Genomic DNA, 72,089 nt, shown 5'->3' with positions numbered 1-72,089 from the left:
GGCTACAGAATTGGGACTTCCACCATTATGTGCACCATGAACTGGGGAATTCATCAAGGTATAGTTTTTGACCTATATGTCATTAAGGCAAGAAAACTGTTCAACCTTTATGGCAATGATAAACGGTTTGCTGCAGCACAGATCAGAGAGGGCCTTAAGTTTAGTCTAATATACAAGTACCGTAAGAGACGAAAGTTTGGAGGGACTAAAGTTTGGCGAATCAGGCCCTTAAACATTTTGGCGAAAGAAAGTTTGGCGAATTCATCTCTATAGCGGCGCGCGCCAACACATATATCGTATACTCACCTTACCTTGGAAAATATAGTATACGCTATGTCTAGCGGGTAACGTGGTAACACGTGCGGTAGAAGTGACTTGTCTCGTGAAATGGCTATACGCTACTACTTTGTTGTTGATTCAAAGGTGCATGGTTACCACGTGTATAAAGAAATATGGCCAAACCCTATCATTGGAGAAGAATTACCCTGCAAAAGAGAGATTGGAAATACGCACGATCCGTCAGCAGTGGCTGTCAAGAAGCTTATAACAGGAGAGAGGAAGATTGTCGGCCATGTACCAAGAAGAATATCTCCATTGTCTTCGTCGTTCATAAGGGGTGGTGGGAACATAAAATGTGTTGTTACTGGAACGAAGCGTTACTCATCGGATTTACCTCAAGGAGGATTGGAGGTGCCATGTCGGTATACTTTCAGTGTTAATGATGCCAAAAAGTGTGATCAACTGCATAAGCGCATTATTGACTCTTTGTCGAGAACATGCCATGATGAAAGCCCATCAACAGATGTGGTCGAAGCAATAGAGACAAGAATAGATGAGATTGTAGACACCAATGAACCGACAAGCTCTGGAGAGAAAACTACCTTAATCAAAATTGAGCCTGAAGATACATCTAATACTTCAGCAATGTCTAATAGAATATGTCAAGATTCTCATGTTGAAGAGGTTATTGTTCCAGAAGAAGTTGTCTGCTCTCCTCCAAAAAAACAAGCCCGCTTTGATGAGGAGCGACTATTGATGGGAGAAGAATTGAGTGATCGTGAAATAAATTTTGCGCAGCAACTTCTAAAGCAGCAGTTTGGTCATATCAATGGGCTTTGTTCCACTTTGTTACAAGATAAAGATAGGCCTTATAATCTTACCACCACTACGCTATCAAACAGGATACAGATCATCTATTGTCCAAGTCTCAGGCATTGGATAGTGGCAACCACTATAAACTCAAATTGTGATACTGTTAAAGTCTACGATTCCATGTTCCGCTATCTTGATAAGAATTCCCTGATCACTGTTGAGAAATGCTTTACATACAATGGTGAGGTGCCAACAGTGAAGATGATGCAATGCAGGAAACAGGAAGGTACTAAAGATTGCGGTGTTTATGCTGTAGCCTTTGGTGTAGCTCTAGCAATGGGCCATAACCCAAGCAGGCAAAATCTGAAGCAAGATGTGATGAGATCACACCTTGTAACCTGCTTTAAAAATGAGCACTTTTCTTTGTTCCCATGTAAATAACTGAACAATGTATTTCATATACTTTTAACTTTATTTGTAATCACCATTGTTGATAATATATTACACTAATTTAACAAACAGATTAATAGCTCATGAAAGTGGGATTATAGTTTTGTTACTAACATACATCTAAAATGTCCTTCATAAATTTGAAGCCATTACTGACAATGTCTGGTTTTCTAGCGATGTATTCATGCGCAGCTATCATCCATGTTGCTCCCAATGGCTTTAGTATACTCAGACGTAAATCAATAGGACTTCTTTCTTCCTCTCCTTTCAACTGGTTACACACCTGCTTCGAGTACCATTCTTGAAATCTACCTCGTAAAAATTCTTTGACAGGCTTGTTGATACTTATATCAAGGGGCTGCAGACGATCAGTACAATTAGCAGGGATCAAAAGAACGTTGATGTTGTTGTTATCTAAGGTGGTAAGAATGTTGGTTGTACACTGGCCTTTAAAATTGTCAAATAGAACTAGAGCAGGATAGTCACAGGATAGCTTCAGCTCTTGTCTTTTTTTCTGCACATATGGTAAGATTATCTTATGTATGTAATCCTTCATTGTAGACTCGTTACACCAATGGTTATCAGTGTAAGTAACATCCCAACCACTTGGAAAGCTTACTTTTGGGATACAGCGACGTGTTTTGCCCTCATAAACTAACTGAGGAGGTAGGAACTCGCCACTCATAGTGCCAGCTAAAACAGCGGTAATTTGCCTCTTATCATCTTTCCCTGCTATCTCGACTCTTCTAGCTCCCTCCTCCTCCATGGTCCATGATGAAGTGGGCACATATTGAATTGCTGTTTGGTCCCAATTAATCACTAGGGCAGGAGGAATTTCATCCATGGACACAACATTTTGTATATCCAACAGGAATCCTTCTTTTATGCGATCAAAATTCTCAACGTCAACTTTGGCCTTGCTACTGACTCTTCTTTTCACCATCCCCATACGATGTAGCAAGCTCTTTGCCCATGATTTGGTTAGCTCAATACCTGTTTCATTGACACGAATCCCATTTTCATCATATGCCAACAAGTTTGCATCTATACTTTTTATGACTCCTTCTGCTGCAGCTATTGCAACAACAGTGTTAACTACCGACCCCTTCTTTCGCAAGAACTTCAAATATTCTTTCACTTGTTGATCGATGTCTTCACCAACCAGCAGTGGTCTTCCCATTTTTTTATTAGGTAGCTCCTTTAGTTCATCAGCATTATCACATCGCACCCGTTTTTTCAGGTTTTCTCTATAGGCATCTTTAAACCTCCTTACCGAGGTTTCCTTTAACTCGGGTAGGTCTGGAAAAGTCGCCTTGTAATAACGCAGTGCGTTAGTAGTTCCATGCTCACTAGCTCTCTTTCCAATTTGGAACTTCTGGGCTGGAGTTAAATGGAGATACGGCCCTCTTGAACTGCCTTGAGAGGCGATCGCTGAACGAACCGCGACATTGGCAGAAACAATAGTTAACCGAGGAATCCCAACTTCCTTATTCAAGGGTCCATCTGGACGAGGTAATTGATCATCAATAGTTTTGAGCTTCTCTTTAAGCTTAAAGTAATTCAGAATAGACATCGCTGACACCTCAACTAGCCGGCTAACACGTGTTCACACCCGCAGCTGGCACTTGGCTAAAATTGGCGAATTAAAGTTTGGCGAATTTTACGAATTCGCCAAATTCGCCAAACTTTAGTCCCTCCAAACTTTCGTCTCTTACGGTATTACAACGGAGTATACCTTTGTGGGTAAACTGAACCACACAAGTGAAATGTGTATCACTCGAAATTGTATGTTGGGAGCTTGTACTGTATAGCTTATAATTAATGAGTAAAGTGTACTTATAGGTTTTCATGTAATGACTTCTATGACTGTTGTATTTATTTAGAAATTTTGATAGCAGTATTTCAGTTTGAGTAGTGGAGGATGGGTGGATTGCTCTGATTCTCGATCTACATGTACCATACTACCAGTAAGATGTAAATCCTCAACCTATGTAACATTTGCGAGCTATGTGTTCTACTATTAAACAAAGTTTCTGCTGTTTGCAATTAGGGCTGGGATGAATAGTGAAATTTACCTTCAAACACTCGCTAATAAAATGTTCGAACATTCGAAGCTTCAATGTTAGTTTTCAAGTTACAGGTTTTCTTGCATTTATGCACATCCTTCTTAAGTTTTATCTTTCTAATCCTATTTAATAAGTTCCTAAGCATTAGGAAAATGCATAGCAGTGGCACTGAATGATGCGATTGATCAATTGCAAATGGGCGTATCTGCTATACTGCAATTATGCATGGACAAACACCAACTAATGGCTATTCCATGCATTATCTATCACTTTATAAGGTGTTCAAAGGCTACAAATATGGTAGCAAACTAAACTGCAATGGTTTAAAAGTGGGTGTGGCACACGAAGAACGATCGCAAAGAGACGAACATCAATTGTGCAAGATGAATAAGCAGCTGCAATAAAGACAACGATGTTAACTTGTAATTCTTTCGTAGACTATGAGTGCATTACAAAGCTTCGAAAGATAGTTTTAAAATTTGAAGTTTACTTAACCTTCGAACCCACAAAACATTTGAAGCTTCATCCCAGACCTACATGTATTTGCAATGGAATTTAACTTGAGTTAGCACTACTCTATGGCCTTCAGTGTACTGTAGAAGACAAACAACAGACATCATTAAGTGTTATTTTAGCCTCAAATGATAGCACACAGTACCCCACAAATGCAACATCGGCTTGCAAGAGTGCGATTGATGTACCATACAATGGTGAAACAAATGAAATGAAATACACATACGTACTGCATTTCTTCAAATATCGTTGCACTTAAAATAATAGCTACCTTTAAATAGCTACCAGTAATTGGAACTACTAGGCTCTAATACACCACACATGTAGATGAATTTCATAGTACCATAGAGTGTGATTTTTAGGCACATCCGATTATATTAGGCATTCCAGCCCGATTTTTAAATTTTGGAAAAACGGGTTTTTTATATGCTCAATAGATAGAGTATTGATTGCCGATCTCAAATTTGTTGTGTTAGCTACTTTGGCATGCACAGTGCTTAAAAACTGAAAAAAAGGTACATTTTTTCTCCAGGGCTCCCCATACATTTTAAAGGGAAAAATGGCACAATTGAATCAGGAAGCCATCTAGCAATCTGGACTATCTTGAAACTGCAGTTGCTTCTAGCTGCAAGTTTGTACATGTAATGAGAGTAACTTCAGATCTTATTGGATCTCAGTGATCTTTGTATACTTTGTGGTGAGCAAATATGCTTCACCTATTGCACACTTCTCAATACAATGGTGTATACCCATATAGGCAAGTGGCTATCTCAAGTTGGTAAAAACATCAAGTTAACAACTTATAAAGGTAAACAACTAAAGTGGAGGTGACACAATGATGCAACAATACCTAAGGTGAAGTTGTGGTTTCAATTATGGCATTGTTATGCCGACTTTGAAGTGGTTTATACTTTTGAGCTGATGACTCAGCCATTAGAAAATTGCTCTGGAGCTGAAAATTGCTAACCCGAGTGAAGTAACTACGCACTTTAAAGTAAGCACCAGTGACTACCTTCCACCCGACAGTACGTTTTTTAAAGTTTTAAAGTATTCTACATATATTACAAGGCTTGAAAAGATTACAAAACAACACAAAACGTACTTATATGTAACGCGCATGATAAAACTAAGATTTTCATGATGATCAGCGTGTGGACAAACCCCACAGCGATTTTCATCCTCATTGGAGCTCAGACGACGGAGCAATCCAAAGTTAAACACGAGTTGTCATTTTGTGCCAGGGTTCTATTGGGGAATATACGGAGAATTTTTTTATTAAAAAATCTCGGATACTGGAATGCCTAATTATATAATAAAACTTCCCAAAAAATTATTATTAACATAAACACATGTGCCTAATAGTAGTGTGTCTCATGGATTAACTGGCCTAGGGTGGTGTGGTTTGCAGTCACCATGTGTATGAAGTCCAGTTTGTGTACAGAGAAGATCCTTCACGTGGAACATGAATTTTTGCTCGGCCCCAGTAAGTACAGGGCATAGTGAAATCCATGTTAATATTGGCCATGTACGTACCATGTGAAATTTCAAGGCTTGCACAGTTGACAAACCTCTAGCAGTTCTTTTTTTGTATAGCTGCACCTCGTGTTGGAGCTTTGTGTTCGTCCACATGCACTTATCAACCATGATTAAATACAAGAGATGAGTATGCACTTAATAAAAATAATTATCTGCTTAATATACGGTACGTATATGTATACACGAGCTTAACAAACAGACTCTAAAGTAATTAATTTATATTAGGTACAAATATCTGAAGTTCTGTAACAGCTCCCAAGTTTTAAAATGATAGTATATGGCACATAGGTTATAGTTTGCAATTTTCCCATACATTATCTGTATGTGAGGAGGCAACAGTTGTACCCTACTGGGCAATCGCTTACATAATGTATGGGAGAACCATGTTTTGCAGGTATGAATGTCAACAGTAATCTCTTCAGGTTTTAAGTAGATAGCGTAATATATAAGTCATAAGATACATATGACATTTTTTATTATATAGATTACGTATGATGATTTCCCAGCAGGGGCAACTCTATTTGTCTATCTACATGGACACGAAAACTTCAGAAACTTATAATAGGGATTCTTAGTCATGATTATAAAAATGAAAAATGGATAAGGGATCACTGAGGTGGTAATGTAAACCATGAATCCTTATTTACTCTTCTATCAAGGAGGATGTGGTTTACTTTACCACCTCAGCAATTATTTCTCCATCTGCAACTCTTTTAATGATCATAGCTAACGATCCCTATTCTTCTTCTTTAAACTTATTAATAAAGAAGTGTTCATAGTGTGTTAGCGCTGCAGTACACTATCTGACCAGACAACAACAACAATATCACTTACGACTCTGTTTCCTCCAGCAGCAAATGTGACAGCATCTTCGATAGAGGGAAATAACCACTCCTTGCCAAACTCATCCATAAACCCTGACCGAGTTAGCATATCTCTGTTGTTCTCTGCAACACAACAATAATACTCTAGTGTATTACAAATACTGTATACTGAACTGCAGCTATATAGAAACTCCCTTTAAAAAGTTTTACAGCTTGAGTTATAAAACTGCAAACTACTGTATGTATTGTGTTTACTATACTCACTTGTGGTAGCTGCCAGTAACACTTGTACATTACAAGTAGAATAACAGCTAACAATCTATATGAGGTGTATAGAAAATTTAGTAGTAAAGATACATACCTGTACAATACACTACATGTACATATGTATTGAGATACAAATGACTTGCAAACTACCTCTCAAAAGCTTTCTGTGTTCAAACTCTTGTAAGAGGAATGAACATCTTAACAAAAGGAATCTATGGGCCATAAAGAATTCTGTATATGAGTAGTGGTCTTGAAACAAGAAATATCACATAGCTAAGCCTCAGTCAGTGTTTCTGGACTACCAACATAACCATACTTGTAGTAAAGAACTTATGACGGCACTTTAAAAGGTGTATTATATATACATACGTATCATTTGAGTCACACACATACATATTTTATAGTACTGGCCCCAGCAGAGTCGATGAAGGTGACTGGTGCCATGTCAAGTACAATAGAATGTATAGTCCTGTCACTTGTCAATTGTGACACGTTCAACTGCACTCCATCTTGAATGTGATTAGTTTCTATGGTAACATCATCATCATCATCATCATCATGGTTGTCATAATCAGTTAGTCTTCTGTGACGGAATTTAGTACCACTTGGCAGAGTTTGTACTATCTGCAATACAAAATGTACAAAGAGTTAAAGAAAAGATATCTACATAATTTTTATGTACAACATGTAAAGATCATAACTGAATAATAACTACACTAAGCAATGCATGAAATACAGACCTTAATTTAATTTTTAAAGTGCCGAGGACAAATGTCCTTACATGTTCACAAATGTATAGACATAGAGTCAAATTGTACAGACATGAGCTAGAGAAGCATTTTACACTGATGGAATTGGAATAGGGAGTTTCCGTTGAAGGTTTTGAGGTTAACCACAATCACATAGCTGCAACATATCACCAGGCTGTGGTCATTACAGCTGCTGGTGATAGCAGTACACAAAGGGGAGGTGGCATTGGTAAATCCTTTGGTTGGGAAAATGTAGTATCTCCTAGCAACCAAGTGACAGCTATTGTTAGCACATCAGCTTTTATGGTACCACTTATGTGCAGACATTGTGCTATTTGTGCGGATTTTGTCCGTTGACCGCACGTTAATTTGAAGCCTGGAAATATTGCTTAAATTGCTCGATTAACCATTTTAGTCAACAGTATGGTTTGCCTATACCAGATTATTCTGATTCTTTGTCACAAAACAATTTTGCACAGAAAAATTATGTGAAAATTATGCACTCCACATTCTTTTGAACCTTATAGCTACTTACAGGCTGTGGCTTACTACCTTTAGCGCTGTAGCTACAGTATATCAATAATCAAACAACATGACTGATAATTTTTCTTTTACTGTAGTGACCAAATGATCATAATAGAGCAATTGTGTAAAATAATTTTCATTCATATGAAAACATTTTATACACAATTTTTTTTTCTAAACAATAAAGTAAATTACATGTGTGGTAGTCCACACCCAACACTTTAAGTGTAACTGTTCCAATTTGAGCATTTGATACCATATTTTTCACTATCCTTGAGTCATGAATGTTATCCCAAACACAATAATGCTTAACACATTGGCCCAAGAATGAAGTCAGGGTGTTGAATTATGTGCTTAAAAGAACAAATTAGAAAGCAAATAAACTAAACAAGCTAGAACTGGTCTATATACACAATGACAATTGGTCAGTGAGTGTTGGAATAAAGGCACGTGGGAATTATATGTGCTCTCAAATTTGTACTGGACAATTCGTAATAAACTGGGACCTTAAAAAGTTGTTGTGCAGCCACTAATATACTCACTAGTAAGTCTGACCACCAAACTTCTACAGAACAATTACATATGTGCACTATACTCTGTAATCTGCTTACAGTCTTCCTCTTACAATGTATGGTACTGCTCAAACGTGATGCCGTGTCGTGAGAGTGCAAGCGATTAAAAACATTCCTAATTAAAAGGCGTGGCACCCGTTTCACTTGTGAGTATTCATCCCATATGAAACGGGATGAATACTTGCAAGTGAAAAGGGTGTCACACCCTTTAATTAGATTGTTTTTAATTGGTCGCACTCTCATGAGATGATGTTACATTGTAGTAGTACCATACACTGTATTTTCACCTCGTTGGGTGAAATGATACTACAGTGGAACGTCTTTCCCTGAATACTGGAAAACCCTTTTATAAAAAATGTCCATCTAGTTCCCAAATCACAGAATTATCAGTTTGCATACCCCTTAACTGAGGATACTGCCTTACAACGGATGAAAACACATTAGCCTTGGTGTCTGCCCTAGAGGGTTCCACTATATTCCTAACATCAGGCTGTCCTTAATGTTCACATAACTGAGGAAAATGTCGTGGTCGTGATATACATTTATAATGACATGATACGTATTTCTCATACACTATATAATATAGCTAATTGAAGGGAGTACCTTGTTTGATGCAAGCTCCAAACATCCCTTTGGTTGTTTTTTGGTACCACACAAAGCAGGATTAATCCCTGATGCTTTAGCAAGCTGAGACTTAAACACGCTGACATTAGTGTAACACAACGGAGCAATGAAACGGAATATCAGAACACCGGGAATTTGTTGTATCTAAAAATTTTGTAAACACATACATGAATAAGAAGGAACATGCAGAAGGTTTGTGAACAAAAAAAGAATGACTAGAAATATATGGAGACAATTTTAAGACAGCACACAGGTACAGTATAGTCAGAGTGCAAAGAGTTCCAAGTTTTACATAAAGTTTCTTAGAATTAAAAACAACACAATGATCCCATTAAACAGTGTTTCTTTTCATATACGTGGTACAGCTATGTACACTAATGGATGTACTCACCCTACTGAAGTACAATTGATCTCGGTATATCTCAGTGTCACCAGCCTTGCCCAGCACTGCTGCAGTTGGCCTTGTAAACAAAAATTCCTTGATGTATGGTAATTTCATTTGAGAAAATTGGCAATACATTTCACAATTTTTTTTTGCTAATGTGTTAATATTATTAAATTCGAATGTTCATACTTAGTTCACTCACAGGACAAGTCTCATGACAATAAGAAATAATGAGAACTCTATTCCAACCAAGAGACCCACGTCCACTCCAAGTAACACCGTTGCTATAAACACAACTATCCATACCATCTGTGAAATAAAAAGAAACTTAACAGGAATTCGTCACCATAAAATAATTATACAGTATAGTGTGTACTTCATAAACCCTGTATCTTTGTGCTGGTAGGACAAGTGTACTTGTCATGAATTCATACATACTGTACATTAGAATAGGGGCGGACTCAACACAGTCAAAGTTATGTAATGACATATAGAAAATCAAGCATCACTTGAATACTGGACTTTTGTTCAAACACTGTTGTAAATAGATTCGAGTGTTTATTGTAGTTTGTGAAAAAGAATGTTGGAAATTTTGTAGTTAATTGCAAGTAGTTGTGCAAGTATTAACAGAGGGTTTAGTAAATCACAAACACCATTAAATGGAGTGGAGTATTGGGTTGTTGGGGTGCTGTGATAATACCACTCAAAGCAGGCAGACTGGGATCATGTGATCAATTAGAATACGTGAGCTGCATTCTCAGTAGTGCTGTGCACCAGTGTGCAAACGACCAGTTATTAACTGGTGTTGTATAGGTCAGCCAATAACTGGTTAAGAACCTTTAAACTGGTTTATTGCCCACCCACTTGGTAAACCATATCCTGCTGACAAAGTGTTAACCTGACAAGTGTTAACATCATAACATTACCTCCAAGCATGTTTAATATGTGATTGTAATAACTGTTATTGCAAGACAGGATGTTGATGGTCACTTTGGTACCACCTTAAACCTTCTAGCAGGCTTGTTGACTACTTATTATGTCTGCCAATATCACTTTATTACACACAACCAATTAACCAGCTATTGCCAATTATTGGTAGGCAATTAACTGGTGACAAAAATTTTGTAGGCGCACAGCACTGATTCTCAGTACCTGTTACAGTGGTGGGTAGAATCTACTTTATGATGCAAGTAGATAATTTTCCTGTGTGCCTTCCAGGAATGTTAAGAGTTTCCAGCACAATAAACCATTGATGAGTTACCCATAAATCAATATCTTCACATTAGTAGAGAAAGAAATGGAACGTAAAGGAAGACAAAGGTGCGTTCGTAAATCCACGATGCATGTATTGTACATAGCTGCTGCGGAATTCAAAAAGGCATGTATTAACATAAAACAGTAAGCACATACTGTAAATACACAGTCAAGTTATGCTTGACTGAAGGCAACAGTCAGCCAATGAGTCGGTCAGTTGAAAATTAGAAATTAGTAATAAATAATGCTTTGCATTCCGATGCTCATTGGGACAAGAAAACTGTGTTGGATTAGCGAGGGTTTCAGATTATCAAGGTACTATTACATGCGTATATAGAAAAGTAATTTTTGGTACACAAAACAATGTCCAATTATATCACCACTATACATGGTATGCACTCATAGTTGATAGCATGCACAAGCTCCAACTGCTATTGTCACTTTTTAGATAAATAAATTAGCTTTAATATAGTAATCCTTTTCATTAACAAAAGCACATGCATGCACACAATTGTGGAATCAGCTTGCTACACAATACACAACTATTGATGCACCTCTTGATCAGTAGATAATTGGAAATCAATTTAATAGCTAAATTTTAGGCATCTATATAATGATCAGCAGATGTTATCATTACTGACCCAGGTGTTGTTACTTTCAAGAAACTGAGATGAACCTAGAGCTGCAATACGACCAATGGAATTTCGTTGTATAGACAGCACCACTCTATGTACACTATCTGTAACTGTATGTCCACAGAAAGCAACCCCAGTACCCCAGTATTTACTGCATACATATAGTAGTAAAAGTCTCATACACCCTAAATCAGTTTATTGTTAGGGTACAAGGTTTATTTTCAATGTTTTGATAACGGTCTTTCACATCAACTCACAATGAAAATAGTGAAACATTTATTGTTGTCGGTTCACCTTTTGTTATCTTACCTGTATATAATTACCTAAGAGTGTTCAGACTAGTCATTTGTGTGCTACTTGCAAGTGTGAGTATAAAATGTTCAGTTGGTATTGTGCTGTGGCACTGCTAATAGGGTGTACAGGCAAAATAGTCCTGTGTGAAGAAGATATAACTGTAGCATCATCAGCCTCCTATGGTATGGTTAGATATATACCAGGCAGATCATGTGCTGACATCTATCACAAAAATGTGGAAAGTCAGGGAAGGTCTAGAGATTACTGGGTAACAGATCCCTCACTGCATACAATTTACTGCGATATGGAACTAGAATGTGGTGGTGTTGATGGAGGATGGACAAGGATAGCATATTTTAATGCAACTCAGGGACATTCTTGCCCTCCACCATGGCGTAGAGTTACTTTGCCAGGATCCCGTGGGTATGCATGCAAGTCACCTTCACCACGAGGCTGCCACTCTCTGACCTTTTCTACTCACGATAGAAAATACAATAAGATATGTGGTCATGTGCGAGGATACCAGAAAGGCAATTTTAAGGCGTTTGGTGGAGAGACATACACAGATCCATTAATAGTTACTATGTTGACGGAATATCAATAACTATCGGCTACCCTTGTAAACATATTTGGACATATGCTACAGGATGCAGTGATGATGGAGACTATACAAGGCAGAACTGTCCATGTGCCCATTACCGTGGATATGACCCTCCTCCTTTCGTTGGAGACCATTACTATTGTGAATCTGGAAATACCGGAGGTGCTAGAAGTTCATCAATTTATTCTGATGATGCTTTGTGGGATGGGCACCAATGCCATGGTACCAGAAACAATTGTTGCACTAACCCTGACATTCCTTGGTTTTACCGACAACTGGCTAGATCTGTAGTAGGAGAAAACATTGAAGTAAGAAATTGCCACTCAGCATCAACTTCTGATGAGGATACGTATGTTGACCTCTTGGAAATATACATACAGTAACTAGCCATGTTTGTGTTATTTTAGATTTTAACTAGGGCTCAAACAATTAGCCGAATATTTGGATTAATATTCGTTCGCATCGTAGCCAAATAATAAAATTAATAAATGATTATTTGCACGTGATCATTTATATGGTGACACATAATTAGCTGACAGCAATTAATGAAGCGGAAGATGCTAATGAAAGTAATTAAGAGGAAAGGACTATGGTGATAAAGCAGAGAGTAGTAATAATAACATTAGGCAGCCACTAATTGGTGAAGATGTACTAATTCCACAGTAAATTGCCGTAAGTGCAAGACTTCGTACGGATTTGCGGCTTATTCCATACTTTGGTATAAACATTCTCTATCACAGTATTGCTGTGATAAATCTTTCAGAATCTTATGAAGCCAAAAACCTGTTTGTGGTTATTTGTAGGCTTCATGGTAGTGGCCATCATAATTACTGAATTGCATTCATAGTAATGAAACCTTACACTGACTAATTTTGAGCAAATATTCGAATATAGTAAACCACTATTCGTTTGAGCCTTATATTTTAACTGAATAGCAGTTAGCATTGCATGAATGGAAATTTGTGTGTAGCAATTTTATTATCATATAAAGAAAATCTAATCAAAAACAGCCAAGCTGTAAAAAAAAGGTGCGGCCCCAAAAAAAATAATTGTTCATCATATACTACTAAGTGAAAGCACTGCAGCAAGTACAATATGGAAAATAAAGGACGAGGAGCCAAACATTATTATTTGGCTCATGATCAAGCCTCTGACCACCAACCCAAGCACTATATATTTTCCATACTGTAAGAACATGTGTGATGATTTCACTGGTTTAATGTATGAATCAGAAGTTGCAATCAATACAGCTGGTTACTTGCATGCCATTAAATACAAAATTTTGTCTTGATATGTAACTGAAGGATTGGTGAGATATGTATATAGCTACACGGCAATTTTCTTGCTCGCATAACTAATATTGGTTTTGTGCAAAACTGAACAAAACACTGGCTAGGGTGGGATCTATTCTACGGAGGAATTTATGGACTAAACCGAGGATTAAACCATGGATGGAACACTTTCTTGAATAAAAGCTTACATCTTACTAAAGAGCGATAACTTTTACATCACAAAATTGTGTTACAATGCGTAACCAGTGCTAACCACAACTTCCGTGGGGAAAGAAGTGGGGCAAATTCAATGGCATGGCTCCTTCAAGAGGCTACAACTTGGTTTCTGGTGATTCATTCTGCATGAAACTTACACAGGACATAGAACAGAAGTTGGAAAAGATGATGAAAAACTTGATTTGGGCAACAGGTTGGTTTTACCTAGGTTACAAGGACAAAATGGCTGTTTTGGACTCAACTCGAGAAAGAGATTGTCACTAAACAACATTTCAGTAAGAAAAAAAGAATGAACAGTAATGAACTGTTATACATGGATTTGTTGATATATACATTGTGGGACCGTTCTATTGTACTTTTAAAAGTGTCTAAATGATTGTGTCCACACAATTTTTGCCAATTATCAGCCATAACTTGTCCAGCATGGATCAAACTAACCTGCACTACTTAAATATCTGATATACATGTAGTACACTCTTCCTTGGTCCTGATAACGTAACGACATTCAGAAAGAAAGTTTCAACAAACCTGAAGCGAAGTAAACTTGTTCTCTAATAACATGCATACATTATTCACAGCTGTAGTTTGCCATTAGTGATGGACATGGTCAACTGCAAACAAGCTAAGTAATTAACTTTCCAGACAGCTGCATATCAGCTTCATGTACAACCAGCTTCAACTACCTTCTAGGTCTCAAGTGTACAGTAATTACCTCTCCATGGCAAAAATTATTCACTCTGTGATGAGCTTCAAGACAATTTAATTATGACAAATTCTTGAGCACCAATGTAACTAATGCCAAAGTGACGAAGTCAATTGCCAAAAGGATGAATTCCTTTGCCAAAGTAACGAATTCAATCGCTAAAGCAACAAATTCATTGCCAACACCTGTATTATTAGTTGTTAAAGTGCAGGACTCAGTATGAGTATAACTACAGATAGTAGTTATACTCATACTAGGTTATTATTTTATGGCATAAGGTACAAAATTAATTAGACATATAGGAGTAGGATTGTTCATTAAAATAATCTGACCTAACTACTGATATTGGAAGTATGTTCCGCATACTAATGAATAGGAAAATGAATAGCTATTTGTAACAATCAACCCTTTATAGGGATGGCCTCGGGAAGGTTGGAGTATGTTATGGTTAAGTTTCGCTTGATATAGACAAGTCCACAAATTATTTTGTACATCATCATCATCGTTTTAGCTGGTTTCTAGAATGGTTACCTAGATAACTTTGTGATGGGGGGTATGGTCTATATTTGGAAACATGCGGAAATGATTGGTAAGTAAGCTATAGCACTAGTTCTCAGCTTATCCCAATGTTTTTCAACTTGTAGGATAGTAAGGATAGCAAAATGCCCCCTGAGTGGTTTTCATGGCAAAATCCAAGTCATGCATACAGTCAGCCTTAACATCTATATAATCGCTGCCCAGATGTAGCTCAGGCTACATTTCCAATGCAGCCTGGCTAGCTGGGCCACATACAAAATGTAGTCCAGGCGGCTCCTTTGATCTCAGGTGTGAAAGTGTTACATGGAAATTTATTATCACGATAAGTCATGAGAGTATCAATACAGTGAGACCTTTATCTAAATGTCCAGGTGTCAGATCAGTGAATAAATGAGGTTCACGCAGAGTCCAATGAGTGATATCCGCAATGACATTGCGATTACAAAATGGCCGTGTTAGTGTGGGGGCTTTAGAGACTTTGGCACACAGTATTTGAAATGAATGTTGTCTGTATATTTTTACACATGGAACCACGAGATAATAAAGGTAAGAAGTAGTACACGTACCGTGACAGTGCAAAACGAGCTCCAACAAGGAAAACAGACCGAAAATTTTAAATCGCACACAAATAGGCTTATTTGAATTGCCTTATATACTATAAGCCTCACATTCGCCCTTATTCAAATTTATAAACGTTATCATAGGGAAACACCATCTCACCCAATACCTCCATGTACAAAGTCCCCACACTACAGCGGCCATTTTGTTTTGTGACATCACAGATAATGCACGCTACGTCAAGAAACGTAATTGCGGATATCACTCATTCAACTACTCTAATAGAACATAGACCTCATGATGAAATACTCTAATAAAACAGTCACTAATATTGTTGTTGAATATTCAGATCATCAATATTACCACACAGTCCTATGGTGTAATACAGCTAAACAATGATTTAAATCTACTGTAATACTTTCATACAGGCATACACATAGAAGTACATATCTGCCCACATGACACAACACAGCTGGATACTGCACACAGTTCACATAATATATACATACCATGTCTGGTACACAAAGTTTATAGTATTTGTGTATATCCTTGACCTGTTTAAACATTCCATACAGAGCCACAACAATGATAGATGCCAGAACTGCCTAAGAAAAAAAAATACACATTTAAATGATGGCCAATCTACTGGAGCAGCCAAGTCAACTGAAGTCACACAAGATTCACACATGAAGAACTATTACACTTTACAGCTGAGATCAATATCATCTGAACTTCTTACACACTACACACATATACGTACACACACACACACACACACACACACACACACACACACACACACACACACACATACACACACTACACACATATACGTACACACAGACACACACACTACACACATATACGTACACACAGACATACTACACTCTACACACATACTAGATACGTAAACGTACACAGACACACACACTACACTACACTACACACACACATACTACACTCCACACACACACTATACACACACAACACTTACTGTTGGTAGCGGTTCAAAAAGTGGTCCTACCCACAATAACACAATTATCAGTATTGATGATGATATGAAAGACACAAGCTAAAGGAAACAATGAAACATTATCCGTGGATATCACACTAAATCTCATTGCATACGTGCATGCGTATGTACGTATACGTAGTATAAGTAATAGTTGTATCATGTACCCGAGTGATTTGCCTGTTAGGCCTGAGAGCACGTGGGTGTACATATCAGGCAAATCACGAGGGCACGTGATACAACTGATATGTACCATGCCCAATGCAGGCTGATAGCCTGTGGGTGATTAACCACCCAAGATACGAGTCAGAACACTGAATTCATTATATAGACCAACTTGCGAAATTCGATTGTGGTACAAAACATTGTGACAACGTTGTAAACATGAACGGGCAAGTCCTAAGAGTATCCTGGAAAAGTTCAATTTAGCGATTTTGCAAGTATTTAAAGCTGCTGCATTGTTTTATAGACTGTTTACAACATTTACTAAACATCTGTAGGAGTAAGCTTCACTGTAGAGTGTTTATATCGTGTTACTCAAAAAGTGGGTGTGTCCGCATTCCAAAATGTGGTGAATCGCTTCTGAATGTGCTATAACACTAGTTCTCACCTTAAACCAACGTTTCTCAACTCATAGGAAGGCAAGGGTGACAAATCGCTTCAGTCTGAGTATTGTAGGATGCAAAATCGAAAGTATCGTTTTCGTCACGTGACAAATAATAATTTCCCACAATAGATTTTGGCTAGAGTTTCTATATAAAGAACTCGGCGGTACTGGTCCCACATCAAGGCCATGGTTAAATGTACCATGGCCAGCCAGGGTTTATAAGATATGTACCCTGAAAATTTCCTTTGAAGTTAGGTGGCTTCATGGTACATATGATGTGCATGTGCAACTTATACAAATTAGAGGCGGAGGGAGAGAGCATGTAAATACATATTTTGTACCTGGGTGTTTCCCCCTGTGGTATCCTGTATCACTGATCGAGATAATGAGCAAGTACTGACAAAACATGAGAAGAACGAGGTGACAAAATTAGTGATCCCATGAGCCAGAAGTTCCTGCAACAAACACAATATATTATGTAGCAAAATTTTCAAATTTGGCCAAACAAATGCTACTGTTACTGTAATTACGTATCACACTCAATGTCATTAAAATATCAACATAACTCTGCATGGCACATGTAATAAGGAGAACACAACATGGATATAGATGTGCATAATAGAGATATTCCACTGTATACATAAAGTAGTGATGAGAACTCACATGATATAGACACTACTGTATGTATAGAGGGAAACTTTGGAGGGGGTAAACTTCGGCGAATAGCCAGTTAAATTGCTTTTGACAAAATAAACGCTGGCAAATTGAAGCTCAATATTAATTGTAGTTATATATGAAGATGCTAATCTCAGGGGCTATGAGTAATTGGCGGGTTAAACTTTGGTGAATTTGTAGCAAATCGCCAAATTCGCCAGGGTTTTCCCCCGGCAAAGTTGCCCTCAGTATGGTATGTTACTGCATGTGTACAGTACAGTATGTGTAGTACCTGGTTAGGTACAATTGTGTAGCCATGTTTCTTGGCAAAGACTTTGGACAAAGAGATGGCGATGGAATAAGACACTACTGCTATGACAAAGGAGTCCAACAGAATCGGAAGCATGTAAGTCGGCTTTGGAGGGGTGAATGGCGGCAATCTATATGCATAAAGAAATAACATGAACAAGAAACAGAGAAAGCAGCATTGTGGTGTTATACAATAGACATTAAGTAGGTCCAGTAACTATAGGTGATTAATAAGATCACCTCATTATAGTGACTATGTCAAGTACAGTAGGTCCAAGTTTTTGGGCGTATCTATGTAACATCTCCACTGCTTCATGACACAGCGATATACCATACATGTATTCATGTATTGTATGTGACTATTAACATACATGTTGTACGCATAACATTTCAATTAAGGGGATATCTACTTTACAAGCACAAGATAAAATCTATAGCAATCATGAGATACATACATACATACATACATACAGTACATACATACGTACATACAAACATACATACATACATACATACAAACATACATACGTACATACAAACATACATACATACATACAAACATACATACATACAAACATACATACATACATACATACATACATACATACATACATACATACATACATACATACATACATACGCATAAACTGTGTGCATTGCAACTAAGTAAATTTATATGTATTACAGACAAGCTTGAAAAGAGTATTACTTTCAAACAAAAATTAGTGTGCTTAATAGTGGCCTATGCAATGCGTCTAAAAAGATTTCATCAGAACGTACTGTATCTATAAAGCAAGTCCGGAAATGTGGCAGCAGGATGACTATAAGTGACATGGCTATCAACTTCCACAATCTAGTTATAAATTTACTCACCCAGTTGGTATATGATCCACAATCATGATGTCTTGTTTTTCTTGTAGACTAAATCCTGCACTAATAGCAGTAGCTACTATCACCTGTAGAATGTAATTTCAAAGAAAAGATACGTACGTTAAATTCTCAAATAGACATAAGAATTATAATTTAAATTTAAAATGATAACTACTTATTTCAGGCTGGCCTCCTGTAATATACAGTAGATCTTGATAGTTAGAATTATCACAATAGTGCATAAACAAATTATCACAGAATTTTTTTTTTTAATAATCACAAATATCACACAGAAAACAGAGAGATCTCTTGTCTCTTAAAACTTCCTAGTTACGCTGTATACACAGTGGCTTACCACTATTAGCTGGGATGGAATAGGGATGGGAACTTTCCTATACAACTTGATCTTGTAGAACTGTTTGTTAATCACCTTCATAATGATCAGGAATGATATACATAGTACAGCAATTATCACTGCCACCCAGTTGGTGTTACCAGAGAACACTTGGTCAAGTATTTTTAACCATTTCTATTGTGTAATAAGAAGTATGGTGATGAAACAAAGATATGACAGTGTGTGTGTGTGTGTGTGTGTTGTGTGTGTGCGCATGCGTAGTGAGTATGTGTATGTGCGTGCGTGTGCGTGTGTGTGCGTGCGTGTGTGTGTGCATGCGTGTGTGTGTAGTGAGTGAGTGTGTGTGTGTATGCAGTAAGTGTGTGTGTGTATGCGTGCATGTGTGCGTGTGTGTGTGTGTGCGTAGATGCGTAGTGAGTGTGTGTGTGTTGTAAATGTGCTCACAAGAGTAACAAAGAAAGAATGGATTAGTCAAAGGAAACTGCATTACAAAGATTACTAATTTACAAAAAAGAAAAAAAAGAAACAAACTAAATCAATGTTGGAATAACTGTGCAAAAACATAAGGTACCATCTTAGACTCAACTATAGTATGTTCACGTTGAGCTGAATCCTGAAAAACAGCTAAAAATTAAAAGTGGATTTTTTCTCAACAGAGTTAACATTTCAGCTAACCAGATGATTATTGGTAACAGCAAAGGTGTCAACGACAGACATGTACGGTTTGGCTCCATTACAAGTTCGGGAAAGGGCTGTAATGGACACTGTACTTATATGTTTCCCCATAGGAAATGTATTGTGAAAATTTTGATTGGCCGTAAATATCACGTCAAACATTTGAACAAAAAGATTTTGAAATATTTTTAGCGGATCAAGCAGTACTACAAATGAGCCAAATTTCAAGATCGTGTGTAATTGCATCCATGAGTTATTAGATGTTTTTGAGGATTCAGCTCAACGTGAACATACTATAATCTGGGGAACTAGCCAGCAAAGACACACAATACAGTGTTCATACATAGAAACAACCAATGTAACCCAATAGACAGGAGAACGAGACTAGCATGATTCATCGACTACTTAGAGCAGGACACAATGGAAACAAGATTTACATGGGCTCATTATAGTTTACCTGCGGAAGCTGAAACAGTCCAGGCTCAACCTTCACAGAAGATGAAGATAACCCAAAAATGTGTCTGAGTTGACTGGAGAACACATGGACAGCAGCTCCAGTAGTGTAGCCACTAACAAGAGCATCAGACAGGAATATAGTGATGAACCCGAATTGGAGAGCACCAAATATGATCTGCAGCAGGAACAATAAACATTACTCACAAATTGTGTACAGCTACGTACATACATGAGGAGTATGATACACCCATACATACACAATTGTCCCATACCATAATCAGACCAGTGACAAAGGTTATGGTGAATACAACGTCAAGTGCAGCAGGACAATCCGCTAGGTCTAACTCAATGGTTCTGTTTTTTCCAGTAGTTTCATTGTACTTCACTAGTTCACACAGAGAGGGGTTGTCATCGATGTAATCGCTTAGTGCATCACCAACCATTAAACAAGTAATGGCCAATGTGCCTGTAAAGAACAATAAATACACAATAAAGCACAAAGATACACAATGAAGCCTAACTTAGTGACCACCTTTTAAATACAAGACCATACGCACCTTGTTGTAGTGATTATATCAAAGGCTTCATTAATGAGATCACCATGTTATGGAGGGACATCTTTTAACACAGCGATAGTTACCATATAGCCTAAATATTTCAAGGGGCAAATTTTTCAAGTTTGAACAATGTTGCTGACAATAAAATTTTTGCAGATTTACAAACTATATATATTTCAAGGATAAAATTTTCGCTGGTAACTCCCAAAACTGCAAAATCAGCAAACCCCCTCGAGCTATACGGTATTTAGGCAATTAGATAACCTCTATTAAGTGACTGTACAGTACATGTACAGTACATGTACAGGGGTGTACATGGTTACAAATGTATGTTGCTATCACACTTACCAATAGAGATCTGTCTAGATGTTCCAAATAAGGAATAAACCAGTGGTGGTAGGAAAGACACATACAAACCGTACACTGGAGGAACATTGGCCAGCACAGCATACGCCATACCTGAAACAGTAGCTATTTGTTACAACATACAGGTAGTATTAGTAGCGTACAAACTAATTGTTTGAGATGTGGTCCCAAAGAAGTTCTGGCTAACCTCACAGCCTGCCCATTTAAGTAGTTAACTTAAGCTTTTCAGTACAGTATAATAACTAACTGTAATTTGCAAATAAAATTGTCTCCATTATTATGGTGCTCTAATAAGCAGGTCAATATACATGTATACACTGAAGCAGTCTGTTTGGTAGTTAGGTGTACTCATTTTTAGTGTTGCACCAATAACCAAATTAGCCGATTATTCCAATAACCAGTATTAAACAACAGATTAGCTGATACCGATAACCAATCTGATATACACTAATAACACTAACAGTCATCATCATCATTATTAAAAGACTCATATTAGTGATATAAGTATTGATATACAACTCATTATAGGCTAAAATGTAAAGTTAGATGTATACCACAAGTAAAAGTTACTCATGGTAAACAGTTGTAAGTACATTTTACTACTGCTGTACAGTTGAGACAAGTGGCTGGTACTACATAGAAGCCTAAAACCTCAGTTTATTGTTGGGCAATGGGTGACAGTTTATCATGGGCATGGCTTGTAGTCACTGCTAAACCATAAACACATAACTTAATTAAATTGCCAAATAACTTATGTCTAGCCTCCCCCACATCATTATACCACACAGCAAAGTGGAGATTAATATCAGCTTATTAGATTTAATCAAAACCGATTAATCGGCTAGTAGCTAATATCAGTCCGATACCGATTATTGAACCGATTATCGGTGCAATACTACTCATTTTTGTATGTATGTACATGACAGTTCAAGTTGCAGATTTTGGCACTTTAACGTAGCATGTAAAAACATAATCATTAGTAGATAATTACCTAAAGAAAAAGATAATTACACCTTAGAAAAAAAAACTGTTTAGCTGCCATCACACCTACATACGTACGTACATAACTAGTGGGATGTTTGTAATGAGTTCTAGAAAACAAATATCTTTCTGGGAGTCCAGTACTCTGTGGGAAGCAATGACATGAAGATGTGAGCACTTTTAAAAATACTTCGTTCATTGTGTGGGATATGGACAGTTGGCATATGCTTTCCATGTTAATACAATGCAGTGAACACACTATACTACATGTGCACACACGCACGCACGCACACACACACACACACACAAATGTAAACACGCAGTACATGCACATCACCTTGAGGAATATGCATGATTCCCACGGTCACACCAGATATCACATCACCAAACAACAAAGGATGTCTGTACTCCCACAACCATCTCAAAATTGGTAGACGAACTAACAAAAACTCCCTCCACTCTTTAAGACTCAATGGTGGCATGATGTGACTACGAATTGGCTCAGCAATGGATAGCTACAAGAATCACAACACAAATCTCAGTAAATCTCTCAATAGTAGTCAATTCAATTTCTCTCATGGGTGAAAAAATTGTGTGTTGCATATTTAAGTGTACCCATAGAATTTCTACTAGCTAGCTAGAATACTTTTGGAGTACCTTTAGTCTCTGATATCCCAGAGGGTGGAAAGTTTCTTCAAATTGTAGCTCATCATAAGTTGGCCTGTGTATGATGACTGTTCCACTTGCTATTGGTTCCTCTTCTTCTCCACTTGGGGCAGACATCCTCCCTGTGCAACTCACGGGGGTATTTTAACTATCGCTGTACTTGTGGTGAGTGCTAGAATATAAAGAGTCATTCATCCAGGAAGTCAAATAACTGGATTTTAAACTGCTCCTTTTTCCGTCTGCAAAATGTTCCTAGATAAACGCGTTGCATGAGTGGCAGCGCCTAAACATTAGTAAAAAATACTTTACACGCTTAATCCAACTACAGCGTCTTCCTGGTCTTTACTGATCTGACCTCGGTTTGTATTCTGCTACAAATGGAAGACACTTGCAGCGAAGCGAAAAGAAACTTTATTTGATTTTAATGGCACAACACCAGGAACTCATGTCAGGTACAGTAGATCTGCGAGCGCAGTGGATCAAGGCCACTGAGACCAAAATCGAGCCAAGTGCCCTAGTCACGGTCACAAACAAAATATTGCAGCCCACAATCGAAAAGGACAAAAAAAATTTTGTTGCTAAGCAGGTTCTATAGTCACAGATCGCAGCGAAATTTTAGCTGGTCCAGACTTGACCGTATACTGAGTTACAGATCTATTACCTCTCGTATTACCTACATAACACCCAGAATGCTGACAAGGCATGTAAATGTAACCAAGACACAGTAATCAGTGTTGAGCAGCCAAGAAAATTGCCATGAGGAAGATGCAATTTTCATGCATGTATATTTCCATTGCTCTTTCTCCAAAGCAACCATTTTTGCATTGTTGGTGCCTGCCAGATATAGAACAGCCCACACACTAGATTTGACTGAATTTGCTCTTAGATATTGGCAACCAAGTTTCGATTAAGCTTTATGAGGACCGAGATGCTTTTTGCACACTTTGCAATAATTGTTATAAGCTGGTAATTAACTTGATGACCTTGAAACCTGGTATATAATACGATTCACACGTACCAATGTGCAAGTTTACTATGAATCTGTCAATCTGATAAATATCGGAATTTGCATAATTATACTATTATATTGAACCTACCACATAATAATTATGACATTTCGTGTATGCACAAGCTGACCTGCTACAGAGTTACAAAGCAAAACCAAGTACAGGTGCAGTGCCATGCTACTCTAATAGAGTATACTTACCATGGGATAAAAGTGTGCAGAAAAGTCGTCAGGGTCCAGACTTGGACTCCCATACATAACGTTAACCATTTATTCAATGCCATTGCAGCAGCAGCATATAGTCCAGTGGTAGTTTTGCCTGGCTGTTGTTTATGTGCTTGGGTGGGAAAATCCATACCTACTGTAACACAAAAGGAGAATAGTGGTCTGGCCACATGAGACATGCAAATGCTCACAGACAGACATTCGACCATATTATACACTTGAGCTGTGTAGAGGCTCACACACTAGCTAGTGCATTGACCGTGGTCACTCAAATAGCCGTGTATGTAGCTTTGTTGTGTTCGTTTCATATACTATAATATGCAATTAATTTTGCATTTTCTGTTTTGCAGTGCAAAGATATCCAGAATCTGTGTGAACTTTCTCGTCCATGTCAGCGTTGAAACCGGGTCGGGTCATCCGGGTCTGACCCGGTTTATAATTTATCCGGGTCTGACCCGGTTTATAATTTATCCGGGTCTGACCCGGTTTATAATTTATCCGGGTCTGACCCGAATTGGATCACGTGAGAAACGAAATTGTTCGTTTGACGACGTGGAAACTTATAAGCGCTATCGCGTACCTCTTTCGTGAGCCACGCCCACTTATCGCATTACCAACATATGCTCAGCCACGCCTATTTGTTAGTAAGTGCAGTATGTAGCACGAAACTGAGGGTATCTATGGTGAGGGGGTAGCTATTGTCAGTAGGTGAAGACCCTTTTTTTTTTTTTTTTGGTCTTCAACCTACGGCTAGGCTGAAGTTGCAATATTTACTCAACACGAATCAAACGCTCAAAATCTAGACTCGTTCGCTCGCCCGAGACTAGCCGAAACACGTCTCGGCTTTAATTAATCCGGGTCAGTGGGTCATCCGGGTCAGCAGTAGTGACCCGGTTTCAACGTTGGTCCATGTATGAATGAATAAACAATTGTATATTATAGCTAACTTTTGTCTACCACATATCTTTGAGGAGTGCAGGTTACAAAAGTTTTGAATGTTCTATTAGAGTAGGAAATTGTTCCATTACAGTAATTGTCCCAATACATAGATTTGATAACACAAAATTAATGTGACTATTGTTACTAGAAATACAAATATGATAATGATCCAGTAGTGTTTAGTTTCTGGCAAGGGACATTACGTACGTTTGTATGTATATACAGCAATAATATTATACAGAGGTCAGGACACCATTACAGTGTAACAGTTTGTTAAGTGAGGTGATCACTCATCACTGTCTTTTTTGTTGTCTGAATGGTCAGTATACTCTTGACATAATTGTCCAACAGTGGGTGTACAGTGGATGTACTCTGACTCATGGAATGTGCTTTTCAAGACTCCCTATTCTTTCTAGCAATTCATTCCCATATTTATCCCCTGGAGTGATTCCTGATAATTCAATTATAGATGGAATCACTATAGAAACATTGGTACTTAACAATGTCACAGTACTCTAACCGGCAGTTGGCAGCTTTATTAAGGTAGGTGAATGTTCTATTAGAGTATATTGATCTTTTATTCAGTTACTTATGGTGTGTCCTGGAGTGCCTTTTGGACACCAAATAACAAAGTGGTGTCCTCTGTATACTCAACCCAATACACATTTAGAATAAAAACAATAGTGTCCAATCATAGTTTTAACCACAAAAATGAATACTCTTGTAGAAAGCTGCCAAACACATAGCTATAGCATAAAACTAGGTGTCCAAATGCATTAGACCACTATATATAGACACCAACGTTTTTGGTGTACATGTGCCATGCATTCAGGTACCCAACAGACAACAGAATTTTACCATTTTGTGTACTGCGGTCACTTCAGTTTCTACAGCGTGGTATCTAGAGATGGGATGATACAAGAATCGAATGTATTGATAATACCTACAAGCCGCAAAAATCACAATACAATGATGTGATACTACACAGTAGTGCACTTGTATAATTTGTCGGATTTTCTGATCTAACGCTGGCAATGCTAACTCAATAATTTGATTGTAAACTGGCATCTGCATTTAAACCAAACACAGCTACGTATCTATATAATGTTTAAGTCAACACACCTGATATAATATTTATGACGTATTGATTAAACTTGTATCAATACCTGTATCACTCTCTTGCATATATTGCGATATGGTGATGTATTGATTATATCATCAAATCTCTAGTGGACCAGGTATCATGATCAAAGTATTATATGGCAAGGATTGAGCCTCCTAGAGAATAAACTATAATTACATTTCATAAAGCATGGCCCCAACTATATTCCCCAAAATACTGCGTCGTTGTCACCTTGTATGATTACAGTATAGATACAAGGGGAATTCCCACTGACGTTGGTACCGCAGGTCTAGTAAGGCCTTGCCTAGACTGCAAGAGGTCCCTAGTGGAATACTTAAGTTAGCTAACAGCAGCCCATAAGTCATAATTACTACACACCACTTGTGTAAAGCTTTACTGCTTAGCTATGTAGTTACACTGTATAGCATTTAGAATCCTAAACAAATTCATACAATGACAACAAGTTATACTGATAGCCTGTAGTCTTGTACAGTCTACAGTGATGAACTGATCATGAATAAAGTCAACTCAACGAAAATTACTATACAAAACTACTTGCGGCTGCTTGGGAAACAACATTTTGAAGACTGGACATAAACAGTTAGCTAACAAAATAGCTAATTTATTTAGTTGGCAATTTCTCATAAAACAACAGGTAAGCATGTTGGGATTTGACATCCTCAAATCCTCTGGAGCACTTGTTGATGGTCTGATCACTAGTGTAGCACCACACTCCATCATAAGCTGCTCTCTCATCATACTCAAACCCTTGTGGAACTCTATCATGAGACGCACTCTTTTCATATTCTGAGTCTTGTGGAAGTGGAGGTACTTTTGATCGGTTTGGTCGAACTCGTACATAAGCAACATAGTGACCACTTCTAAGTCTTCTTCCTCTGTGGACCACCACAGCATACAGGCCATACAAAATTTGGTCATTTTTATCTTTTAGTCGCTGTAAGATGAGAAAACACAATATTGTACATGCAGTGTTATACATGCACTACAAACCTGTAGACATTTATCGGAACAGTAGGGTGCTATGTCCAACAACTGTGAGAATGATAGAAACTTGTTGTTTTTAGTAACTGCAATATCGCCAATATTGAATCTTTTAATGTGCAAAATCAGCACATTGTGTAACTGCAGGATCATTGTCTGTTTACTCACCAAACCTAAATGTTAGATATGCACATGATTGTATAGTGCCTAAAGCACTGTTAATTCTTACAATTATTTCTATTGCAGCTATTACAAATAAATCGGTTGTCATCATCTAAGACATCAACATCTGTGTAATTGTGCAGTGACTGCTCCAAGCCAAGTGCACTTGGTAATCTTGCAGGTGATGGTGGATGGTAGTGAAGTCCTTCATTATGCAAGTACTGCTGCAGTGTGGTGAATTCAGTTGCTACTTTGGGATTTATGTGAGCTTCCAGAATTGGTGGTGACCTTAAATCTGATGCAGTCACTACTGTCTGTCTGTCTGAACCTCCAGCACTGTTAATGTCTGTATTAATAGCATGAGAATCTGTGTCGGAAATGGCTACATGTCTTCTTGTCATAAGAGGTATTTCATTCCTTTTTTCATTTTTAGTCTTGAAAAAGAACTTGATGTGGTCTCAACAATATAAAGTAATAGAAAGCATACTTACCGATTGATCTGGTATAGACAGTGATATATCAAAAAATGGTTCTGTTAGTTGTACAGGCTAATTGAAGAATATATTATATGTAGTTTAACACAACACACGTCACTCAATATTTTACCTTTAAACATTCTCGGCAGATGATAGTATTAACACATTTTCCACCGATATTTCGATCTATTAAAGTTACACCTCTGTTTGCTGCCCGAATGTATTCTGAAAAATGAACAGAATATGTAAAGTCTATACGTACATACATATGCACTTATAATACAAGTTTGAAGGTTTGAAGTTATACTGTGTACATAACATCCATATAAAGCAACCAGCAGTGTTGGGGCAATTACATTTTAAAAGTAATTCATTGCATATTACTATTACTTGCAACTGAAACTATTTAGTTACAGTTACACCCATAAAATAAAGTGACTATAATAATATTACAAATTGTGTCCACAGCCTTAAACTGTCACTGTACAACTACCACCTTATCACATGACTTGCATTGTTGGAACCTGGTTATAATTGTATTCAAGAGAAAAAAACTGGTTAGTAAATTTCATTCATTAATTCGATATGGGCTTCATTACTTCGTTGTGGCTAGTCTACTCAGTGGATTAGTAATGAGATTATAGTAACTTTATTACTTGTAGTAATAAAATTACACATAGGTTATTGCACCCCGAGGATATGATAACCGATTTAGACCATGGCTCATACGGCTCTGGTCACTGGCCACTGCTGTAATGGCAGCTTCCTGATCAAATTAGTGCTAAAATAACTCACTGGTAGGCTTCCTAGATGAATATGATCATCTTTATGATCCAGCGAAGAAAGAACCGTCTTTATTAAATGATGCAGAAAGTGTACAAAAACAAATAAACAAAGGAAGGTAAATCCTCGGATGCATGCGACCAAACAGGACCACAAAAGGAACTTGCATAGGCATGGCAAGGAAGGTGTACTTTCTTTACACTCTAGCGATGATTTCTGATTGCTATTGTGACTGGAATCCAGCAAATCACATGACAAAAAATTGTCACGGGTATCTAACTAGTTTAGATACCTACCCTCGGGTATCTGTTGGATTTTAAATACCTCATTAATGACTAAACTTCAAAGCATACTATGTGTGCCATAGTCTAATTAATATTAGATTCGTTACAGTAATTTCATTACTTAGGTAACACGTTACATTTGTAAGTAATGTGAGTAAAGTAACTTGAGTAAAGTAACTTGAGTTATATTACTAGTTTTTATAGTATATTTCATTATACTACTTACCACAAAAAATAATAACACAAGTTTAAGGAAAAATTAGGAATTTTAAGTTCGATTAGGGATCATAGAGAAAAAAAAGTAGGGAAACAAGGGAGGTCACCTACACCTGCAGATATACTAGTGAACATTTAATCCCTAATTCAGTCTTGGTCTTGGGGTATAGACTGAATAAAGGATTAAATGTCCACTAGTATATCTGCAGGTGTAGGCAACCTTGTTTCCCTACTTTTTTTCTTCTATGATCCCTAATCGAACTTAAAATTCCTAATTTTTCCTTAAACTTGTTTGTTTACCTTTTTTGAAGCATTATTATGACTGGTGAACCCATGCATCTACTGCATCAAAAGAAAGGATGGCGTCAGAATTAATGTTTTCATCTGAACGTGTGACCCAGCTATCAAATACTGCTTCGAAAGTGCAGTGGTCACTACGCTTCGCTTTCAGCTATGTTCAGCCTGTTACACAGTGCTACAAACGAAAAACAGTAGAAGAAGACTTCAAGAAGTGCCTCTGCAGCAATCCAGTCACCACGAAAATACGACAATCCGTGCACCTTCAACTATCAATTACACAAAGTGTCACAAACGAAGAACAGTGTTAGAATCGTGTCTGCAATCAATCCAGTCACCACGGAAAATACGGACAATTCTTACAAACGTACTGTGGGGAAGCCATGCATTGCGCTACCACCAATCGACACCTTGGGCTGTCTGTCAGCAAAAAGAAATGGGACACAAAGGAGGACAAAGGTAAGTCCATGATGCGTGCATTGTATGTACTGTGGTATGCCAAAAATCACATCTCGGTGCGAAGCGACGTCGAGCAGTAAAAAAAATCAAGCCCATAGCCTTAGCCATTATCAAGTTACACTTGCCTGAAGGCATCAGGCAGGCAGGCAGTTAGTCAGTAGAAAATTCCATTGAATAATTTTTTTTTAATTTTGTAACAATTTATTGGAAGCCTTTAGGATCGTACTGAAGGCACTTTTGGGCTTGGTTATACCTAACCAATACTGCCAAGGTGCCAGGATGGAGTTGTGAAGCCGGTTTTTGGGTGAATTTTTTGGCTAGGAAAACCCAAATCTCCATGATCCCTAATATAAATTACTACCGTACTGTATGATTACGTAACTTGTTACATAAGTACCGTGTTACCCCGAACACTGGCAACCAGCGTACTATAGAGCATCCACATATTAAGTTGTATATACATGTACAATATTATATGCTTTACGTCGAACATAGAATAGGTGGAAAACAGACTTGCTGGCAGGGGAAACTTATGCACTTTATATTAAGCTGTAATATTGTAAATTTTAAATACAGGGTGTAGTATATTAATCTTTCAGGCAGTACATTAGCAAGTCCGTTTTCTAGTCTATTCTGTATTTCTGTCATGCCCACTTTAGGCAGACCTCTCAACCTGGAAGCAGACCTGGTCGTGAGAAAGCCAGCCAGCCACTCATCCCCCGTGCAGCTGTGAAGCCTACCATCTTTATGATGGGGCTCATGCACATACATTTGTTTTAACTGAAAATTGTTTAAAAGGCACAACTAGCTAGCTATGCGGATACAATACCGCTGTTTACCGCAGCTTATAATATCTCTATATGCTATAGTGTAGCCTACTCTATAATAAGAACCTGACTTTGCTCCATCGTTGAATCACGTGATGTCAGTCTTTCAACTTATGATGCACTAGATCAGCAGTGATTCATCGTCAAAATCACTTCTCATTTCTTGAGTAATCAGTATCCAGCAGTGGATTCAGTGTTCAGCACGGATTCTCCGTACAATTTACCTCACAACAATTGAAATTAAGCAATAAACACCACTGGTAAGATTTCACCTCACTCTTCATGTTAAATGTGTGCTGAGTCTTTTCCCAAAGGATTTACCTTCAACTAATGCTCAGTTCATTGAGTTTAAAAATGTTTAACAGCATATTCACTTGTGACACAGTCTAAAACATGGAAAACCGCCAAAAATCCCAGCTCAAAATACAGAGGTGCCCCACTGTTCTAATTAATTGATCACGTGATACCTGGTACAGGATGTTTTGGGGCTTAAATTAAAGAGATTTAGCATGCCTTAGGAAATTTTATTGAAAATCGTGAGATCAGCAAGCGTTCGTGATATCAAGGCTAAAATCGTGTGTCTCACAACCAAATCCTGATAGTTGAGAGGTCTGCTTTAGGATACATGGCAAGCAAATTAATCAACTAGCAAAACAACATTTTTTTTGCATGGATGTGATATTCAATAAGAACCAAACTTACTGAAAGTTGGACAAAACCTCAGAAAACGTTGATATGTGACTCAATCATATGCTACACAATGATTAAAGCATACCTGACATCAGTCCTTCACTCAGTGGTGACTCATTATAGTTCCTTACTTCATTTTGAATAATCTATGGTTACCATAGTAATGTAATGCTACTACTCTATGGCATACAAAATAATATATTATGTCATTAATTTTAGCAACAAAAGCAAGATTTAATACTCCATTTTAGTATTCATAACACCAATCTCCTTTACCCGATGATATACAACGTATTATACATGTTTCAGGTTACATGTACCACCTTTGATTGTTTCTAGAATTTCATGGATTGCAACATGCAAAAATTGCTTTTAAACATAATTTCGTCCCTCAAAAGTTTCCATCTGTATGGTATAGATTGTACTATATTTGTAGTACGTACGTATAAATAACAATGTCAATAAAAGGACTATCAAATGGTGCGGTTGTACCGTTCGCCCCAAAAAATTTGCATACTTCCTGAAATTCCACCTCTGAAAATCATCATAGAGACATCTTATGCAACGAAGATCATCTTTACGGAATAGTACTAGTCCATACACAGCATTAAATATAACAAAACTCTTACAGGTGGCCGGATATAGAATTTTTTAAATCACCAAAACTCAAATTTTAGTCTCACTGCCTCGCTGCCTGACCACAGTCGCAAGGCTAGAGGCCAAACAAAGCAGCGCATGGCCACCAATTTGTGCCACAACAACAAACTCACTAGTGGAGTGTGCCTTTTGGGGTTACGTGTGTAGACCCTCTGCGTCTTGTCTTTTCTTTCAGGCTGCTTGTCTTCTTCATCCAACAAAACCATATTGATGTGTTAATTTTCTGTATCAACACTTTCTTTCAGCAGCATAAATTATTTAGACACCACAGAATTATTGCAGAGCTGGATTTCAGAAGCGCTTTAGTCCTGGCACTACTATAAACTAGTAGATATCTGCAAATTCGCGATTGGAATCCCGTTTGTGATGGGTTCATGGTGAACTAATAGTGATAGAGTACGGATACCACACCCCTTAACAACATAACTATTTACTTAACAGTAAACAAGATGACCTCACCCCTTATTGGTCTAGCTAGCTGCACACCCCTGGCTGACCCAAGATACTCTAATACAACAGTCACTCTAACACAACAGTCATGTTAATAGAACATTCACAAGTTACACCTGTACAGAGTAGCTACAACAAAAACTAAACAAACTACAGTAGTATTTAAAAAAATTGTTAATTTGAAAATGAAGTAAGGATCTATGCAATAAAAAGTAGTGAAACAAGAGATGAATGATGGTATTACAGCATAGTTCAGTGGAAAGTCCCTACTTTGGCACATTAGCTATAACGATTTATTTGGTTTGATGCAAAAGTAATGTGCCAAAGTTGGAACTTTCCCACTGAGCTATGCTGTAATACCATCATTCATCTCTTGTTTCACTACTTCTTATTGCATAGATCCCTACTCCATTTAATTTTTAAAATACTAGTAAGCACAATACATGCATGTAGCACCTTAATTTCTTCATTCTTGAGATGCTGCAGTAGATGTCTAAGTAGTTCATGAGCATCTTGTTGATTTGCATCAAACACCTTACCATCACCACTACAATAAAGAAAAGCAAACCAGTTTAAAATATGTAGTAAATATGTAAACTTTAACAAGATCAAGAATGTTGATCCAATCACATAAATGGCATCCAGATGTAAAAAGTTCTAGCTACCAGAATTAAAGTTTAAAAAAGAGACAAACACCTGTACAGGCCTTCTTGTTTGGAATTTAGGAACAGAACAACAAGTTAATGTTAGTATGGCTCTTTCTAGGCGGTGTATGGCTACTAGTGGATATTACATGAACAATGGCTATTAACCAGCCAAATACGGTATTCAAGTTGTGTATAAGGAATTCAATTCCACCTGACAGCTCATTTATTTATTTTTAAACAAAGCCTTAATTTTTGAGAAAGCTGTGTGACTGCTTTATTAGAGTAGCTAACTGTTTTCTAGGTTAGAGTTAAAACACCGCCACGCATGTGTATGGAAAATACAACACGAGGGGGCATGTTGAGAGGCTAATACAGCATGAGGCGAAGCCGAGTGCTGTATTTGCCTCGAGACACCCCCCGAGTGCTGTATTTTTCATACACACAAGCATAGGCAGTGCTTTAACTGTTATATTGTACTTCCTGGTCGTCTGGCTTGGAGCGATTTTCTCTAGTACTCAAACCACTGCGATTTTCAGTGATCAGGATATCAGTAAGTGTTTAACTACTGTAATCTATTTCTAGTCATAGAATGAACTAATAGGATTAGTTTGGCTAGTTTTAGCGATTTACAATGTCATGTACGTGATCAATCGTGCTGTCTTAGTGGAGTCGTGTTTAAAAAGCTAAGTGATCAGACGATCAGTAAGTGCTTATACAATCTATTCCTAGCCACAGAACGAACTCTCGTTGAGCTGGTAGGATTAGTTTGGCTGGTTTTAGCGATTTACAGTGTGTTGTTTACGTAACATTCCTTAAATAAATTCTCCGCATAACTGTACTGTATTTGCCCAAGTGTACTGTATTTGCCCAATTAAGTGCATAACTGTACTGTATGACTCATACAGTACAGTTATGCAGTTGATTAGTACTGTATGGACAATACGATACACGGCATCGCTTTGATCCTCCTACGCAAATTACAATATTGTGTATTAATCTTTAGTGGTCAGCCATCCTTGATTAATAATTAATACAGTATAGCTAATTAGGCAATCTTCAAGATAATTAACCAGCGAATGTCCAATGTATTACACCTAACCTTTCATTGATTTTAGACAGCAATCCTCCTGGGTTAATGCTCATACGTCCTGACTGACTCATTTTAGAGAGGAGGTTGTGCAATTCCCTGTTGATAGCACCAAGCTGAAAAACTGGGATCTTCAACTTTTCACCCTAAAATTATACCAAATACTCAACATAATAATTTGTTCTACACCTGTATATGCATACGTAACCATCAATAAATTGTGCAACGCAACAGCTGCTTAAAGTGCATGGATAGAGTAAATTCCATATAATGCACACCAGTAGGTATCATGAAGGTTTGCACTTTCTCACCAAAAGATCAAACAAAACCATCCTCATGGTTTCTGCACAACAACTCTGATCTGAAGGCATAAATTTATTGTCAGTCAGTAGAAATACCATCAATTAAAAAGAATAAATACCATAGCAACCCATCAGAAGTATTATGGCCCACTCTGAAGACACATTTTTTGGGATTAATCGTACCTATTAGTAACCAATGCTGCAAAAACAGCAAACACTGTGGGCTTGGTTTCCTAACTATTTAGCAATACTTGAACACACGATGTATAGTAAATGCAAAGTGGGCTGACTTTTGTGTCCCATTTTATTTCACTTGCAGCACACAATAGCACATAAAAAACTTCATGTGTTGTCTGTCATGCTAGCAAAATCATCAGTAATTTTCACACCACACCCCCAATTGATGAAGTAGGCAGATTGATTCTAAACATTCATCATGCGTTGTTCTCCATTTGTACTGTAGGACTGCGTAATGGACTGGATATACGTAATTGAAAATAGCTACGAACTCTGTTTTATTGGTAATTAGTGATTGTTCGGGGCACGTGTTTTGATGTACAGTAATAAGTCTCATACTTCTTGCAATATTATAGAACCAGAACGACTGAAGTGCTAATTTGTGACCGGATCTGCAAAAAGGGGTCTTATACCTTTCCAAATTTCCAAGTTTGATAAGTCATAACTCATCATGTGTTTAACCTATTGTCTTAAAATTACATCCAGGAATAGTGCTATGTTAGGAGTATAAGGTGACCAACTTTCAGGCTGGTACCATACTCACAAGTCAAGTTATGGATTGCCAAGTACATGAAATTAGAAAGGTTATAAGACACCTTTTCGCAGATCCGGTCACATTTATTCTCTACTTTTCCCAAACATAGCTAAATAACTATTAACCATCATGGCATTAAAATAACTTGTCAGCCTTCAGATGATAATCTCCCACTGTTGTACTTTTATTATTGTAACAACTTGTAATTGCACTTGTCGTACATTAGAAATTTGGATTCAAAGTTGACTGCTTTATTAGAGTAAGTGACTGCTCTATTAGAGTATCACAATCTTTTACATATGCTTGCAAAGTTGCAATGTTTCAGAGTGTATTTCATCAATTTTCACAATAGAATAATCTAAATTTTCACATGATATCATGATACTGTATACTCTAGTAATAGGCATATACTGCAGGTACTGCTCAAAAGCAATGTCGTCTCTCGAGAGTGTGTGATTAAAAATCTTGCTAATTTAAGGGCGTGGCACCCATTTCACTCATGACTTTTCATCCTGTTTCATTTGGGATGAGTACTTGTGAGCGAAATGGATGTCACGCCCTTTAATTATCAAGTTTTTAATTGCTCACACTCTTGCGAGACGACGTTGTGTTTGAGCGGTAGCGTATGTACATATGATATAGTAGAGTTATGTGTACGTATATGTGTCCTTACTGTTTTAGATTTCAGGGTGTATGTCCGAGATGATTTACACATGTCATGAAATTCCTTCGTATAGTTTATAGCCTAAAGTGTGTAATTATAGCACATTAAATGTTGTTGCCATGCATACATGTATTAAAAGCAAGTGCAGTAATTCTTAAGATATTGATAGGGCTATAAATTCACCACCAACAGCTCTATCATAAATATCCTACTAGGGACTTGTGAGGAGGCTAGGGAGTCAAAACATAATAGTTATAAAGGTTTGGTAAACATACAGGTTGTCCAATTTCATTAATGTCTGTGTGTGGTATACAGTGTAGTTCTACTATGCCTTTAACTTCTTACTTGTACGATCACGTTGAAATAGCACGTGTTTCCAAGATTTATCAGTGGCTATAATGGTGGAACATCTGATAAATTTTGAATATACATAAATTAGTCAAGTAAGTGCATATACACACATGTACAGTATGCATGTACTAGTCATGAGAAGAGGATTTACTTTATATGTACCATGAAGCCACCTAATTTCAAAGGCAAATTTCAGGGTACATATCTACCATAGCCTTGATGTGGGACCAATTTCTTTATTTAAAAACTCAAAGCCAAAATCGATGGTGGGAATATATTGTTGGTCACGTGATGAAAGCCATGCATCCAATTTTGCATCCTACAGCACTCAGACGGAAGCGATTCATCACCCTTGCCATCCTATGAGCTGAGAAATGTTGGTTTAAAGAACTAGTGTTATAGCATATTTACAAGTGGTTCACAGCATTTTTTTTAATATGGACATGCCCACTTTTTGAGTAACACAAGATACACACTCTACAGCGAAGCTTATCTTATAGATGTTTAGTAAATGTTGTAACCAGTCTGTAAATGATGCAGCGGTTTTAACATACTAAAAAATCACTTAACTGAACTTTTGTGATGCCCTTAGGACTTGCCCGTTCATGTTAACAAATGTAGTCACAATGTTAGTTGCTGCTGACCCATAATCGAATTGGTCTATATAATAAATTCAGTGGTCAGTCTCGTTTTGGTTTGGATGATTAATCGTCCGCGGGCTCTTAGCCTACAATTGGCATGGTACATATCAGTTGTATCACGTGCCCTCATGATTTGCCTAATACATACACCCACACTCTCGGGCCATCAACTATTACATGTATACTCTCAGCCCTTAGGTAACTTTAAAGCTTAATAGCAGAGTAATACCTACCCACGGCAGGTGACCAATCACCCTAACTAATAGGCACTAGATAGATATATATATATGTACTTGAAAATTCAATTATGGGTTGGCAGCAGGTGACATTGTAGTTATGTTAATACAAGTTCTAGGGATACAACTAAACAGTTCATACATTTTAATATTATTACTTTTAAAAGGCTGTTGCATTGCGAAAGACCATTTACAAGCCTCAGCAGATCATGAGGTAAAAACATTCAGAGGATGATAGTTCACTATTGCATAGAGCGGTTACACAAATAATTATACTAGATGTGCTCAGCAAAATGTGTGGCAAGAATCCATTGCCACAATACATAATAATTGTGTATTCAATTCTACTGCCACAGTGTAAATATGGATAGCTAAACTAGTACAGTGTTACATTCACCTATCATAATAGCTGATCTGGTTTTTGAAATTATGATAAAATTCTGGGGTCAGATGCCTATTCATTTTTACTATTGTATTAAGAGTCTTTTCTGACACAGTTATGAAGAAAGAAAGCAGTTCAGCCTCACCATACGGGTGGACCTGTTTTGAAAATGCGTAGCAAATACACACTATTGTCACCATGTAGCAAGAAAGCAGACCCCCACTACTCTAGCATGTTAGTACCTGATAACAGACGATTTTCAACAAAATAGGACAATGAAACATGCCAGCACCTGGCTGTACAAATGCCACACAATTCAGTTGAATGCCGCACTTGTGAATAATAAAGCATGATGTCAAGTAAAATGGTGATGAGAAAAAATTGAGAATAATTCCCACAAGTCTAAAGGAATCTTGTTACATAGCAATACAGTATATGACCACTTTAACAACAACAGTCATTTCAATAAGAACATACAGCTGGTAATGGTATGTCATCATCGCCATCACCACCACCATATTTACTGCCATCATCGCCATCACCACTACAGCCTGGAGAAAAACAAGAAATGTATGGATCATTGGAAAAATTATCATTTTCTGAACATCATGCAAATATTAACCAGTGTTACAGTTACAAAAACATTAGACGCTATCTTTCACTGCAATGATAGTCCCAAATTGTTTACTGTATATTGTTCAGTCTAACACATTTCATCACAGAACCACACATGTACAGTACATGACAGGTAACATACCACTTTCTTGTCCCCAAAATATGCAATAACAGAGTACAGACCTAAAGCAAACACAGCAATTAATGTTAAACCCTACAGCATGTAGTAATTGGTTAAGTGTGGCATTAGTATATGAAATAATGAATTATTCACACAATGTAATGAAATTCCGTTTGCTATACAAACCCATACTTAATAACTAATGATTTCTTAATCCTTGTCTGCATCACGGTACTTGTACCATTGGCACGCTAAGAAAGTTGCATTTTGATTCAAATGAGCTATCTAATTCACCTACAGTATCTAGTTAATAGCAGTCTGCACCCTTGCATTGTAGTTTGAGTACTGGTGGATTGCTTTGGTGTAGTGATTAGTGATGTAGATTTTCAGAAGCTTCTGGAACCACTCTATTAATCGATCCTTGTTGGATAGTACTGTGACATCTGATGAAGTGACAAGAGGTAATCACTTCAATACTGCCTGTTGAAACACTTACAATTGGGACCAAGATTCAATTAAGCGATCAAGGGACTTTTGTACAGTGAATCAAGTGATCAAGACATCCGCAAAAGTAATGATCAAGCACCTTTGAAAGCTAACTTTTACCAAACATGATAATTTACTAGTATTTTACGGTAGACGATCAAGAATCAAGGCTCTTTTATAGGCGAAATCAAGCAATCAAGGAAAATTTTGACAATCAAAATTCTGATGCCGGTCGCAAGTGTATCAACTGGTGGTATGGAAGTGACTACCCCTTGAGTGATATTGATGACCCATTAATTATGACATCATTTACGTGAGAGTTGTGTTTATTAAAAAAAAAAACAGTTGAGATGAGAGCTCTTTTGTGAGGTAGATACACAATGATGCATTCAAATGACTTCTGGCCTTGTAGCTATTATCAAGTCTTGTATTGCTTCACCAACTAGTTTTGATGTGTGATAGCATTGATAGTGGTGTTTCCCTTAATATTACCGTCAAGTCTTACAGTTTTAGGATAATTGTATTTGATGTTTTCTTTGCACTATTACTATTGTTTTTGGTAACATTCCTAATTGGTCTAGCCTTTGTCTTCCCTGCTTTCTAGATTATGTCATATATGAACAATGATTTATACTGCTACATATCAGTGTCACACTTCATGGTATGAACTACCAACGTGGACTGTCTTACAGAGCACTCAGTAAAGTTTATAAAGCTTCATACCAATACTCTACATTATGCCTGTGCAAAGAGAACGAGGAAAACAGTTTCGTGGTTAAAATAAAGTACTCTACAGAAGCCACAAACTTAATTGCACGTTTGGTTAATGGACATAATTATTATAATGGCTTCATGGTTGCTGTTATGTGCAAACAACTTGAAAATCAAATTCCTTCTTAGTGTGGTTGGGATTAAACAAAATGTATGTACATGGTTAGGGCACTATATATACAGACATTTCCCTGCTAGTTTCTTAATACAGTAGTGTATCTTTATCTTATGTACAGCTGTAAAGCCTGTATAAGTAGGATAAACTTTACAATTTGGGATAGGGTTTCATTGTCACCTGTGGCTATTGGATTTCAATGGAGATTGAACAGTGAGTACTAGTGTTACAGTTGCAATGTGACAAAGGCTTTGATATAGTGGCAAAAATGATATCTCTAGCCACTTCAAAGGTTCTGGACATACACATACCACACCACATCAAAAGCACACTCAACCACATCAAAGAATGTGAATAAGTGCTACATAATAATGTAACATGTGCAGATATGTCTACCCGAACTTGGGCTCATACTAGGCCCACACTACAACTATAAAATGTAATACTTAGAGTGTGATATTTGTAATGCTTTCGAATTACTGTATCTCACAGGTCACATGTGTTTCATACATAAGACGTTTATATAAGGAGATGAAAATTGCTTCACCCCTATGAAAGATTCAAATACAATACACCCCACTAGGGGTGTCACTATAGTCTGGCGCCACCCACCTGTTCACAAAAAATAAAAGTAAGGGTCTGGTGAAATAGAGATACTAAATCATTTCTACTGTCCAGATTCGGTGGTAGCCAATCGATGTGTGCCAATGACGTTCACACACAAATCACCTTGGCAATATAATGCTTTTATTTGAATTGAAGCACAATCTTCTCATGTAACACCAGCAGTTACATACACTGTCTAATTGAATTTGATATGGTATCAAACCAAATCCTTACTTTTTGTGAAGGGGCGGGCAGCGCCAGACTAGGGTGTCACTGTAATATTCCACCAGGGGTGTCATATGACACTCTTACATGGTCAAGTGTAGAGGATGCATACTTATCCAACCACCATTTGAATTTCTTATGTAATACATTTAGAGATTATAAGCTGCCAACAAAGATATACGTAATGCATACATTCTATATTATACTCACATCAAACATTTTCCTATCTTTTTCAGACCATTCCTATTGTCAAAGAATACACAAATAAAGTTACAATACCCACAAGTATGTAAAACAAAATACAAGTTTGTCCAGAAATTACATAGAGTAATGATAATTTTTTTAAAAGTGTAATTTCTGATTTCTGGGTGCCTATACTGAAAATGGCTGTGAGTTTGATGACACTGAATTGTGGTCATTACTTTAGCCAACACCCCCCCACAAAACTCCAAATTTGTGTACAATTAATTAATGGACTGTGTAGCCAAGGAGGTACTTATAGCCAAGTTACAACTTGTAAACTGGCTACAACTGATTTGTATAAATGGCGGCAGCCTAAATTGATCTGCCCACGCACCATACTGCAATAAAGCTTGCCCCTCTAGGTATTTAGAAAACCTCATAAATATTCCACAACCTTAAAACAATTGCAAGATTACTAGTGGACATTTAATTACTACTTTATTCATTGCTATTACAAGTGTCGGCGACCTTCCTTGTTTCACTACTTTTGATTTCTGCGATTCCTTATCTAACTTAAAATTTATAGTTTTCCTTGTATTTGTTTGTTTACTTTTTTGTAACAATTATGACTGGTAAACAGAAAGAATGGCACCAGACACATCATAAATTAGTTTTGTGTCTGAACGTGCATCTCAACTACGGTACTGCCCGAATGCAGTACTAATAGCGCATGATTAAAAAACTTCCAAATAAAGGGGTGTGGCAGCTGTTTTGTTTGCAAGTAACAAAATGGTTGTTAGGCCCCTGACTCGTGAATGAAATGGCTTCTACGCCCCTTTACGAGTGAGTTTTATAATCCTGCAAAAATTAGTGCTTGCGACATTGCGTTTGGGCGGTACTGTAATAATTACTGAAAAAGTGAGGTGGTCATTATGCTCGTTGTTCAGTCCATTACACAGCACTACAAATGAAGAACAGTACAAGAAGAATCTCTCCAGTCTATACACATGCAAACTTAAAGGAAAATACAGACAGTTTCCATTGTAAACATGACAGCAGTGTAAAGCCACAATGAGTTATTGTAAATCGACACCCTGGTGATGTCAGCACAAGAAATAGGACATATAGGAGGACAAAAGTAATCTATCATGTGTAGACTGTACATCCTGCACCAATTGTAGTATGTCAGAAGGCACATGTTGGACTGAAGCTCCATCTAATAGTGAAAATAAAAATATCTAAAAATTTATCGGAAGTGATTTTAGCCATTCTGAAGATACTTTTGGGCTTGAACCAATACCCATTACTTCTAAGGCAGCTACCATGAAGGTACAGTTGAACTTCTCTAACCTGACACCTGCGTGATCCAGAATCCTCTCTAATCCAACCAAAATGTCATTTACCAGCACTTTTGTATAGAAAACAACCTCTGTAACCTGACACCTCTGTACTCCGTAATCCAACAGAAAATGTGATTCCCTAGACTTGGAAATACACTGTTTTTGACCTTTGTAATCCAACAGAAAATAATAGTAGCATTAAAAACAATCGCAGAAAATAATTTTGAAGCAACCAAAGCATTGATTGGTTGAAAATAATAGAAAAACTGTAATGTATTCTAAATCTGTTATCGCTGTATAACCAACAGAAATTAAATTAACTAATTAATTTTGTATGTGATTCTAAATGTTTAATGGATTTATAATTTGATTTCTCAGATAGTCTACAAGAGTCTCAGGTCATTAGCGACCCCTCGCTTTAAGCTTACTTGGCACTTTTAATGCTAAATTAATTCAAACCCTATAGGTAGTGGAAAATAGGCTGATTTACTGCATTCAAAGGTGCCACCATTTTACTTATGATTGGGTGAAATGTAATAGTTTGAAACATCATGCCACAAACATGAGATTTGATGTACACTGTGTGTCAAAACAATACAAACAAGTCAGCAGAACATGTATAAAACAATAAAATAACACTGATATGTTTTGATTACCATAGTGATGCTAAACAACAGAGTAATCCACAGCTTGTTGGATCAGTATCGTGGACCTTTTGTTTCTGTTTCGGCTTCTGTGTACAACGAGCAACATACAAAGTGATTTGGCATGCCAAACATGATGTGCGCCTTGTACATGTGGCTACCAATCAGTTTGTTCTACGACAGCGTAGTTTAGCAGACTATATGCAATATGTGACACGCACCTCGTCGAGCAACGTGTGGTATGGGGAAGGAAGCGTCACTTCATCTCCAGACATGATTTAGTCGTCTTCCTAAATCACTGCTCTGTAAAGAAGTCAATGCAACATCTGCTTTGAGTGCCTAAGACATGGTAGAAGAACTTTAACCCTCACTATAAGATAACGGGGAAATCCAAACGTGGTTTATTATTACGCGCTGGCGCTTAACTACACTCTGATGCGCTAGTTAGCAGTACCGGAAATATTTTCAGCCCACTTGTCTTTTCCACTTCCGGAGGCATGGGTACCTCAACTGCTGCTGCCTATAAACACTTGGCATTCCTCTTGTCTTGTTGCAAGTGAAAGACACCTTATTCAGTGCAGAGTAATGAGTTGGCTACGCTGTCGTCTCTGCATTCTGTCATAATGTGCATAAGAGGTTCTCGTTCCTTCTCTGGTCAACGTACCCTGTAAGGGTAATGTTCGTGGAGGAGGGACATCTCGGGGCTGTTTAAACCGGGGATCGTGTTGAACTCTTAATTAATCCCTATTTTTCATGGCCGGTGTGTTTTGTTTTCTTGTAGTAGCTATGTACTGAAAAAAAATAAATATGCATCCATCAAAGTGTATCATCCGCCCACATCACTTTTCACCTCACGTCCTCCAGGGCTGCCTAGAGGGCTTGGGGAAGTGGGGTCACTTATAAAAAAAATTAGTAGTGCATTATAGCTAAAGCTATATGTTAGTTAGGCAAAAGGGGTGTTTTGTCTGTAGTGAAATATCATGTACTGTGAGGACGTGGTACCAGCTAGCTAAATATTATAAATAGCTAAATTAACATGGATAACCACGCATTTGGCTACATTAATTGCCTAAATCTCTGATCCAATCCCAAGATAGTGTCAGACCTTAATTAGATATACTTTTTATAATTATGTTATCAATGGTGCATGGGTGCCACTAAGACACAATTATTTCACCAGCATAGTGCTCATCTTATAAGGTGTTGTCTGTTCAAGTACCAGCACCAACAGGTCACTTATGTATTGTATACTCACCACGTTTCACAAGACATAAATGCATAATAGCTAGTAGTATCTATATTTTCATGTACTGTAGTGTATACTATTCACTTTTACGATCTGGTTGGGCCAACAGAAATTAAATGTCCCACAGAGTAAGAATCAGTGGTTTGGAGTAGGCATATACCTTTAGTTGGTGTAGGCAGTGTCTCTCTTTAGTGAGGGATGCCGACTCAAGAGTATGACATTGTACATGAATAGGTAAATACCATTAATATTATAGTGTGTTGGCAACAATGATCAGCATTGAAAAATGGAAAGATTCAATTAATCAACCACAGCTATCCAGTATAGGACTGTTAATGTCACTATAGCTACCAGCGTGTCTGTCCTGCTGTGTACTTTTCAGCACTGACACATTCAGCAGAATCAAATGATAGTGTCCAACCTTCCTCAGTGACCAAGCAGGATTAAATCTGTGTGATTTACACTAATTTGTGATAAAATCCATCAGTGGTTTTGCAGCAGCTAAAGTTGCAGTAATTAAGACATGTATACTGTTACTGTTCGTCATCCATAAATAATTATTTTATGATACCAAACCAGTTGATTGATCCAGAAGATGCCATGATGTACATGTCATCATGGATTTGTCATGACTTTGAATCACAGAAATGGTAGTTGCTATATATGATGCTACTGTATTGTTCTTTGTATTGATGGTGCTTGATGATATCTCTACTACTAGTTGAATAAAAAATGCTTTTTCATAAATCAACGGATCAATGTAAAACGTGAATAATTATGACTGGCAATCAATAAACTTTGTTACCATTAAGTCTGTACTATGTATATATACTCACCACTTATGATAAGAGTTTCCGTTATAGTAGGTGATCACTCATTTTTCTGGGTTTCTGGAACCGGTCATGTTCAGATCGAGATACTCTAATAGAGCAATCCATCACTCTAATAAAACCGTCACAGTATTCAGAGCAGCATTGTAACAAGCTATGTAGTTTTAAATAAGGATTTTATGTACATTATATCAGTGATATTAATATATAGTTAGTGGAGGCATAGTAATGTATATTAAACCCCAGTGCGTGGGAGTATCAAAGCGCCGCGCTGGGTTATAACTACCATACAGCTAGACAGAGCGGCGCTGCTACTGTACGATATATTAGTTATCACCCAGTGATAACTAATATATCACTCTGTTGCGGAGCCACTCAGTCTCTTTCGTGACATCATAATAACCGCGAATGGTATTGTTTACCCATAGATCTATGGTTTACCGATGGAACAAAGAGCCAAATAAGGAAATATTGATACAAAACACACCAATATAGCACTTAAAACTACCTAAACCTTACAAGAAAACTGTTAATCCTTTACACAATAACACTACAAGTTACCAATACGATAGTTTAACAAATGTCAAGAATAGTACGTGACGATTTTCGCTCCAGCAATCACTCCCAACGGTCACTATGGTGAAGAACTAACTTCCTCTAGCTTCATCGTTCTATCTGGGACTATGGTAGCCACTTGTTGGTCTTTATTTTTCTCTTGCACACCACGCGACACCACTATACCAATTTCTGACGAAGGCGAATCGTACCTGGAACCGCTGCTTCACAACACCGCCCTTCGCTACACTTTTGTAGGCAGTATGTAAGGTCTCTCTTGTGGCTACGAAGTAGAATCTCCACAAAATTCGGACGAAATCTTGAGCACAGTGACAGGAACTCAAACCGGAACTTAATTTACTATCCGTAAACTTCTGCGCACTTCCGCGCACTGGGATATAAAACAGTTATATTCCGTATACTCGGATGATATCATTGTTATTACACTCGTACCGGGATATAACTATAACTTATCTATGGTGGAAGGTAGTTATTCTCAGCAGGCAGTTACATTTTTTTGTTCTATTTTTTTTCTTTGGTCTTCACCAAAACTCTAGCTATGCTCTTGATCACCAAAATTCATGGAGCCACCTATGGTTATGTTCACATCTAATGGTTGATGAACTACTAGTCTGAATGAGGCTATAATGGTTTGTGTTGAAAGATAAGCTGATTACGCTAACATAATTTCAAGACTTATAGGTATCTAGAGCATTCCAGAATACTACGTAGTTAACAGTTGCTGCATCTCATAGCTCCTATAAACATCCTTGTAACATTGCTAGCATGAAACCAGATTAAAAGATTGAGATAGTGCAATTGTTCGCCCATCACCCAAAAGGTTAAATGACTGCTCTATTAAAGTATTTCAATCTTTACCTCACTTTTGTGCTTTCTTCTCTACTATAGCAGTTGTTTTTCATTATCAAAATGTTATCAAAACATACGATTGGCTGCCTTATTAGAGTAATGTTGGAACTAATAGGTGTTCCAAAGCATAGTTTTGGGAATAATAGAAAATAAATGAAAGAAAATAATCAAACACATTGAAGAAATATTAAAGATTTCTGGTTGTTAGAAATATCCTAAAGATGTCAGCCAGAAGATTCCCACACATGTACAGCTTCAGAGATTATTTTATATGTGTTTGCCTATAGCATACGCATGTATTGATATCCTAAGAGCCTATAAAGGGATGTACTTTTTAATAATGCGTGCAAAAATGTATTAATTTATTTAATGCAAATTATATTAAACTTTTATTGGATGTTCAAATATAAGACACGTGCACGTGTGTGGTCATCTATCTAACACAATCTTGAACACAATAACAATTTCTTAAACAAAATAGTCCAAGATTATAATGTGTGGCGTACAAAAGAGAGCCTAAGTGGTCACATATGCTTGTTTCACTCTGACTTGGGTAACAAATATTGTTATTTGTGTAGGCCAAATGCACTATAATTATTATACCATTGGTGAAGAGCAACAAATTTGCAGCAGGTGAATCAAGAGAGGAGTGAAATGAGTGATCAGTAGTCATCCAACAAGTGGTCAGCCGCCTCTGTGTTTGGATACACTTAGCAAGTGTGTTATCCCAATCACTTCTGAACGATGATGCTTTACACAGCCTGTTTACCACCAGTATATAATACCCATTAAAAATAACCTAATCTCCTAGCAACTTATCAAAAAGAAAGGAAAGATAGTGTGCCTACAGTTTTCACTACTTGTATCACATGCATGCAATCGCAATATCCAAGCAATTATTCATCCTTAAATCTGTATTGTAAACACACAGTACATAACTGTACTGAATATAATACTTATTTGAAGTGTTTCAAATTCATGTACTACAATGTATGCTGTGGATCATTTTACGTTGTAAGAATTTTCGATCATGACCAATAATTGATCTATCCCATCAAATAAATTTGTATTGAAAAATTATTGCTATTAGTGCTTTACAGTGACCAGCACTGAAGGTCTGACAGCAACATGTGCTGCAGCCTTAGGATGAATGTTCCGTTAATAACTTTGCTAGCAATATTTTTTGTGGTAAACCATGGTGCTGGTTTTGTGTACCTTGTAGATGAAGCCCTCTTAAGTGGTAAAATGTATCTAAGCAATAGCTCTTGTAAAATAGCATGAACCACTTATCACTGATGTCACAAGTGATGACATGATGTGCCATGCAAGGAGCAGTACTTAAAGCATTCCAAAGTTTGACCCAATCACACTTTTTATATGAACAAATGAAACAAACACCCGATGGAGGTTTAGGAATAGTATAACAAATGACAGCCAGTTCGACAGAGTGGTCATTTAGCCCATCTGACTGCTTTCTGTGCTGAACACAAGCTTGCTAAATGTTGCACAAGACAAAATCATGATTACTTACAATAGTAGTCTTCCTTTACTGATGAATTGTTGAGTAAATCAATGTTAAAGTCTCCTGCAATAATAAAGTGCCATAAAGCTTTCAGGATCTTATACCTATTCAATTGGAGTTTATACTATAGCTAAGAGAGGAATGAAGAATATTACTGAAACAACATTGGTTATAAAAATATTTGGAAACTTTTTGCAAGAATTGAAATAGTTTGAACTGTGATATCTGCAAACTATTCATGATCTGAACTACGCAGGATTTGCTGAGAAGACCACATTTGCATGTCTCTGTCTGGTAGGCTTGAAGCCCTTGAGCCAACTATGTTCGAAAATAGCCTATCATTCATTTGAGCAATGCTCAAAAATCAATTCTATTATGCTCAAAATATACTTTTATAATCAAGATTATGCTCAAGAGCTGGCTGTTTTATTAGAGTATAATTATCAGTGTTTCCTGACTGTTGCATTAGAGGTGGTTTTTCAATCTCATTTCTGTAGGTACAATTTGCCAGCCAAGCAGCATGTTTTCTGATATAAAAGTTCAATACTTTTACTGTCGTTTTGACACACACATCAAGATGAGATTTGAGAACAAACGTGTGCATCCAATTTGCAACTGATACAGTGCTTGTACAGCTTTCACTTCATGTACACCAGGTACTATATATATTTTCAACATTAAAATTTGGTCAAAAAGCACTAAGCATTATGCCAGTCTAATTCAAGACCTACTTGATAGTTGATGTTTGGATTTTTGTCCTAAATAATGGGTCAAAAATGAGAAACAATAAAATATCCTCCATTGTGATTGGTTTTACTGCAGCTATCAAGCATATAATAAAAGATAAATTAATTGTAATGAGAAACGATTCTATATTATGAAAGAAAATCAGATCAGCTGCATAGATCCAAATGACAACTTTTCAAAATAAAATTAATGTATCTATAGCTATACGGTTAATATAAAATTACTGCAAAACCAGTGGTACATGTGAGTAATTGACAATAGTGGTAATGTGAATGGCATGTACTTTGTGCTTTCTTGGTAAGAATGCAACTCACTAGCTACCACATGTGAGTCTTGCTTAACATGTTGCCAACAACCAATCATCCAAACCAAAAAAGGTTGAAAACTTATAGGCAAGTAGAGGAACTGCCTCAAACCCAAGTGGTACTCACTGTACTGTTCCACAGTCTCGGTAGATATAATATGATAAAAACAATAATTCATCACACTGTTGGCAGATCCAGTCTTGAATTGTGTTAAGTCCTGCTGATCTGGTAAGATCTGATGAAAATTCTACACTGTGAAGAAATGAAGTCATATAAAAATGCAAGATGGAAATCCATGGGTGGTGGCACTATTGTATTTTGTGGAAACTGCCAGATATTATGATGAAATGAAATATATTTGTTAAGCAGACAACAAGATACATTTGTTATAGATTACACCGTCAAGAGCTGTACTTAGGTGATATCATGGTTTTCGTGAAATTTCCAACCCAGATGATTATTGACATCGATATCTTTATTAATTTTGACTATGGAAAATGCTATTGCTTTGAAACTACACAAGCTTGTATACTGCATGTTCTTTTGAATAGTTGAGTTAAAATTATCTAGCTGTTTGCATAGCAACCGCATACACTGAAAATGTATATATATGGTAAATTTTAATATTTGTTCCATAGTGGCTGCAATTGCTACATATATATTACTTCAAATTTGATTCATGATACATTGTTTAATTGATACAATGAAAATTTAAAAATCAGGCCATTATTACATAATGTTACTCCTCCTTCATACCCACACATGTATCTTTACAATTACACCATGATTGACCTGAAGATAGTCAAAGATTAGTACAATAATTATAAAGCTATAACCTACTAGGGGCTTCTCTATACTTGCATGAACTTTGTAAAAATGTGCTTAGGTTTATGGTACCTGATTATCCTTTCAACATAAAACCAGAACAGTATGCACCTTGCCTTACTCAGAAAACTTGAAGTTTGATCTTCTAAAGGATTATTTAGGACAAAAGACATTGGTTTCTGTAATGCTGTAGAACTGTGCCAGCATATTGATATTCACGATCAATGAATATCATTGGAATGCATGTTTTAAATATAAACACTAAGCCAGTAGAAGTAATGTTGTAGCTTAACATAAACATAATAAATACACATTAAAAATACTGCATTCTGATTGGCTAAAACATAGCAGTCATATTAATTTGCATCCAAATCGAGCTAATTTTTTTCAGCCATACATATATATATATTAATTCATTAAAATTTAATATTTTATTCTATTGTTGCTAGATAATCTATTGTTTAGCCTAGTACGCTTCCACTTTAAAATGGAAATTAATGCCTGGTAACACTAAAGGAGTGTTGAGCAGACAATTTCAATCAGATGAGCTGGAGAAGTATAATGTAATGATTATCCACTGTTAGTGGCGGTACTATTTACAGTATTTAAACAAGAAAATGGACCCTCAAAAGAAGAGTGTAGCAGATAAAGATGCAAAGACAGTAAGGGCCATGTTGCACAACTGATGACACTTACAAAGTTCATTTTTTAAGTTGTTAGCTTTGCACAAGCAGTATGTATATAATTTAGTTAGAACTTACTAGCTACCATGCACCTTGTAATTGCTCTCCTTACTTATTTACCCAGCAATTGTGTTGTAAATTGTCAGCTATCCACAATTATAATTGAGTATACAAGACCATCTGCATGCATATGATAGCTATAAAGTAGCATACACAGTACCATTCATGTGAAGTTCTGCAGACAACGTGTGATAATGTACATAAGATTTAGGTACATCAGTAGGACTATAGTGGGGCATGGCAAGGATAAAATTAATGTGTGTGCTGATGAATAAATTTATAGATACAGCTACGCAGATTATTATGTTGTGTTCTACGTTTACTCAACTAGAAATGCTTGTAAAGGTAGACCAATGTAGCTAGGTGATGGCAAGGCTAGAAGACACTGAGAAAAGGCATAATACGCATATGGTACGTATCATTGGTATGGTAAATCATACCGTACACGTATGGTATGTACAGTACCATACGCATATTATGGTACATACCATAAGCATACGGTACAAAATACTCATATGGTATAGAACAGATATAATACCTTATGCTTGATGTTTAGGCCAATATAATAAGGTTCATTGTTTCAGAGCAATCAGTGCAGGTTGTGAGGGCAGTTATTATTATTGCGGAAAAGAAAGTCTAGAAAATGTGACCTGAAGTGAAGTTAACCTTAACCTGAAGTGAAGTTAATCTTTAAACTGTCTGCCAGCCTGACCAAAGACAGTCACAAAGTTAGAGGCCAAATGAATGAATGATGGTAGCTGTTTCAACATAAGATGTGTGGGAACATTTCCACTTTGGCATTAGTATATATAGTAACAATGATGCCAACGCAGGGATTTTTACTCAAAATAACCTCAGGTACATGTGCTATACAGCCCAACCACACATAATAATATTATTAACCATAAGATATCTTAATGCTATCAACATAACGGTAGTCCGGATACAGTGCCATAAGGCAGCACTCAATTGGTGCATAGCTAATGTACATGTAATTTAATTATATCCAGTGCAAACTTCAATATTGTATTAGAATTCAATTAAATGAGTTTACACTAGAATGATAAATAAACTATTGAGTTGAATTTCATTGTGGTAAATTATGTTATCAGGCGTACAGTGTTCATATTGGTTATCAGTACTATATTAATAGTTTCGTGCACTAGAAAGCTTTTCTAAACTTGTGTTTACTTTAAGAGCTTCAGCCGCCAATTTCTTCACTACAAAATTCATTGTTATAGAGTTCTTTTATTCTTCACCCATAGCCACTGTTCCATCATCAGATATCTAATTAGATAGAATATTCTAAATTTTTACTTACTTCAACAGCTTCAGCCAATTTCTTTCCTGCTTCATTATGAATATTATTGAACTTCATGTTGAGTTCTCTTAAGGAATTGTTATTCTTTAAACAGTCACCCATAGCCACCGCTCCATAATCAGATATATAATTAGATGAAACATCAAGTTTTTCTAATCTTGTATTTACTTTAAGAGCTTCAGCCAATTTCTTTCCTCCTTCATTATGAATCTTATTCCCACTCATGTTGAGTTCTCTTAAGGAGTTATTATTCTTTAAACAGTCACTCATAGCCACCATTCCATCATCAGATATATAATTAGATGAAACATCAAGTTTTTCTAATCTTGTATTTACTTTAAGAGCTTCAGCCAATTTCTTCCCTGCTTCATTACGAATCTTATTCCCACTCATGTTGAGTTCTCTTAAGGAGTTATTATTCTTTAAACAGTCACTCATAGCCACCACTCCATAATCAGATATATAATTAGATGAAACATCAAGTTTTTCTAATCTTGTATTTACTTTAAGAGCTTCAGCCAATTTCTTTCCTGCTTCATTATGAATCTTATTCCCACTCATGTTGAGTTCTCTTAAGGAGTTATTATTCTTTAAACAGTCACTCACAGCCACCACTCCATAATCAGATATATAATTAGATGAAACATCAAGTTTTTCTAATCTTGTATTTACTTTAAGAGCTTCAGCCAATTTCTTTCCTCCTTCATTATGAATCTTATTCCCACTCATGTTGAGTTCTCTTAAGGAATTATTATTCTTTAAATAGTCACTCATAGCCACCACTCCATCATCAGATATATAATTAAATGAAATGTATAGTTTCTCTAATCTTGTATTTACTTTAAGAGCTTCAGCCAATTTCTTTCCTCCTATATTATGGATATCAGTCCCACTCATGTTGAGTTCTCTTAAGGAATTATTATTCTTTAAACAGTCACTCATAGCCACCACTCCACCATCAGCTATATAATTAGATGAAACAACAAGTTTTTCTAATCTTGTATTTACTTTAAGAGCTTCAGCCAATTTCTTTCCTCCTACATTATGGATATTAGTCTCCCTCATGTTGAGTTCTCTTAAGGAATTATTATTCTTTAAACAGTCACCCATAGCCACTGCTCCATCATCAGATATCTGATTAGATGAAATGTCAAGTTTTTCTAAACATGTATTTACATTAACAGCTGCAGCTAATTTCTTTCCTCCTTCATTATGAATCTCATTCCCACTCATGTTGAGTTCTTTTAAGGAATTATCATTCTTTAAACAGTCACTTATAGCCACCGCTCCATCATCAGATATCTGATTAGATGAAATGTCAAGTTTTTCTAATCTTGTATTTACATTAACAGCTTCAGCTAATTTCTTTCCTCCTTCATTATGAATCTTATTCCCACTCATGTTGAGTTCTCTTAAGGAATTATTATTCTTTAAACAGTCACCCATAGCCACCGCTCCATCATCAGATATCTGATTAGATGAAATGTATAGTTTTTCTAAACTTGTATTTACTTTAAGAGCTTCAGCCAATTTCTGTCCTCCTTCATTATGAATCTTATTCATGCTCATGTTGAGTTCTATCAAGCTATTGTTATTTTCTAAACAGTCACCCATGGCCACAGCTCCATTATCAGATAAATGGTTAGCTGAAATATCAAGTTTTCGTAAAGTTCTGTTTACTGTAATGGCTTCTACAAAAAATTTAAAGTACTTACTTCCAGGTAATATATTAGATGTATCGATTGTTTGTAGTATGGTATCTTCCTTAATACAGCTGGCTAGAAATTTTACCCTATACTCAACACTTCTTATTTTCTTGATTAACCAGATGTCTTCTTTGATCTCATTAACATCAGAAGTATCCACATATTCATGATCATCAAATATTTTGTACAACAAACAAAACTTTGTTGTCATAAAACAACAGTTATCATTAGTCATTATTACCTTATTCCAAGATGCATAAATGTTCATTGAAACCATGCAGTGCAAATTTTTAAAATACTGCTGAATTTTAGTATAGTCAGACTTCGTAACATTATTATATGTTGTATTGAGAACTTTTAATGAGCTCTCTTTTGACACTTCTATAATGGACATCAGTCCATTAATACCAATGTAGTTATTAGAGATATCAAGGTGTAGTAGTGATGAATTTGATGTAATGGTTTTAGCTAACTGAAAAGCTCCTTCATCAGTTACTTCATTGTGAGAAATATTGAGTTCTGATAGAGAACTAATACAGTTGAGACAATTACCAATATCCAGTGCTCCATCATCAGATAACCTATTATTAGAAATGTCAAGTTTCTGCAGCACGCTGTTAACATGAAAAACACTTTCCAATCCTTTTGTTCCTGTACTAGTAATGTGATTACTGGACACATTCAATACTTGCAGTGTTGTATTATTCTTGAGCCAGTTACTAATGGCTAACATACCATCATCACTTATGCTGTTGTTTGAAATGTCAAGTTGTTGTAGCACACTTTCAAAATCATCAATATCTTTTGTTCCTATGTTAGTTATATAATTATTGGATACATTTAATACTTTGAGTGTTGTGTTGCTCTTGAGACATCTACTAATGGCTACCATATCGTCATCACATATGTTGCAGCTGGAAATGTCAAGTGTCTGTAAGCCATTGTTTACTTGAAGAGCTTCGACAATTGGTTTTGCTTTCACACTAGTGAAGTATATACCTGACACATTAAGATCTTTTAATGTGGAATTATTTTTGAGACAATCACAAATAGCTACTATTCCATTATCAGATATGTCATTATGAGATATATTAAGTGTTTGCAATGTCTTGTTGTTACACAATCCAAGTGCTAGTAGTGATACTTCAACGTCTCCACTGAGTTGATGAGACATGTGTAATGAAACAGTTGTTGAGTCATTCGGTTTATCCCATAAAATATTAATATTTATCACTTTATCACTAGTACCATCACTAGTTGTACTACAAGGTGACAATGTTGTGTGAAGAAAGACATTTGTGAACTTTTAGATTTTTTTACTATCAACTTTTCCATATGGCAACTTAATTGTCTGAATATTAAATATATTTGCTTTTACTGCCTTAATTCCAACTTCTTCAATATTACACAGTGTTACAGTAATTGATACTAGTGCTGGATTTATTTTAAAACTTTTTTGTATGCTAACAAAGTGTTCCTCTATTCCATAGTCTCCACACAATGTTAAACTATCTAGACTACATTGTCTGATGATCACACAATACACACCCCATGGGGAACAGTCATTTCCACTGAGGTCAACATACTCCAGTGATGATGTTGTTTCTACACTTTCAATTATAAATGCCCATTCCAATATCTCCAAGATGGCAATTCTCTAATTCTAGTACCTTCCATGTGATTGAAGAATGAGACAGGAAGGATGTTAATGATGAAATGTGATTAGGAAGTAATGTTACACTTACAATGCTAACTTTACCATCCTTAAACATTGAAGAAATTATGCCTGGTACTTCTGTCTTATTCTTAGCCTCCATGTAACACTGAAATACATGTAATCGCTTCCGCTTGTCTTTTTGAATAGAACCCGATACTCTCAAACTATCTTTTCTTTTATATACTTTCCCTTCACTAATGAAATGGACAAAATGGTCTGAGTTTACTCCATTAATGCCAACATACATCATCCACATAAAATTAAAATGATCATCCCAAAACGTATCTTTCATCAGTGATGACTGCACCTCATCACTAAGGGTAGAAACATAGTAAGCAGCTAAATATTCTTGCATTGTGTAGTGAAGGAAATTAAATGAAGTGGTTGTTCCTGCTCCTTCTTGAGGATAATGTTCTACAGCTTGTAGTAAACCAAACATGTTAATAGCTCCTGGTAGCTATGTCATTAATGTCAGGACACACTTCTTTGATCTCATCAAAAGTAAATACTAACTGATTTTCCTGTAATCCTTTAAAAGCAAGCTGTGACAATTTCACAACAGTATCAAGAAAGGTTTAGGTATATCTGATAATTTGTACACTACACCACATGGAGTTAGTTTCTGTTTTATAAATCGATATATTGTATGAACAATAAAGGATTCATTCATGTCAGTTAGCGTTTCAGGTAAATGACTCTGATGTTGGAACAGGTACAAGAGCACTGCTAAATGACGAGGAATATAACAAAATCCATTAATTGTGGGTTGACGCTTGAGATATTTATAAAGTTCTGGTATCTTATCAGGTGAATCTTTGAGTGATTCTGAAATGTACAATTCTCGCTCTTCTTTGGCAAATCCAAGGATGTCAATTCTTCTATCAACTCGGTCATGTAGAAACATTGTAGCACTTGGTCTAGAAGTTACAACCACTATGGCTTCAGTTAGAACAGTACCAGCAATGAGCTTTGCAATATAGGAACTCTGTCGTAATGAGGCTGGATATTCATCAAATCCATCGAACACAAAAGCCACACCTTTTCCACATGTCTCCTTTAAGTACTCACTCAAAAGAAAGGCAGTGTTACAAGAGGTGTAAACTTGAAGAAGATGCTGAATAGTTTGGATTGTGTGTAGACTTGGATCTCTAAGGTAAATCAATAATAGCAAATCAATTTCTACCAAGATTTCACCAATGGCCCAACAATATGATATTTCCTTTGCTAACACAGTTTTGCCTATACCAGGTACACCCTCTATTAGTATACTTTTAGGAAAATCATTGGAACTGGAACACTGTGAAAAAGGTGGGATATAATATGGTATTTCCAGTGGCTTATTGAATACAAATAAGCCTTAATATAAACCCTGTATTATACTCATGTTATAGTTTAGTATAATGCATACTATACTATTACATATATGGTTTCAGTTTATTTACCACATTACCTGAAATAGCTTATATCGAATATAATACCCACACTATACCATCACATATATGGTTTCAGTATGTTTAACACATTAACTAAAGCCTTACATGAGATTGTTAGTATAATACAGGTTATATCAAGCTTTTTTGTATTCAATAAGCCACTGGAAATACCATCTTATATCCCTCTTTTTTCACAGTGGAACCTATATCATTGTTTGAATGACTTGTAGGATTTGATATGTCTTTTGTTACCCTGGAGTGATCAAAACACGTTTTTTTTTTTTGCGGCAGGAGGCTTACAATGTGATGAAACTACCTTGTCTATTCCATAAGAACCTTCCTTATGTCGTTTAGCTATTTCAAACAATTCTTGTCGTGTTCGTCCACCTCTGTAATGCATAACTGCAACACTAACAATTGATTTAGGTTGGTTGGGTGGCCATTCTGCTCCAGCAGGTTTGCATCTGTTCTTTTTGTATGTAGTGCATAAATTGTTGTGTAGACCATCAATAACTACTGGCCCTGTGAAAACAAAGAATATAGTAATATGGATGTATATACAAATGTACACTGCAGCTACGTAGCAACTTACTTTTCGAACTTTGGTGAACAGTAGATGATTGCAAGGAATTTCCTAATGAAAGAAACACTGCATGAAGTTAAAGTTTCTATGACAATATCCAGGAGCTCATAAGTGCACTACTGTATGTGCTTATTAGCTCTTACTGGATATGATTTTATATAAGGGTGGGAGGAATCTGTACAATATAATGTTGAACATTGTGCTCACCTGTCTGACCATTGGATTGCTCATGGTTTAGTTTACTAATAATTTCTTCTGCTAAAATTTTCACTGTGCTGTTACCGCTATAATTCATGATTGATAGCAACAACTTAAACTGTTCTGTCTCATTAATGTTAATAGATGGCTCAATTACAGCATCCAGAAACTTTGTAGCCTTTTTTGCTGATGTGGATAATGACATAATACTTGCTTTCAAATCACCAGGTAAGAGCTTGTTTCCATATAAATTTGCTAAGAACAAGTTATCATCCATTGGCAATAAGCACACAAGTCTTGGATAGTAGTGTTGAAATATTTTCAACAGTGACATTGATCTGGGTAAATAGACCATTCACATACAATGAACAGAAATGTACAAGCAATTTCTTGAGCAGCCACCAAACCTTATGATGTCATAGTCATTTTCTGAAACTATTATACAAAATGTGTGTGTAGTTATAAGATTCTATCTATATTACATTTTGTGTATCATACAGTACTGTATACTAGGGATCATGGACTTTTGGGCTTTCTTACCCTTCAAAACACCCAAAAATAGCCTCACTTTCATTCAAGACAACTTAGTGATATTGCATAACCAAGCCCAAAATGCCTTCAGAGCCCAAATCTTTCCAACAAGTTTCTATGGAATTTAAAAAATTTCCTATTTAATTGAGTTTTCTACTTACTGAAAAACTAACTACAGTACCATCCAAATGCAATGTTGTCTCACGAAGTGTGAGCAATTTAAAAAATCACTAATTAAAGGGCATGGCACCTGTTTTGCTCACAAGTATTTACCCCGTTTTGCTTGGGATGAATATGAGTGAGTGAAAGGATGCCACATCCTTTAATTAGAGTTTTTAAACACTTGAACTCTTGCAAGATGACGTACTGTATTTGGGTGGTACCATAACTAACTAACTGAGTAATGTATTCAGCCAAGCATAACGGAACAATGCATAAGACTAGGGAAATGAGTTTTTCATTGTTCAACATCACCTTATCCCGAGACTTGACTTTCACCCAACTTAGGGTCTGCAAACCAAAAAATCAAATTTTATGAATTGATCCCCCCCCCTACAAAATAAGAATGTGGGATGTTCATCGTAGTATACCATTGCTAGGTCCACCATGAAACCGGAAGCATGATTGTTGTCTTACAGAAATATCGAATTTTATATCTTGCGAGACATAAATTTATTTTTAATATTTCGTGCTCCACACAGATGGCCGGATGAAACTTGCTACTTAGCCAGATCTTATCTAGAGTTGTTGTAGTTAGAAAGTACACACAGTAATAAGCAAATGATTTGTTTGATTCCCAACACAGGGCTGCTTTCTTTCAATAATCACAAAACGAAGCACGATTTTTCAAATTCAAACTGCCCTACCAGCCAAGACTAGTAAAGCCAAATATTCTTCACAGTATTCTGATAAGGTTGGGTGCATAGTCTATCTATACTGTTAGCTTGGAAAGGATCTGAGACTTAATTCTCACCATCTGCATGGGTGACGAGTGTCAAAATTTTTGTGCTTCATTTCACAGGATTCTCTCAATGATGCTGAAGTCCTTTCCAGCACTTCTGATGCTGCACTGATCACCTAATTTTGTTTAGAATGATGATAAAAGATGGAACAAAATGTTTGGCAGTAGTAGCAGTCATTCAGACCTCTCAACTTGGAACTGCAGTTAACCTTGAGACACCCCGAGTGCATGGTCTCATGCAACAGTGGGGTTCACGCACACACACATTTTATTAATAAAGAATGTCAACAAGCATGAACTAGCTATACTGCATACATACTGCTGTTATTCGCAGCTTATTCCTACGCTCTATGGTGTGTCAACGCACAAATGGTCCGGGCATATAAGGTCCGGGCGGACCATTTATGCTGTCACAAATGGTCCGGCCGGACCACTTGTGCTTACATAACTGGTCTCCCCGGACCACCCATGCCAGTGCATAAATGGTCCGGGCTGAACATAAACGGTCCACCTCCTGGACCAGTTTGCCGTGCATGCACCCGCCAATTATGCTGGCGTGGGAATTTGCAGTGTAATTATAGCTATCTGAAGCATTTAATATGGTTGATGCTACACTGAACGTAAATATTAAATCCTTGCTCACAACGTAGTTCCTGAAAATGTATGCCGGAATATAAAAATTGACTGACACTCTATAAATTAGAAATAATAAAGACAGTTCAGGTTTCATGTTTAAGGACATCTTCAGGTTTCATGTTTACACAGGACATCTTCAGGTTTCATGGTTCCATAATAAAGACATCTTCTATGACATCTTCAGGTTTCATGTTTATGCAAAATTAATAGTGTCAGGCCATAGCTTATACATTTTTCTGTAAAAAGAAATAATAAATCATATCTATGCTTTTTTCTTATCCAATCAACTTTTGGGTGACTTAACATGTGGCTAGTTTCAGCAGCTTATTTGTAGCTGTTATATATTACTGAAGATTTACCAGACTGCTGTACGTTGACTGTTCTATTAGAGTATCTCGATCTTCATGTTATTATAATTATTGTAGTGTACAATTATGGTTGCCCAGGGCCTGGGATCCAAGTGGCCCTGGTTCTGCCTAGCCTCTGTCAAAGAGACGTGGCTGAAACTATGTACGGCAATAGTTATATGGTACGTATACGTAGCTATAACAATTATTTTTGTCACTCAGTATAATATTATACTATGGGCTATAGCTAATCTGTGATGACAAGTAGTGAGTCTAGTGACGAGTGGCTTAGCTTTACCATTGACATTAATTTTATAACCCGGACCAGTTTTGCTCGGGTAGGACCATTTTTGTTGTCACAGCTGGTCCAGCCGGACCATTTATTTCGAACATATGTGGTCTGGCCGGACCATTTATGTACCCGGACCAAATATTTTGTTACAGGTGTTATACACATAGAATCTAAGCAACCTGGAATTCCAAGCATGGCATAGTATCACATGAATCATACGTCTGCTTATTCAGCTTTATGGCTATCTTTGTGATGATTGTAGGTATCACTAATCCTTTCACTAGGTCCGAATCTGGCCTCTGCTCTGGCACGTGATATATTTCCCATCATCTATCTTAGTAACCAAGTCCATTCAAAGTTGATTAATGCTAGAAAAACTTATTTACTACTAAACAAAAACGAGAAGTCACCTTACCATGCTGTAATACAGCCATGAGTTACAGGTTGGCTCCAGTCTTCTATAGATTTGAGCGCCATAAATTTTAAATATTTATCACGTGAGTACCATTTCTTATATTGAGTTTACGAAAAGTTTTCAATTGTGGGTTTGAGTTTTATTTATAGGCGAAAACCTTGAGAATTCTTGAGATCTGGAGCGCGACCTTGAGAAATTAGCACCTGACCGTGAGACCTTGAGAAGAGGCCCAAAAACTTGAGTCTCACGGTGAAGAGTTGAGAGGTCTGCACTGTGACCAGGGGCGGATCCAGAGTTTGGAAAGAGGGGGGGCACCTTTCTGAAAAACAGTTGAAGACCAAAAAAAAAAAAAAAAAAAAAAAGGTCACAACAATAATAGCTAGTTATCCTTACCAACTATATCACGTCTGTTATGTAAAATAAAATCCTATTTATAGCTTCATAGGTAAGCTACACTGCCTCATGAACATTGTGACTGCTTTATTAGAGTAATTGACTGCTCTATTAGAGTATCTCGATCTTGTATGCAATTTCTTGAAGGGGGGGGGGGCATTTGCCCCAAATGCCCCATCCTGGATCCGCCACTGGTGACAGTCATTGTTTCTGTGATTCCATGTGATGTAGAATTCCAGGAGCTCGCCAGGAGCCCTACCTAGCTCAATTCGAAAATGAAAGATTTCGTACCTTTTCCAGTGTATTTTGCAACATGATGGTGCTGTAGGGTGATCTAGTAAAGATTTGAAGTCACTATGTAGCATGAGAGGTGAAGTCCGATTTAGTTTTCCTCCAGTGCTCTAGAGCTTCGAACGACGGGTGGAGGATATCAATGAAATAATAATTGGGGGGTGTCTTTTACGGACCGGATCGGGCAAAATTTTTTTGGGCACACTTTGGACTCAGAAATTTTCACGCATTATTTTTTTTTCCGGATAATGTTGCGCATGTTATACCGGATACTAACCTGCTCTGGTACTCACGTTGCCAGGGCACGTTGCTCTAAGCTAACGCCGTCAGTCATCAAGATTAACACTATTCTATAAAATAATTAATAATACACTACCGATCTCCATCCCCTCACATTATCAAAGAACTCAATTTTGTACCAGGCAACATCACCCCCAATCATTTCATTCTGCCACAAGCAACCCTCAACACCTATAAATATAGTTATTATCCTAGAACTGTTAAAGACTGGAATGAGTTGCCAATTAATATAATAGAATCAAGAAATTTGGATGAATTTATTTACGTACTTAACCTTCACTACTGTAATTAATTATCAAATTGCATGTATGTATGTATGTATTTGATTGTACCATTTGGGGTTTTCACCCCCTGGGCAAACCAGCTGAGCTGATCACATCACAGAACTACTCACAGCCATTGTTGAAAGTGAGTATGAAGCATTTTGTGTTTTAATTCTTTTTAGTAACCAACACCAGTTTGATGGATGTGTCACAGTGCACTGAAGTGTTAACAGTAGAAGCTGGAGTATTATGCACCTATCAATATTATCCCCCACCTCCCCCCTCCCGGGTATAAAGGGGAAATGGGTGGGGATTTGACTTTTTGAAAAATCAAATACTCCACCCATGGGGGCACGACTAGTGGTCAAATCCCCACGTAGTATGACTGCAATACACTTCAGGAAACAGTTTATGTAGCTTGCGGTTTAACAAATGCCAAAAATTTAGAACGATCAAATACCCCACTATTGGGGCAGAATTTCAGATCAAATCAGGCCAAAATCTCCCACTAATCCCCTAGTAATCCCGGGAGGGGGGTAGTGGGGCTTAACATTGATAGGTGCATTACCAACTCTTGGTGTTATGAATACTGTAGTTAACTGAACAAGCCCTTTAGTGTCGGTTTTGGTTCTGAGCAGACGGCAATTGCCAAGAAACATTTTTGATTATGTCATGGTGCCATCCTATTACAGAACAATGTGAATCCTTTTACTTCCAATACGAAGACATGGTATGTGCAAGTTGTGACAGGCAGCTATTTATTTATAACAATGTTATAGCCATCACAATAGGAAGTAACGTTTCCAACTCAGATGTTTCTTGCCCTACAAAGATGGCAGTGCTGACTTTGTGTATATTTTACATAATGTTTTTATCACTGTGTCATGTGATGATGTGGTCATGATTATGTGCGATGATCTGTGATCACGTGTGTATTGAGTACGATATTCGTTATTGCTAGATGGATTCACATTGAGATTCTGAGCGAGTGATTGTAACCAAAGAACTCCGGTCTGAATGAGGTGTGGAACAAGCCCATTTCTCACAGTACTTGAATACAGCCGAAATGAGTTTGATGATGTAATACAGGAATAAAGATACGAAATTCAACAATCTGGCATTGCTGGACTGTGAACGTGCATTTAAGGATGGAGACTACAGGAAGACATATTTAAAGTTGGAAGCACCCTTGCAAAACTAATTGATGAGGGCTATGGCCTATCCTTGTTAAACTGAGAAAGTAAACTCAAGTGTCCCTTATTCTATCACAGTTGTATTTTTGATGTATTGCATAGAGTATGTATGCTCACTACGTTGGCTGTTCCACCCATGTTTCTGCAAGCCTATGTTTGCAGTACTGTATGTGTGTGTATCTAAATACTCGTTTATCACAAGACCATATTATATGGTTTCAATCTAATCCTAAAGAAGGCCGATACAGAGTATTCCATACCCCCTACATCTTATCTGATTATCAGTGCACTTGCATTTATCAAGTGGTACATGAGTTGTTAATCATGTTGTGTATACACTTTTGCTAGCACAGGAACTGAATACATACACACCCACCAAAGGGCTGCAGTAGTGTTAGTGTAGTAGTGCAAGTTATTTGTAATAAGTAAGCAGTTGACATTTTAAATGCACTTGTACACATACAAGTATTTTAATTGCTACTTATACTTTAAAATGTACTTGTCCTTCACTGATTTAAGTATGCCTAGCTAATGACTATAAAGAAGTTACAGATTCACATCTATTAAGCATATGTTTGGCCAATTTTGTGATAGCGTATCGTCAGACTTGATTAAAACAACTGGTAACGAAGTTATGCCATACACCATTGATATCAGTTCTTGGATACATCACAACTGAGCACTTTTCATCATGTTGCAGTGGAATCAATGCCTCATTTTATAGCTTTAAGATAAACATTTTAAAGCGTACCTACTTTTCATTAGGCTGTGAACTTGAAGTTTATCTATTTTTTATTACTTGCATCAACGTTATAATTGGGTTGGGTCATCCAGATTATCTTCATCATTTGGGTCGTATTTTGTCTGGATCGAATGGGTCTTATACGCTTTCCAGTTGAGATGTGAGATAAATTAACAAAGTATTGATGGAAATGCAGTTGTATGTACTCAAGAAACTTATATTCGAGAATGCGTCTTTAGGGATATGTGGAACAGCACCCACTTATCGGGACTGTATGCTACTGTCTATTGGCATGCATCTTTGGTATTATGCCCATATAATATTAGGATTGAAGGTTGTTACTTGTAGGCAACTAGTCTGACTTTAAGCAACGGAGAAAACACCCACATATGGGAATTGCAGGTTGCTGCAGCTGTCATACCTAATTAATTGATTATGAGTGTTAAAATACTCTTTGGTACAGCTATATACTTGTCTCCTTGCAGATGATCCTTCCTATAGTGTAATGATCTGTACAATAAATGTAGGATTAACTAGTGGAACTTTAGGATAATGGATATTATGCCAAATCTATGCTAATTACTATTTCTTTTACTAAACCCAGTGCTTGACACTTGTCTTTATTGTGATTGAACTGGGGTCAATCGGTTCAGCAGTACTAACCTACTTACAAACCTAAATTTTATTCCTGCAGACATTGTTGAATGGATTTCCCTATATAATAATATAAGGAATTCTGCTCAAACACAATTTTTCCTTTTTTGTCAGTACTATTTCATTTAGTTGGTCTCAAAGTGTCCATTATATGGTAGTTCTACTGTATACAAGTGCACTAGGTCATGATCTGGTTACATATCAGCCAGTAAGAACTTGCTACAATAGATTAACCACACATGTATCAGTTTATACTGTACAAGGACATAGATCGTAACAAAGAGAGGAAGCCAACACTCAGAAACAACAGCTTCACTGTCAACAGAAATCCCTTAATACTCTTTAGATGTACCCTCAACTACACATACACACCATATATCTCGATAGCTGTCTGACTGAACAATAACATGACACGCATAACCAAATGCATTTCTGCCTTTTCAGTCTATTCATACTCACTCATGTTTTAACACGCACTGTCAAACTGGTAGTTGGCTGTTTCAGTACACAAGCTCCATCATACTCACACACTCAGTTTCAGCAATGACTGTGAGGAGCTCTGTACTGACAAATCAGTGGAGGCTGTCAATCACAATGTGTGAAAACGTTCTGCTGCTAAAAAATGGCATGAGAAAAGAGGGCTCTTAATTAGGCCTCTTAATTGGTCTCCCCTTAAAGTCATCCTCTCCCTCCTTTTGTGCTGTCAGCCTGGCAGGGAACACGACATTGTGACCAATGTGCACGTCAGTAGCAAGTTAGTATCCCGTACAACATGTGCAACATTATCTGGAAAAAACAATGAATAAATTTTTCTCTAAGTTGAAAAGAAATTCGCCCATACAGGTATACCCATATTGAATTTCCTATCTTTGTTCCTATTGTGGAAGTATTAAATCATCAAACTCATCTCGGCTGTATGCAATCACCAAGAAAATGTTCCACAGATTGGGGTTCTTTGGTTATAATCACTCGCTCAGAATCTCATCTAGAAAATAAATTAAGAATATCGTACTCAATACACGTGATCACAGATCATCACACATAATCATGACCACATCATGAATCAGTGATAAAAAATTATGTAAATATACAGAAGTCAGCACTGCCATCCATAGGGAAAGGAACATCCACATTGTTCAGTAATACACAATCAAAAATGCATCTTGGCAATTGCTATCTGCTCAGAAACAAAATCGACACTAAAGGGCTTGTTCAGTTAACTACCATGGTGTTCATAACACCAAGAGTTGATAATAAATACATTAATAAAAAGAGTTGGTAATACTCCAGCCTCTACTGTTAACACTTCAGTGATAACACTGTGACACATCCATCAAACTGGTGTTGGTTAATACTAACAAGAATTAAACCACAAAATGCTTCATACTCAGTTTCAACAATGGCTGTGAGTAGTTCTGTGATTGTCTAACGCCAGACTGGCACTGAGCCGGGTTGCCAATCACGACTATGATATGAGAAAACATTCTGGTGCTGAAAAAACGGCAGAACGGGAGAAAGAGGCGTCTCCCCCTAAAGTGATTTTCACCCTCCCTTTGTACTGTCAGCCTGGCAGGAAACACAGCTTAGAGCAACGTGCCCTGGCAATGTGTGTACAAGATCAGATTAGTATCCGGTATAACATGCACAACACTATCCGGAAAAAAATAATGCGTGAAAATTTATAAGTCGTTATTATTATCTACTTTACCAGTTAGGCACTGGAGGGTGTACACAGAAGGCAGAGCCTGTTCGAGGTGTTTACCCATAGCCTAGGAGCCTAATCGAAAATCTTTGAGCTAAATATCCTAAAGTGAAACGGGACAAATACCTAGAAGGGGTGAAAAAAAAGCCAACCCCATCGTGACTTGATCTGCATGCAGGCCACCCAGATTCCGGCCAGTCCAAAGTGTGCCCAAATCGCCCGGACCGGACCGTCGGACCGGAAGCTCCTGCTTAGCAAGCTAGGTGTTTAGAAGGTCTATTTTACGGACCAGACCGGAAGGGGTATAATTAAGGCATGCATGCACGTACGCGTGGATCGATGCTTTCATGATCGCGCGTACTTTTTAAATTCCGTATGCAACGCTCTATAGGCTGAAAGCTTGTGAGAGCTGCTGTTTTCGCGGGTTTTCGGGCCCCATCAGTGGTCAGTAGCTATCTCAACATAATGTAGTGTGCCATTGTTTCAAAGTGGACAAGAGTGAAGATTTAGCCGTACACGAAGCGTCTTAAGATGGTTAAAGCTTCAGTACAGGTGATTCAGGGACAGAGATAGCAGATTAGCCATGTGCAATTAAGGCCATGTGTGACTTCTCTGGGAGCGGGTATATTTTAAATTAATTATTTAATTAATTAAATTATAAACTAAATTTGGATATAGAGGCGTAGCCTGTGCATCAAAATCACACACACAATTAAGTTATTCTATTCTTATCCTCTTTACCAGTTAGGCACTGGAGGGCGTACACAGAAGTAGCTATAAATATCATACATTATATTACTATAGTGTCTGAGCCAGTCTGAGCAAGAAATTTTTCGGAAGGATGGTTAGCTGTTGCTGCATGCCAGAGCCAAAACATTGTTTCAGTGTGTATATGCACATGTAACCAACGGCAGACTGATTCAGCATTGATCAAATTATATTTAACACTTTTTCTTCTGATACAGATCAAGGAAAATTGGCCAGTCAAAAATAATAGCTATGGCCTTTTTTATAATACTTGCAATTGTGTTTTACGTACATATAGCTATAGCATGCTAGACTATAAAAAACTGCTGTAATATTACTGGAAATCTGACCATGCGGCATTGCATAGTGGTATCAAAATAGAACAAAATAATTATAACTTTCTGGCAGAGTTCAAGAAGGTTCACAAATGTGTGTGGTTTACAATGTGTGTGACACCAGATGGAAAGGACATGTGTACAAGTCTTTTTAATGCTTGACTTGTTAAATTAGTCTGATTCATGTGCAACACCACAGTGTACATATAGCAGTCAAGTTTCCACATGAAACTTATAGATCAGGGTGTTATAATCACTCAAAGATTCAAATCACACAATGGTTACAAAAAACACACAGGTACATCCCACTTCAAATGAAACACAGCAGCTGAAACTACAGCAATTCTTACAAAACTGAAACTAAGTTTTATTACATCAAGGTGCATGTGATTTGGTGTAATTACAATTAATAATGTGCGTGCATTATTACAAGTCATTCGCTATATCTTCTTTAATTGACAGAGTAATTATAATTAAATAGTAAATAATTCTGATACCTTTTATAGGTTTGGTACAATTGCGTCTTGGGTTACGACGTGAGGGAACAGTCTCTGTTTTTGGGTCTTCCCCAGATGGTCCAAATGGCTCAGTGTCAGTGGCTTCTTGATGTTGTCTTAAATGGTCTTGATGTCTCCTCCATATCATGTCCCCATCTAACAAGCAAACTTTAAATGACAATGGGCCACTCATGATTGGGTGTAGTTATTACAATTAATGTACGTACAAGTCACTATACTCAGGGTTTCTGATAAAGCATGCAGTGATTACCACAGGAGCATGGACAAATTGCAGTATTATCAATGCCAGCCAGTTTACCCTGTGCAATCAGTCAAGATGTTTTAATGGACTCACAATGAACTATATACATACTCAGCAGTCAGTGCTAGTTGCAGGTATATCCAAAAAATTAATGCTACGTGATGGTGACAGCATCACTGGCTAATTGCCAGTAACCTGACCAGGGTTACATATGTTTATGCTATATAGCATGTAGCTAGCTCTCATGTCTGAGCTCAAATGACTTGTTTGTGACAGACAGCGAGTCCATGCATATTCTAAATTTTGTAGATGTGTATGCATACGTGAGAATCTTGATGACTGTGCATGGCATATAAATTGTTAGCGTTACATGTTCTGTTGCTTTGTACCTTGGTTGACAACCTGGATCTTTACTTTATGACCAGCTGTGGGAATTTATTGAAATGTCTTCAAAATTAGCAGTATAGTTTTCAATGTTTGAACTTTCCTATAGTAAAGGAAACTTCTATAAGAAGAGGGCATTTAAAGTCTGACAGCAAAGCAGTGTGATTCTACATTCCAAGGCAACCAGATATCAGTGATCTGATGAAAAGTGGTACCCTCGGTGGTAGCTACTATGGCAACAAAGATCATGATGCTTGGAACAGATTTGTTCCTTGCTTACAAATTCAGGCTGTGCTTCAAACCATTATCTATTGTTACACATGCTTGATCATTTGGTTGTATGAAAAGCTTTCAAGCTGCTACATGTACAGACTGATAATATATTGTTGAGTAGCCACTATTTACAATCATTTGATTTGTTCTAGCTATCACTAAAGACAAAGAGGCTGACAAACTTTCTGCTTCATCTTTAGTTGAAACTGGTTATGGTCTTAAATGCCCAATTAATCCTGAGAGTCGTACGCTTGGGAAGAAGGTTTGATAATAAGCACAGACCTTTATTGGTCTGTTTTGAGTGTATAGATGACAAGGCCATTGTCGTTTCTCGTTCATATTTACTACGCCACCATGATCAGTTTTAAAAGGTCTTTGTAGCCTTCCAGATAGAACAAAGATTGAACGTGAAAAGCACAAAAGGTTGGTCACTGAACTTAAAAAAAGGAAATCTCAGGGTGAAACTGGTTTGATGATCAAAAATGGCAGCATAATTGTTAGCTAGATCTCGTTGTATGGAACCCCAACCCCTTCAATCCGAAGATCAATTGTAGATTTGTAGTTAATAGATAGTGTCACATGAAATGAACTGTAATTAGTATAGGTAGTATAAGTAGATTTTGTACATTAGCGTTATGCCCTCAATGGGTTTTGCTAATTAACAAATAAATAAATGGTTGTGCAGACGTTGGCGTATAATGACAAAAGTTGTCTTTATGCCTAAAGACAAGATTTTATGCCAATCATTTCTTTAACCCTAAAGACAAGATTTTATGCCAAGCTTGTCATTAAGTACTTAATGACAAGCTTTTATGCCACTGTCATTAAATGCATTGTGAAAATACCTTTACAGGGAAGTATACTATAAAGGGAAGATTTTACGCCAAGCAGTTAAAAACAAAGAATTCACATGACTATCCTTACTAATCACGTGATGCCTGCCTAATATTACATAACTGTACCTGTAGGTATCCGTATTCTACCATTTCATCATGCTTTCACTGCTGTTTCATTGTATGCTTTATGTCCCTTTCCTTGCTTTCTTATGCCACAGAAGTTAAACCAGTGGATGATAACAGTGTGTAGAATAGGAATGCATGTGCTTTTATTAGAATAATTTTTTTGCAGCAGATCATGTGATCATTGCAACTGTCATGCCATAGATTGGAGATAATTTTAGTGCATGAAAAGAGTGTGTACTGAATAGTTGTCTTGAAAATACAGTTCTACAATTATTGATCAAGACCATAGCTCTAGGAATACAAATGTGTGCATTTATTAGAGTTTCCAACACTGAAATTTCCTACTCAATTGGTGAGAAGTTAAGTAGTGGTTGAATGCAGGCAAGATCTTGGATCCCAGCTGTAACTGTCAATTTTCTTTATCATGAAACGTAATTAGTAGAAGTATAATAGCTTTTAACACACTCTAATTGGGTCAGTCATAGCAAAGATATTCATTTAGAAATGCAAACATGGATCAAAACTCTGCATGGTAACCATCACTTTTGGAGGGGGAAGGTACAAATTGCTAAAATGTGACGGATTTGCGAAAAGGAGTCTTCCATACACATCCAATTTACGAACTTTGGTAATTCATAACTACAGATTGGCACTTGGACAGCAGTGAGCACCAACATACTGTAGGTTGATGGATGAAAAAAAATTCAGGTTTGTATTTGTCTTGAACACTAAGCTAAGATCATATAATCAGATGTGTATGAAAGACCCCTTTTTCACAAATCTGGTCACAAATATTGTCAATCATGCCACTATTCTATACCATGCGATTTTGCCATTTCCCATTCAATAATTGAAATGTTTATTCCAATAATTGAGTCAATCCAATAATTGACTGCTTATGCTACAAGGATGAAAGATACAGAATAGAATCCCAAACCCAGTGGTGACTTGCTAAGCAACATGCAATTCTAGGCAGGCGCCAAGGGAGTCACAAATGTATTTTCGTTATTATGGATTTGGAACCTTGCGCCTTCAATGGTACTTGGTGTCTGTCACTTTAAAGTCTGTGGCAGTCTAATATCTGTTTCTGCTTCAATGTTGAACACCAAACAATAAAGGAAACAAGCCAAGGCAAAACATTAAGGCCAGCATTCACTGAAGACACCAAAGTAAAACACAACACAGCTACTGTTGAACTTGATGGTTGAACTGTTGAGACTAACTCGTGATTTAAGTGGATATAGCAATTGTACTGAAAGCAGAAGTTAGTGAGAATATAGTCCAGAATAATGTACTACCACCTAGTAAATTGATAAGATGCATAGTGTGCTACATTGGACTTTGAGCAAGCCTTTCATCACACTATATAGCACTATCTATAAAAGCATTCAGGATATCAAGAATAAAGCAAAGAAGATTTAGCATTGGCAGGGAACTGGTTTCACTGTTATAATTAGTTGCTGTAAAACCGTTAAATGACCATCGTGTGTTGAACTATCAAACAATCTGTGTGCATTTTTACAAAATAATTCATAACTCTTGTGTTACACAAGTTTAATTTACATGCTGAAAATTTGCATGGATGCCAGTTAGGAACTCATAGTTACATGGGAATTTTATCAAATTTTTGATGGCTTTAGAATTTTAGCCAGTGGTCAGATAATCTTCTGATATGTGAAACACGAATACATGTGAGCTCTGATAATTGTTACTGGGTCTGTGAAATAGGGCAAGTGAGCACATGATTTTTGCCTACTTTTTCAAACTTTGATCACTCATAACTTTGTACCATCGTGCTATTACAATGCAATTTTTAGCGCTTAGTAAGCATTTAATAAGTTTTATGATGCAAGTTACGGAATACAAGTATTCCTTTCCAGTAGTGAGATACGTACAACCAGTAACAGTGATTGGGTGTAGTTTGTACCCATATGCTCTGTTTTCGCAGGCCTGGTCACAATTGCGTCATGGTGATGGTAACTGATTATGTTGTCTCCTCACCTTTTCAGCTGTTACTGGTTAAGAGAGGGAGCCATTGACATCAAACTTAGGGTACATCAAAATCTGTACAATATCAAGGAATATGTTTGCCAAAATTTGTGTCTGAGGAATGTTTAAAGCAAAGGTAGTGTTTGCAGAAATAAGAGTGTCGAAAATTGATTGCTTACACTACCTTGTTTTTTACTCACATGTAGGAAAGCACCCTTGTACAGGCCAGGGGCGGATCCAGGAGCTGGCAAGGGGAGGGGCACAAATAGGCCAAGTTGTATAGGTGGTTAGGGACTCTTATTAGTTGCTGCATTTTTGAAGCAGGAAATAATCA

General features: G+C 37.0%; 3 protein-coding genes and 1 long non-coding RNA gene across 6 annotated transcripts in view; all 4 read right to left on the bottom strand.

Moving 5' to 3' along the window:
* Positions 1 to 23,724, bottom strand: part of LOC136257746 (prestin-like) — a 34,463-nt gene extending 10,739 nt beyond the window's left edge. Inside the window, exons 1-17 of one of the 2 annotated variants that reach the window (XR_010702138.1) lie at positions 23,193 to 23,724; positions 22,873 to 23,050; positions 21,537 to 21,647; positions 20,904 to 21,097; positions 20,633 to 20,806; positions 19,501 to 19,674; positions 19,149 to 19,231; positions 18,259 to 18,406; positions 17,654 to 17,767; positions 16,688 to 16,765; positions 16,203 to 16,298; positions 9,806 to 9,912; positions 9,610 to 9,679; positions 9,198 to 9,362; positions 7,142 to 7,372; positions 6,746 to 6,800; positions 6,492 to 6,604 (exon numbers count right to left, since the gene is read on the bottom strand). Coding sequence is in view for 1 of the 2 variants with exons in the window: in XM_066051040.1 (XP_065907112.1) it covers positions 6,492 to 6,604; positions 6,746 to 6,800; positions 7,142 to 7,372; positions 9,198 to 9,362; positions 9,610 to 9,679; positions 9,806 to 9,912; positions 16,203 to 16,298; positions 16,688 to 16,765; positions 17,654 to 17,767; positions 18,259 to 18,406; positions 19,149 to 19,231; positions 19,501 to 19,674; positions 20,633 to 20,806; positions 20,904 to 21,097; positions 21,537 to 21,647; positions 22,873 to 23,050; positions 23,193 to 23,318 (2,217 nt within the window). In the remaining variant the exon portion in view is untranslated. The remainder of the gene's footprint in view (positions 1 to 6,491; positions 6,605 to 6,745; positions 6,801 to 7,141; positions 7,373 to 9,197; positions 9,363 to 9,609; positions 9,680 to 9,805; positions 9,913 to 16,202; positions 16,299 to 16,687; positions 16,766 to 17,653; positions 17,768 to 18,258; positions 18,407 to 19,148; positions 19,232 to 19,500; positions 19,675 to 20,632; positions 20,807 to 20,903; positions 21,098 to 21,536; positions 21,648 to 22,872; positions 23,051 to 23,192) is intronic. The other variant, XM_066051040.1, reaches the window with a different exon arrangement.
* A 3,197-nt stretch (positions 23,725 to 26,921) lies between these two features.
* Positions 26,922 to 43,391, bottom strand: LOC136258019 (ubiquitin carboxyl-terminal hydrolase 16-like). 2 transcript variants are annotated; one of them, XM_066051319.1, is made up of 15 exons: positions 43,207 to 43,391; positions 42,998 to 43,074; positions 41,029 to 41,061; positions 38,637 to 38,677; positions 38,357 to 38,430; positions 36,615 to 36,662; positions 36,279 to 36,350; positions 34,544 to 34,677; positions 33,254 to 33,344; positions 31,776 to 31,836; positions 28,265 to 28,359; positions 28,150 to 28,206; positions 27,726 to 28,104; positions 27,506 to 27,669; positions 26,922 to 27,449 (listed from the first exon to the last, which is right to left on the bottom strand). In XM_066051319.1, the coding sequence occupies exons 1-15, from the start codon at positions 43,258 to 43,260 to the stop codon at positions 27,117 to 27,119; spliced, it is 1,713 nt and encodes a 570-aa protein (XP_065907391.1). In that variant the 5' UTR covers positions 43,261 to 43,391; the 3' UTR covers positions 26,922 to 27,116. The 2 variants fall into 2 exon arrangements, with proteins under 2 accessions (XP_065907391.1, XP_065907392.1); XM_066051320.1 differs by having other exon boundaries at positions 27,726 to 28,092.
* An 8,249-nt stretch (positions 43,392 to 51,640) lies between these two features.
* LOC136258614 (protein NLRC5-like) lies at positions 51,641 to 57,002 on the bottom strand. The gene has a single exon (XM_066051956.1). It carries the CDS (start codon positions 54,827 to 54,829, stop codon positions 51,920 to 51,922), a length of 2,910 nt encoding a protein of 969 aa, XP_065908028.1. The 5' UTR covers positions 54,830 to 57,002; the 3' UTR covers positions 51,641 to 51,919.
* Positions 57,003 to 57,049: 47 nt separating this feature from the next.
* On the bottom strand, positions 57,050 to 58,027 carry LOC136258615 (uncharacterized). The gene is made up of 3 exons (XR_010702882.1): positions 57,596 to 58,027; positions 57,398 to 57,439; positions 57,050 to 57,327 (listed from the first exon to the last, which is right to left on the bottom strand). It is a non-coding gene; the product is annotated as an uncharacterized lncRNA (long non-coding RNA).
* Between the last annotated feature and the right edge of the window lie 14,062 nt (positions 58,028 to 72,089).

Source organism: Dysidea avara, chromosome 6 (assembly GCF_963678975.1).
Source record: "Dysidea avara chromosome 6, odDysAvar1.4, whole genome shotgun sequence".
In the NCBI taxonomy this organism is placed as follows: Eukaryota; Metazoa; Porifera; class Demospongiae; order Dictyoceratida; family Dysideidae; genus Dysidea; species Dysidea avara.
This window is presented reverse-complemented; position numbering and strand designations above follow the sequence as displayed.

Bases quoted from the DNA above. Each gene is read 5' to 3' on its own strand.
- LOC136258019 (XM_066051319.1), bottom strand. From the start codon at position 43,260: ATGTCTGGAGATGAAGTGACGCTTCCTTCCCCATACCACACGTTGCTC. The intron at 36,351-36,614 runs GTAAGAAGTTAA...TACACACTTTAG, and splicing joins ATTTCAACGTGATCGTACAA to GCTATAAACTATACGAAGGA. The intron at 34,678-36,278 runs GTAAGGACACAT...GTATAATTTTAG, and splicing joins ACACCCTGAAATCTAAAACA to GGTGAAAAGTTGAAGATCCC.
- LOC136258614 (XM_066051956.1), bottom strand. From the start codon at position 54,829: ATGTCTCATCAACTCAGTGGAGACGTTGAAGTATCACTACTAGCACTT.